The sequence below is a fragment of the Taudactylus pleione genome, unplaced genomic scaffold (assembly GCF_031769625.1).
Source record: "Taudactylus pleione unplaced genomic scaffold, aTauple2 ptg000247l, whole genome shotgun sequence".
Classification (NCBI taxonomy): domain Eukaryota; kingdom Metazoa; phylum Chordata; class Amphibia; order Anura; family Myobatrachidae; genus Taudactylus; species Taudactylus pleione.
In genome coordinates this window covers 1,541,091-1,613,179 of record NW_028284649.1, presented here as the reverse complement: position 1 = coordinate 1,613,179, position 72,089 = coordinate 1,541,091, and the positions used below count along the sequence as shown (strand labels likewise).

General features: G+C 47.9%; 2 protein-coding genes across 3 annotated transcripts in view; one reads left to right on the top strand and one right to left on the bottom strand.

The window, feature by feature from the left end:
* Positions 1 to 16,104: 16,104 nt before the first annotated feature.
* RUVBL1 (RuvB like AAA ATPase 1) lies at positions 16,105 to 51,333 on the bottom strand. The gene is made up of 11 exons (XM_088479841.1): positions 51,024 to 51,333; positions 42,844 to 42,930; positions 42,270 to 42,402; positions 27,702 to 27,853; positions 27,083 to 27,172; positions 26,571 to 26,720; positions 25,533 to 25,596; positions 25,046 to 25,244; positions 24,774 to 24,876; positions 16,899 to 16,990; positions 16,105 to 16,507 (listed from the first exon to the last, which is right to left on the bottom strand). The coding sequence occupies exons 1-11, from the start codon at positions 51,162 to 51,164 to the stop codon at positions 16,348 to 16,350; spliced, it is 1,371 nt and encodes a 456-aa protein (XP_088335967.1). The 5' UTR covers positions 51,165 to 51,333; the 3' UTR covers positions 16,105 to 16,347.
* A 9,808-nt stretch (positions 51,334 to 61,141) lies between these two features.
* EEFSEC (eukaryotic elongation factor, selenocysteine-tRNA specific) overlaps positions 61,142 to 72,089 on the top strand; it is a 175,338-nt gene continuing 164,390 nt past the window's right edge. For both annotated transcript variants that reach the window (XM_088479854.1, XM_088479853.1), the window contains exon 1: positions 61,142 to 61,532. In XM_088479854.1, the coding sequence (XP_088335980.1) occupies positions 61,253 to 61,532 (280 nt within the window). In that variant the 5' untranslated portion in view covers positions 61,142 to 61,252. The remainder of the gene's footprint in view (positions 61,533 to 72,089) is intronic.

Sequence of the window (72,089 nt, the reverse complement as noted above, 5' to 3'; positions counted from 1 at the left end):
TAGCTAAACACAATCGCAATTCGAACTAATCCAAACTTGCGCTAATTTGGCGAAAAAGAACCAAATAAAGCCGAACCCGCACATCTTTATTCATTAGTATATTATAATGAATAAACCACCCCTTAAGGTGCATATACACACAACAAATTTTTTGAACGATTATCGTTAACGATATCATTTATCGTTCAAAAAATCGTTCACTTTCTGAGTGAAACCGATTAACGATTATCGTTCATGCGTGTTTGTAGTTTAGTCAGACTGGCCAACTCAACGATTTTCATTAAGTTAATATGCAAAAATCGTTTGTAGTTTAAAAAATCGTTCATTACTTACATCGTTGTGTGTGTATGCAGCTTTACTGTTAAGGTAGCCACACACATATAGCGTTGTGCACACGATCAGCCGATGTGTACGATTTGTGTACGATTTCCCTTGAACCTCTCCCCGGCAGCTCTGCACACGATTTGGTGTCCAATCTTCATACGATCTCTCCTGCATCCAGACTCTCACAGTGCATCGCCTCCTAGATTGTCAGATCTGCCCTACTGCACGGCAGATCTGACTATGCGATGTGCGACCAGCGGGGACACGCATCGCATCGTGACTGGGGACTCACGATTTACTCTCAATTTAGCCATATTTTACACGATCTGTCGTTTCAATGTGTCGGAATCGGCCAGATCGGGTAAAATATCACTATGGGTGTGGCCAGCATTAATATGGATATTTTAAGTCATCTCAAAGATCTGTACCATCAGAAAATAAAATAAAATCCTGCCACGCTGTACCTTTACCTTTATCTTTACTTTATATGGGCATGGAGACCCTTGGCGATGTCTAATATCCATAGAAATGACACAAGACAGTATATTATCCTATGCCAATATCCCAACACTGTATGATTTAAGAAGCCTCAATACCAACATCCTAATACCCCTCTTACGCCGGGAAAAGGGGCATCTACAATCCAGCTGGATGCAATGCAAATGCCGTCAGTAACCACATCTTACAGGAGGGGGTGTTATGGGAAAGAGACAAACTAGCGGAGGTGACTGACAGATTAATAACTTGCTCTAACCGCATTTCTTACTATCAAAAACACCTCCCCTCCCCAAAACCGTGCAACCCTTCTCCGAGAAGCGTGGCAGGAGACCAAAGCGACAAAAATATTATCAGCCCTGTCCTTTCAACAATGATTTATTATTTGCATTTAGTTATTACAACGTGCCAGCTCTCTCGCCTCCCTCTCCGCCCCCCCACCAGCACCTCTGACAGTGGTTTGATAGCCCTGGAGTCATTTATATTTAGTCATGAGGCTAATATGATTTGGGTGCTCCCAGAACCCCCCTCTCTGTCTTGCCCCCCACCAACCTTTCCCTCACGCTCCATTGTTGTGTAGCCGTGGCGTTTTGTGAAGGCCCGACCACGCTGACAGCCCTTGTATAAAAAAAAAACAGTAGTCGATCTTGCTTTAGCTTTTCACCATTAATCAAACTGCCCAAGGATTGCAAAGTAACACTGACAGGCCTTTATCTGCCAGAGAGGCGCGCTGGCAGATGTATTTTATTACAGACGAGACTTCGGTGGATTTCTATTAGATGTGGTGCTGAGGGAGCAAGAGGAGGGGGGTAGGATGGACGACGGGTGCTGAGGAGAGAGTCAATTTTTATACGGACAAGGTGCGCAAGGGAAAGTGGAGGTGGTGAACGGTGGGGGGGGGACCGACCAAGGCCAGGAGATGAGGTGGGGGGGAGAAGGAAGGGGATGGGGTGGTTGGTAATGGAGAACAGGCGGCTGCAGATAGATCAGTCAGTCAGGCGGAGAGGTCCCAAACTGAGAGAGCTATTGTCGGTGACAGTAAGACCAATCAAAGGAGGCCTGAATCAAAAGGTACATCTTATCAGCTGTGGACCAGCTGGACGTGCAGTGCTCTAGCAGGACCCTTGGAGGGCAACAGGAATTAATCGTGCTGTCTAGCCGTGAGAAATTGTACCCACTCAGGGCTTCAAGTTCAGCTCAAGGCAGATATGATTAACCCTCGCGGGGATGGAGGACTAAGGGAAGAATAGAGGAGGGAGGCCTCATTACACCGAGCAGTTATTCCGATGCGCTGCAGCATCTGGCAACCAATATGTTAAAGGAAGTTATTATAAAATAAAATAAAAAAATTGAATAGAATAAGGTGTTTATACCAAAGCAATCTCTTTCACCTGTAGTTATTACCTATCATAATCCAGGTCTGTCAACCAGAAAAAGACCCCTCTCCCCTCCGTCTCACCCCACCACCCGCCTTCCTCTCATAAACCTTTTTCTCTCTCTCTATTCTTTTTTTTTTTCCCTCTCCCCTGCTGCTGATAGAAAGATACATAGGTAATAAGGAGGCCGATGGGAACCAGAGCAGGGGAAAAGTTTTTGAAGAACATTAATCAAAAAGTTGAAACCGGCCAAGTGACAGCACCATCAATACCGCAGAAGCCCAACGCCGGCTGAGTGTGACGGCTCCAGAAAGGCACTTTATTATACTTATATTTATGTGTTCATTTTTTAAAGAGCACCCAGCCAGGAACCGCGGGGAGAACCTGTGCTGGGGATGAGGTATTGGGATGGTGAGAGAGGAGAGAGAGATGCTGGATACCGTTCTGCCAGCATTGCGGTTTGATTTGCTGTAGATCTTTGAATAAGTAGCATATAAATAATCGTGTACAGGCTTGCTATGTTACTGGGGTGTTACTTGGCATTCTGGTCTATTGCTTGAGATTGTCATTTTGAATATTTAAAATTAACCTGACAGGACACCAGGATTCCATAGCAGAGCTGCGCTTTCCATATAGGGAGCGTAGGGGATAGGAGTCATTTCTGACCAAAGGTTCAGTTTGAAACGGATCAAAGATTCCTTCTAACTACATTCTCGTTGTAGTTCTATTGCACAGGCAGGTGCCCATTTAGAGGTGGTCGCATTTCTGAATAAATAAAATAAAAAAAAAATAATGATAAAAAATGGACAACGCAACGGATGCAAAAAAAAAGCAAAAAACACACAAACACCCCCCCAATTATATATATATATACTGTATATACACATACTTGTGTGTATTATCTGGCCCATGTTAATAGTAAATGCTGAAGCTGCTTTACCCACAGTGTAATCAAGTGTCGTATAGTGTAATTATACTGTATGACAATTAAGCGTCATGTACACAAAAACACAGAGTTGCGTTTACCATATAATCTGTAAATACCATATATCTCAGCATTTGTCATTTAGACCTTTCATAATTCAAAGGGGAATCTTCTTTTCTGCAGCAGTGCACACTGGAAAGGTCAATGAAGCGAATAAAAGGTCCCCATACACCTACCGAAGGATTGCCGGATCCTGCGATGGGAACAGAAATGCTGACAGGTGGCCATCGATGTTCTGTGATCCGTTGGAGGATAGTTGAAATCCACCATGTTAAATTTCACAGATTTGCAAATCACGATCATGTTTTGATTGTGATCGGCAAATCTGTGAAATTCAACGCGACGATTCGACGTTAGTGTTTGGGCCCCTTATGACAACTGCAATAGTAATGATTTAAATACGGTCGGGCTGGAGGGGTCATTACACAATCAGACAATGGGAAGAGGCTAAATTCTACTAGGTATCACGGCACAGATTCATTGGAAGCTTACGATAGGTTAGTAAAAGGAAGGTCATAGAGATCAACCTGAGATCACATAAAACACAACCAGTTTACGATCCCCACATAACCCTATACCCCAGTCACACAACCCAACCACTGGTCATAAAGCCATTGTGTAAAGACGTAGAGCACTTTACCTACCTAACAGGACCACTGGACATGATCATAATACAAGTCATACGTGACCACCTCAATCACATGCAAACCTAATTTTTATAAACTACAAGACATTTATTATCTTTGCTCCACACCCTGTCACACACGCCACCCCAACATCCAGTCACACAAACCACTCCAACACCCAGTCACACACGCCACCCCAACACCCAGTCACACACGCCACCCCAACATCCAGTCACACACGACACCTCAACATCGTCACACAAACCACTCCAACACCCAGTCACACACGCCACCCCAACACCCTGTCACACACGACACCTCAACATCCAGTCACACACGCCACCCCAACACCCTGTCACACACGCCACCCCAACACCCAGTCACACACGCCACCCCAACACCCAGTCACACACGCCACCCCAACATCCAGTCACACACGACACCTCAACATCCAGTCACACAAACTCCAACACCCAGTCACACACGACACCTCAACATCCAGTCACACACGCCACCCCAACACCCAGTCACACACGCCACCCCAACACCCTGTCACACACACTACCCTTACACACACCACCCTAACAGGCTGTTACATAACTAATGTACACACCTCTGATGAAGTCTGCCCCAACAGTGTTCCTCCTGCTGGAGTGATTTGGATCAGGCAAATAGAGGAACCATGACTCTTGAGGGGCACTGGGTACAACAGATAAGAACTGTTTTTATTGCTTCTCGTGATCATATTTTATGTTGTTTAAATAAAGGTTTCATTTGAAAAGGGGTAATTACATTATATACAGACATGGAATGGTCAGGTCATGTTGGGGTGTAGTATCCAATTACACCCTATACAGACATAGAACACTACACCCCCAACATGACCTGACCACTGTACATAATACACATCTATTACACCATATACAGACATCGGTCACTACACCCCCAACATGACCTGACCACTGTACATGACCATAATACATCTATTACACTGTATACAGACATAGGACACTACACTCCCAACATGACCTGACCACGGTACATGATCATAATACAATTATATCACTCCCTATACAGACATAGGACACTAAAGGCATGGTTTTCATAAAGTTTGCTGCTTCAGTGTTTTTAGACCTTTTTGTCAGATGTTACTATGGTATCCTGCAATAACATTACAAGCATTTCATAAGTGTCAAAGGCTTTTATTGACAATTACATTAAGTTTATGCAAAGTCTCAATATTTGCAGTGTTGACCCTTCTTTTTCAAGACCTCTGCAATTCGCCCTGGCATGCTGTCAATCAACTTCTGGGCCACATACTGACTGATGGCCGCCCATTCTTGCCTAATCAATGCTTGGAGTTTGTCAGAATTTGTGGGTCTTTGTTTGTCCACCCGCCTCTTGAGGATTGACCACAAGTTCTCAATGGGATTAAGGTCTGGGCAGTTTCCTGGCCATGGACCCAAAATTTCTATGTTTTGTTCCCCGAGCCACTTAGTTATCACTTTTGCCTTATGGTAAGGTGCTCCATCATGCTGGAAAAGGCATTGTACGTCACCAAACTGTTCTTGGATGGTTGGGAGAAGTTGCTCTTGGAGGATGTATTGGTACCATTCTTTATTCATGGCTGTGTTCTTAGGCAAAATTGTGAGTGAGCCCACTCCCTTGGCTGAGAAGCAACCCCACACATGAATGGTCTCAGGATGCTTTACTGTTGGCATGACACAGGACTGATGGTAGCGCTCACCTTTCCTTCTCCAGACAAGCGTTTTTCCAGATGCCCCAAACAATCTGAAAGGGGATTCATCAGAGAAAATAACTTTACCCCTGTCCTCAGCAGTCCAATCCCTGTACCTTTTGCAGAATATCAGTCTGTCCCTGATGTAAGTGGCTTCTTTGCTGCCCTTCTTGACACCAGGCCATCCTCCAAAAGCCTTCGTCCTGTGTCATGCCAACAGTAAAGCACCCTGAGACCATTGGCCAATCAGATCATCATATTGGGCACAGCAGCAAGAGAGGATTGTTCAGATCTTGTGAGGCAAATACCTGTCCTCTAATGTAATTGCGAGGACAGTGCATGTGACAGGGGCCACGTCATGTGAGGATGGGAATGGAGGTGGCAGGAGTCTGTGCTGCTGGGGGACAGAATTCCTAAATAACTATCAGTCTAGCTTCCTGCTGCCTCCATTCCGTCACATGTCACATGCAGCCCTGTCCTCACTAACACATCACTTCTCGTCTGATATACTCTGTGCTGCTGGGAGACCCTGCTCCTCCCACTATATAACGCTCAGTCTGTGGCTTCCTGCTGCCTCCATTCCCCTCCTCACATCATGTCACTGCCCCTGTCACATGCAGCCCTGTCCTCACTAACACATCACTCATCTCCTGATATACTCTGTGCTGCTGGGGACCCTGCTCCTTATAATATATAACAGTCAGTCTGTAGCTTCCATTTGTATAACAAGAGATATGGTAAGAACTTACCTTTGTTATCTCTGTTTCTACGAAGTCCATAGGGTCCACAGGGTTGACCTTGGGGTATAGCTGGATCTGGATCTACGGGCACCACGCAGTTAAAGCTTTACTGCTCCCAGGATGCACTTGTGTCCGTCCTCCTCTATACCCCACCCCCGGCCACAGGCACCTCAGTTGGTAAGCAGCTAAGGCCGGAGGAGGAGACTAAACAGAGAGAAGGAAGACTGGAACACACAAGAACCATACTCACAGAAATGGGAGACGGAAAACCGGTGACCAGCCACACAGCCCATTTGAAGCCAGGTGCGTCAGGGCGGGCGCCCTGTGGACCCTATGGACTTCGTAGAACCAGAGATAACAAAGGTAAGTTCTTACCATATCTCTTGTTTTCTACTTCAGGGTCCATAGGGGGTCCACAGGGTTGACCTTGGGGATGTCCCAAAGCAGTTCAACTAAGGGCGGGGACGCTCCTGTGCTGAAAGGAGTACCCGGCGCCCAAAGGATGCATCCTGAGAGGCGAAGGTGTCAAACGCATAGAACCTCAAAAACGTTTGAATGGAAGACCAAGTGGCCGCCTTACACAGCTGAACAGCGGAGGCGCCACGTCTAGCAGCCCAAGAGGAACCCACAGAACGAGTGGAATGAGCCTTAACAGAGGCTGGCATAGGTAAACCCTCCTGTGCATAAGCCTCACAAATAACTGAACGAAGCCAACGGGCTAACGTTTGCTTGTTGGCAGGCCAACCCCTCTTGTGAAAACCGAAGAGGACAAACAACGAATCCGACTTCCTAACCGAAGCAGTCCGGTCCAAATAGATTCTAAGTGCCCGGACTACATCCAAGGAAGCCTCACCAGCTGAAAGATCAGGTGACTGAAAAGCTGGCACGACAAGCTCCTGATTAATGTGGAACTTGGAGACCACTTTGGGCAAAAATTCAGGACGAGTGCGGAGCACTGCTCTGCCCTGATGAAAATTCAGAAAAGGGGGGCGACAGGAAAGCGCCCCCAACTCTGACACCCTAATGGCAGAAGCAATTGCTAGGAGAAAAACGGTCTTGAACGTCAGCCACTTGAGGTCCACCACCTCAAGAGGCTCAAAAGGAGGACCCTGCAAGACCCGTAGCACCACCGACACAGGAGGCACGAAGGGAGGCTGTATCCTGAGAACACCCTGGAAAAAGGTGTGAACATCCGGTAGTGTAGCAATCCGTCGCTGAAACCACATGGACAAAGCAGACACAAGAACCTTCAGAGAGGCCAGGCGTAGGCGGAGGTCCAAACCTGATTGAAGGAACTCCAAGATTCTGGAAACCCGGAACACCTGAGGATCATAGTTTCTGGATTCACACCACTGAAAGTAAGTGCGCCACACCCTGTGGTAAATCCGTGCGGAGGCAGGCTTGCGTGCCCTAAGCATGGTACCAATGACCGAACTGGAGAAACCCCTAGACCTCAAGACGGCTGTCTCAAGAGCCACGCCGTCAAAGACAGCCGACCCAGATCCGGGTAAAGGCAGGGCCCTTGAGACAACAGGTCCCGACGCTGAGGAAGAAGGTACGGAGCGTCGATGGAGAGACACCTCAGATCGGAGTACCAAGGACGTCTGGGCCACGCCAGAGCAACCAGCACGAGCGTGCCGCCGTCCTGCTTGAATTTCCGCAGAACCCGAGGAAGTAAGGATATCGGAGGAAACAGATACGCCAGGTGAAACGTCCATTTCACCGACAGCGTGTCTACCAGACTGGCGCCTGCATCTCTTGTCCTTGACCCGTAAACGGGCAACTTGTGATTGTGACGGGAGGCCATCAAGTCCAGCTCCTGCAGCCCCCACCTGTCCACGAGTAGCTGAAACACCTCTGGGTGAAGCGACCATTCCCCGGGATGCACGTCGTGACGGCTGAGGAAGTCCGCCTCCCAATTGAGGACTCCGGGAATGAAGACTGCCGAGATCGCTGGAATGTGACACTCCGCCCAAACAAGGATGCGAGACACGTCCGACATCGCTGCCCGACTTCGAGTTCCTCCTTGGTGGTTGATATACGCCACCGTGGTGGCGTTGTCGGACTGCACCTGAACCGCCCTTCCGTGAAGAGCGGGACCGGACGACTGCAGGGCCCGATAAACCGCCCGCAGTTCCAGAATGTTGATGGGAAGAAGAGCTTCTTCCGCAGACCAACGACCCTGAAGTGACAACGAGCCGGTCACTGCCCCCCAACCCCGAAGACTGGCATCCGTCGTGAGCAGGACCCAGTCCGGGATCCAAAAGGGGCGCCCCTCGACCAGATGAGCTGTCTGAAGCCACCAAGCCAAAGACTGCCGAACCTCTGGGGACAACACCAGCAACTGAGAGCGGATCCGGTGAGGTAACCCGTTCCATTCCGATAGAATCAGCCCCTGCAGAGGCCGGGAATGGAACAGGGCAAATTCCACCATGTCGAATGTTGACACCATGGAGCCCAAAACCCTCATAGCCGAATGGACCGACAGGCGGCAACTGCTCAGGCAACTGTGTATCCTCAGCTGCAGGGAGGAGACCTTCTCCGGGGTCAGGAAGATCCTTTGCTGACGAGAATCCAGCAGGGCTCCCAAATGAACCATCCGCTGAGATGGAATCAGGGAGGACTTTTTCCAATTTATCAGCCACCCGTGCGCTTGCAGGCAAGCGACCGTCAAGTGGAGATGATGAAGCAGTACCTCCGGGGAACTCGCCAGCAACAGGAGGTCGTCCAGATATGGTAGTAGCCGTACATTCTGGTTCCGAAGATGTGCGGCCATGACCGCCATAATCTTCGTGAACACCCTCGGTGCCGTGGAGAGACCAAAGGGTAGCGCCCGGAACTGGTAATGGTGTTGAAAGATAGCGAACCTCAGATACCGCTGGTGCGAAGGTGCTATCAGAACATGGAGGTAGGCGTCCTGGATATCCAGGGACACCATGTAATCCCCCGGTTCCATCGCCAGAATGATGGAACGTAACGTTTCCATCCTGAACTTGGGAACTCTGAGGAATTTGTTCAGAGACTTCAAGTTGAGGATAGGGCGATGAGAACCATTGGGATTCCGCACCAGAAACAGAGAAGAATAGTACCCCGTCCCTCGTTGTGATTGAGGAACGGGACCAATGACCCCTGCTGTCAGCAAGGACTCTATAGCTTCCTGAATCTGTAAAGACTTGGTCGTATCCTGAGAAGGACTCGTGCAGAAAAACTGGTGGGGCAGTCTGTGCCGAAAAGACAGGGCGTACCCCTGGGAGACCACTTCTCGAACCCAGGCATCCGTGGTGGTATTGTGCCAGCACTGGGCAAACAGAAGAAGTCGGCCTCCCACTCTGGGGTCCCCCAGAGGGAGGCCCGTCCCATCAGGCAGAAGGTTTATCTTCCTGCTTGGAAGAAGGGCGCCTGGCACTCCAGGGCTGCTTCTTGGGCTTAGAAGCGGCCTTGGTCGTCGACTGCCTCGGGAAGGACTGACCTTTTGCCTTGCCCTGAACCAAAAGGACCGAAAAGCAGAGCTCCGTACCTTGGTAGGAGCAGAAGCCGAAGGGAGGAAGGCTGATTTAGACTTAGCCAGAGTGTCCACAATTTTGTCCAAGTCTGGACCAAAAAGCAACTCCCCATTAAAAGGTAAGGCCTCCAGTCCCTTTTTGGAGTCAGCGTCAGCTCTCCAAGACCTCAGCCACAAGGACCGACGCACCGACACAGCTGCAGCCGACACCCGAGAGGTTAGCAGGCTTGCGTCTAACGATGCTTCCCCAATGTAGGAAGCCGCATCCCTCATTTGACCTATCAACGCTCTCTGGATCTCCGGAGCATCTTCCGGAAAGGTATCCTCCAAAGCATTGGCCCAGCTCTCGATGGCCTTAGCCACCCAAGAGATGGCCATGGACGGACGGGCCACCGCCCCCGAGAGAGAGTAGATAGACTTCAAACAAGTCTCCACCTTCCTGTCCGTGGGATCTTTCAGGGAGGAGATCGATGGCAAAGGCAGCATAGCGCTTTTAATTAAGCGGGTAACGTGGGAATCCACCGCTGGAGGAGTTTCCCACTTCCTGCAATGAGCCTCCGGAAACGGATAGTTCGAAGCCAACCGCAGAACCTCTTGCTGGGCAACTGCCATATGATCCGTCAATTGATCGGACAGGGGAAAAACCGCCGAAGCTACCTTGGCCTTTTTAAAATTTGGGTATTTTGACCTGGGGGCGGGCACATCCTCCTCAATGTGAAGGATGGCCCGCACCGCCCTAACCAATGCCGGCACATTAATGGAAGACTTAGCCTCCATCTCCTGGGCCCCGGCATCCGAGTCAGAGTCTTCATGGATCTCCCCGTCATCCGAAGACACGTCCGTGTCCGTGAACTGAGCCGCCAGTGAAGCCGGAACGGAACGCTTGGACGCCCGTGGGGGCAAATCACTGTGCAACATATGTTGAAAAGCCGATGACGAAGCCGCCAGACTCTGAACAGAGCTGGAGAGGACGTCCACCCAAGGCGGGGGTACTGCCTGAGGATACCCCTGAAAAGGTACCATCGACTGCTGCGGCACCGTGGGGGATTGCACGTATACCGGCAAACCCGCATAAGGACCCACAGTCTGAGACCCGGGAGGAGACTGCACCAGACGAGTCACACCCGGGGAACGGGGCATGGTAGGCTGGGGCAACGCCCTAGAAGGGGCCGCAGTCGGGACCGCAAGTCGGTCCACGATTGACGCCAGCACTTGCGTAAACATAGCCCACGGAGGATCCTGCGCCACTGGGGGTTTAGAGGGTCCAGGTACCAACTGGCACCGCCCGCACAGACCGTCCTGAGACAAATCTGCCCCGTCAACCCCTGCCGAACAGCGTCGGCAGGAAAACAACACAGGAGCCTCGGAGCGCTCATTCCCCTCATCAGACATGACACAAACTTTTTTGCAATAAAAGTGTCTCACCGAAACGAGGAAAGGCGTATAACACCCACGCACTCCCAAGTATGCAACCCAAACAGCCCACAATATGGTACTGAGGAGCACACCGCAGTATGTGACGGACCTCACAAATACGTAGATTTATATAAGTGAGGTACACAGAAAGAACACCCCTCCCCCACGCACCTGCGGGCCGTAGGAGTAGGAAAGGGATAGGTAAAAAGCTGACAGTAAGTAGAAAATAAGCACAGACAGCAGCACTAGCAAAAGTCACATACCATGCAGAGAAGTTATACTCACCGCACCTTCCGCTACAATCAACCTCCCAGATTCAGTGTCTGGGAAGGCTATAGCGCTGCGAACACTGTCCTTTGCAGGGGGAGAGGTACGCAGGGGGACTGGTCCACTGGAAGCCTGCCTGGGAGCTCTGCGATGCTGCCTGAAGATGGCCGCCGGAGAGCTCTGAGGAGGAGTGGCCAGGAGATAACAGCCCAGCGACGCCAGCACACACGAGAGAAGGCGCGCTGGGCTGAGGGGAGGAGCGCTGAAGCAGGGAAGGCTGCCTCCCCTGCTAGTACTAAACCCCCGGGGAAGCCGGTTCCCCGCCGGTACTTACACCCCGGGGGCCAGCGGTCACGCGGGGTATTCCTGAAGAGGGGGAGCCCACCGCCGCTACTAGCGCCGCCGGTCTGTCCCCAGAGACCGGCGGCATGAAGACTGCATTATCCCCGCGTGCAGCGCTGACAGCGCTGCACGTGGCTTACCTGGTCCCTTCAGTCCGGCAGCAGTCCTTGGGAGGTCCCGGAGCCACGCTAGTACTGACTCCGGGGTCCTGCTGCGATCCCCGGATCAGTACCGGCGTCGCAGCGCCAGCGGGGCTGTTGGAGCGGCAGCGTAGACGTCCAGATGGACAGTCTGATGCTGCCGCTCTGAAGACAGTAAAAATAAAATCTTCGTTTTTTTAAAAATAAAGCTTAGGGGCTGCTTATGCAGCCCCACTGCGCAGGGTGACCCGACTCCGGCCGGGCACCAACTAAAACTGAGGTGCCTGTGGCCGGGTATAGAGGAGGACGGACCCAAGTGCATCCTGGGAGCAGTAAAGCTTTAACTGCGTGGTGCCCGTGGATCCAGATCCAGCTATACCCCAAGGTCAACCCTGTGGACCCCCTATGGACCCTGAAGTAGAAAAAGTCATTAGCAGACACATGTAAACTTATGCGGCCGGGATGTTGATGTGGTAGGGACATAGATATCGCCTGCTGTAGATTAGGTTGGAGTTTATAGTAAAGGTGCCTTCAAAATTACTTTCATAAATAGTCCGGCTTGGTGAAGGTCAGCACAAAATCATATATCCCATTATCAGACATGAATGACATTTTAATTGAAACACCTAAATTAGACATTCATACATAGTACAGTATACAGCAGTTTGTGTTACAGTATATTTCTGTGTAATTATTAGGTAGAACAAGTCTTGCACAATGAGGCCTAGGGGTCTATTCATAAAGCAGAGAAGAACCCAGTTTAGCTGAAATCATCGCTCTTCGCTGCTTCGTGCAATTCATGGAGCAAGTTACCATGGACCTGCTCCATGTATGAATTGCATCACCATATTTCTGTATGGCGAGTGCGATTCGTAAAGGAACGGAAAGCTCAGATTTTCGTTCCTCTCCTGCGGTACAGATTTGCCCTCTGAGGATGGCGTAATCTGTACCGCAAGCCAGGGAAGTTGCATACTTCCCGCCGTCTGCCCGGCACTGGCCCCACCCCCTTTTCATAGCATCCTTTGCAGCAGGTCTGACGTGACCTGCTGCTCTCAGACGCTGGGCATGCGCAGGAAGGAGCAGGCATATCGAGCTCCAGATAGGTCTGTCGTCTCACTGCGTACAGGGATCGCGGAGGGGCCGGAAAGGTAAGTATACATGATTGGCTACTAAACATCACATCGATGTGATGCAATAGTGGATATTTATCGTGAGCCACTTCATGTGCATTATGAATAGACTCCATAGTCCATTGTCCAGCTACTGCGCCCTCACTGACCCCTATGGATTGTTCCATCTTATTCAAAATGGCTCTAGGAGCGAGGTCTACTTTACCTTTGCGGGTGAATAACGGCTCTAGGAGCGAGGTCTACGTTACCTTTGTGGGTGAATAACGGCTCTAGGAGCGAGGTCCACTTTACCTTTGTGGGAGAATAACGGCTCTAGGAGCGAGGTCTACTTTACCTTTGCGGGAGAATAACGGCTCTAGGTGCGAGGTCTACTTTACCTTTGTGGGAGAATAACGGCTCTAGGAGCGAGGTCTACTTTACCTTTGTGGGAGAATAACGGCTCTAGGAGCGAGGTCTACTTTACCTTTGTGGGAGAATAACGGCTCTAGGAGCGAGGTCTACTTTACCTTTGGGGGTGAATAACGGCTCTAGGAGCGAGGTCTACTTTACCTTTGCGGGAGAATAACGGCGCTAGGAGCGAGGTCTACTTTACCTTTGCGGGAGAATAACGGCTCTAGGAGCGAGGTCTACTTTACTTTTGCGGGAGAATAACGGCTAGATGGTCTACTGATAAGGAATTAAAGTCTATTTTCCTACTGTTATGCATAAAACCAGGATTGTACTTTTCACTTCTTTGGGGCCTTATGCACAGTAGCTGATAAGACAGGGATACATTTACTAAGCAGGGCTTTTTAAAGCCACCATGGCTTCAACGGTTTCAGCCACTGGATTCAAAGGGGAAATATTATTGCCCCTTTAAATCCAGAGGCCAAAAACATGGTGGTTTTAGGGGATGTGGTCAAAACGTCAACATTTTGCACAGACCGGTAGCGGAGGGTTAGAGTTAAGCACTGAGGAAGGGGGGGGGGGGGGGATTAAGGTTACAGGAGGGGAGGATAGAGTTATGCACTAGGGGGATAGTTAAGTGTTAGGCACTAGGCAGACGTTTAGGGTTATGCCCTTGGGGAATGGAAAAGTTAGGGTTAGGCACAAGGGGGAGGGTTAGACTACGGGTGGGGAGAGTTAGGGTTCAGCAGTAAGGGGAGGGCTAGGTAACAACAGAGGGTTAGGTACTAGGGGGAGGATTAACCTACTGGAGGGGAGAGTTAGGGTTAAGCAGTAAGGGTAGGGCTAGGTAACAACAGAGGGTTAGGCACTAGGGGGAGGATTAACCTACTGGAGGGGAGAGTTAGGGTTAAGCAGTAAGGGGAGGGCTAGGTAACAACAGAGGGTTAGGCACTAGGGTGAGGATTAAGCTACTGGAGGGGAGAGTTAGAGTTAGGCCTTAAGGGGAGGTGGTGTTAAGTTATGCACTAGGTGGAGGATTAGCGATCTACTCACCGCCACTCAATCCGCCGGAGGTCATCACCACCTGACCCCAGAAGGCTACGCTGGAGCTGCCGTACCAGAAAAGTCACCACTATACCACCAGGGACGTTTTGTCGACTTTTCAGTGTCAACATGCTGAATGACAACATGGCCAATATATTCTGTATCCAGATTTTGAAAAGCGCAGCATAGCAAATTTATCCTGAAGCCTTAATGATTTCACCTCCAGAGAACAGTATAACCGAAATATCCACCAGTACACTCTATATTAGGTGGTCAGAATCTTACATAAATACACAAAACAATGCAATAATGATTATTTTATCGTTGAGAAATAATCTGTAGTTGGACGCCTCACATCGATGCCACAAAGAAGTGCGATCTGAAAAGAATATATCAGCAATGTTTTTATAAGGGGAATTAATTCTGGGATAAATAGGAGGCAGGCAAATGATCTCGGAAGATAAAGTACCCTTCATCCTTCCTCCTGTCCACACAAACACAGAGAGAGAGAGAAATCGGTGCCCTTAACCCGTCTGCAGCCACAGAAGAGTCCATGACACTCGTCAGACAACAATATAAGGAGTAAATGTTTAACACTTTTTGTTTCAGCTGCATCTGCCGCAGGTTCACAGACTCATTTACCATATGCAGAATTCCCAGGGCCTTCTCCTTCCTCCACCACCTTAACATTACATATTTTTTTTCGGCTTCACTGAAATTGAAATTTCAGGATCTATGTGTCTGTTGTAATTGTTGCTAGATTAGGTGTCAGGCTGATAAGATGTAACTAATATGTCCCTTTTCGGCAGGGCCCAGCTTCCCGCACATAATGAATCGGGGAAGCTTCTTACCCATCTTGGCAATTTGGTTGTAAAAACTTCAACTGTGAAGATTGATTTGATAATTGCGGAGGTGCAGGAGAATAACAAACGCGGTGAGGAATCACTCGCCCGCCGTCTCTCATCCGTATTATGCACATTGCCGTCGCCGGGTACTTTGTATGGCTTAAAAGGAACGGTGCCTAAGGCATTTGTGCCACCATTTACCTTTTAATCACTGCGCAGGTGATCGAATGGAATTCAGTATAAAAAAAAATGGGGCTTATTTACAGCAAGTAATGAGAGATCTTCTATATAGAATTAATTGGTCTGTCTGTCCGGTTATGCATTCGGACACCCCTGAACTGATTGGTATGAAACCAACGTTGGGTGGTCCAGTTGGATCCTGGCCAGATTTTAGGGAGAGGGGTTAGCGTCCCAGGTCAGACCTTCCGTTGGTGTACGCTGGGCAGAACTTTGACCCAGGAAGTCTGTTCTAGGCACTGGATGGATATGGATGAAAACTTCAGAGGGGTGGCAATTGGTCTGGGATGCCTAGTGGAGTGGTTGGGATCCCAGTCGGAACTCAAGGCAGACTACACCGGGCAGAACTTTGACACAGGGAGCCTGTTCTGGGCCCTGGAACTTCCACTGGATGGATTTGGACCACATCACATAATACAACTTAATAACTTGAAGATTTAAACCCGGGCAACGCCGGGGACTTCAGCTAGTTATAATACAATAAAACAAACAAAAAAAAAAAACAAGAAATTACAATTAATAATTTCCATTTATGTTTCAATAAAAAAAAAACAAACACATTTTAAATATAATTTTCTAAGCAGTTCACATTTTCAACCAAGGCCAAAAAGTAGGCGACGCTCCTGCGCTTTGACGTACAGTATACTCCTGACAGACCGGTCTTAAACTCTCTTTGCGACGTCACTTGATGGAGAGAAAACATAAAAACTCAGTTCAGTTCCTGGGATGCCCAGTAACATTCCTCTAGCCCCGTCATTTCATGTACTTTTCCTGCTGTTCGGCCAGAATTTTGGCAGACGATTTGGCGTCGTAGAAGAGTTCGTTGATTTCTTCCACGTGCTCTTTCTCAATGCTGTCTTTGCCGTTGATTTTGGCGAGGAGGTTAGCCGGGGTCAGCAGCTGTACGGAGTATCTGCCAGGACGGGAGAAGGAGGAGATGTGATCGGTAACTCGCCTGCACAAAACCTTCAATAATTAGTAGTTCACAGCTATATTATTGGTTTTAAAGAGAGTAGAACTTCCTTTACGAGAAACTGAACTTATTCCAACATGGTTAATGGTGAACGAGCAAATGAAAACACGGTTGGGATGGAAGTTAGGAGGCGCAGAAAGCGGAGCTGTTGCTGGCCCATTCCTGAAGGAAAAGAATGGCTCCGCGCCCCCGATATCATCAGATGTGCAGCGTAATGCACCTGTGCTGTTGAGATACCAGACAGGGGACATCAGTCTACCTGAGCGGTGAGGTGTAACGAGCACGTTTTTCAGACGGCCGGTCCCTCGGTCATGGCTGACACATCACTTACCTCAGTGTAGTCTTGGTGCCGGTGTCTCCCAAGTGATTTAACGCTTCCTCGCTAATGGTAATCCCCTCGGTCTGCGCCCGGATCTTTATAATCTGGATCGAGAAACAAGTGGCCAAAATAAGAAGCTCTCTTTAATCAGTGTACAGACTGATACAGCCCGTGAGTCTAAGCATGTAGCATCCACTGCCGCAACAGGCCGAGGCCCGGTATACACACAGGTGGGAACATAAAAGCACCCAACAAGTATTTTAAATTCACCATTTAACACAATAAAAGGTAAATGGACCTGTGCACACTTTGTAATGGGCACATACAGTATAACAAAGCAAACGCTTGTTACAATGTTAGGTGCTGTGCGCTTACAAGGGATAAAATGACACCGACGCTCGGTGAGGACACTCAGCCCTTAGACGTGGACCACCTGCCTCGGACCCCCCTATCGCTGCAGGCAAGCTCCGAGGTGTGCTCTCTAATGCATTACCAATAGGTCTCAAACACCATGTGAAAGACGGCAAAAGTTAAGAGGTTTTGTCTACGCTTGTAGCCAACATTTTAAATGGCATACGCGTACCAGCCTTGTGCAGGTGTCCCATGTGCAATAAATTACCTTATCTGTTGGCTTTTCTTTTGCTAACTTGCAGAGCAGAGAAAGCCTTTAGGACTCGCACACACGGCTGTACTTTACTCCTAGGGCAGGGCTCGACAAATCTCGGTCACCATGGTGACTAAGATTTTAGTCCTGGCGACCGAGTTTTCCAAGCCCCCCCCCACCTCCGCAGGGAGGTTCGATTTGCCGGTTTACCAGCGGGCGCCTGACTCCCTGCAGCGGCAGCCAGAGCTCACTCCTGAGCTCCGGCATCCGGCTCCCCCTACGGGCACTATGACGTCTCTCCCATAGTTCCGAAGAGCGGTGGACGGCAGCGGACGCAGGATCGGGGCTTAGGTAAGTATTGTTTTTTGTGTGCGTGCATGCGGCTCTATTACAGGGGGGGCTTACTACTGGGGGCTCTATTACAGGGGGGGCTTACTACTGGGGGCTTACTACTGGGGGCTCTATTACAGGGAGCTTACTACTGGGGGCTCTATTACAGGGAGCTTACTACTGGGGGCTCTATTACAGGGAGCTTACTACTGGGGGCTCTATTACAGGGAGCTTACTACTGGGGGCTCTATTACAGGGAGCTTACTACTGGGGGCTCTATTACAGGGAGCTTACTACTGGGGGCTCTATTACAGGGAGCTTACTAACGGGGGCTCTATTACAGGGAGCTTACTACTGGGGGCTCTATTACAGGGAGCTTACTACTGGGGGCTCTATTACAGGGGGCTTACTACTGGGGGCTCTATTACAGGGAGCTTACTACTGGGGGCTCTATTACAGGGAGCTTACTACTGGGGGCTCTATTACAGGGAGCTTACTACTGGGGGCTCTATTACAGGGAGCTTACTACTGGGGGCTCTATTACAGGGAGCTTACTACTGGGGGCTCTATTACAGGGAGCTTACTACTGGGGGCTCTATTACAGGGAGCTTACTACTGGGGGCTCTATTACAGGGAGCTTACTACTGGGGGCTCACTACCGGGGGCTCTATTACAGGGAGCTTACTACCGGGGGCTCTATTACAGGGAGCTTACTACTGGGAGCACTATTACAGGGAGCTTACTACTGGGGGCTCACTACCGGGGGCTCTATTACAGGGAGCTTACTACTGGGGGCTCTATTAGAGGGAGCTTACTACTGGGAGCACTATTACAGGGAGCTTACTACTGGGGGCTTACTACTGGGGGCACTATTACAGGGGGGCTTACTACTGGGGGCACTATTACAGGGAGCTTACTACTGGGGGCTCTATTACAGGGAGCTTACTACTGGGGGCTCTATTACAGGGAGCTTACTACTGGGGGCTCTATTACAGGGAGCTTACTACTGGGGGCTCTATTACAGGGAGCTTACTACTGGGGGCTCTATTACAGGGAGCTTACTACTGGGGGCTCTATTACAGGGAGCTTACTACTGGGGGCTCTATTACAGGGAGCTTACTACTGGGGGCTCTATTACAGGGAGCTTACTACTGGGGGCTCTATTACAGGGAGCTTACTACTGGGGGCTCTATTACAGGGAGCTTACTACTGGGGGCTCTATTACAGGGAGCTTACTACCGGGGGCTCTATTACAGGGAGCTTACTACCGGGGGCTCTATTACAGGGAGCTTACTACTGGGAGCACTATTACAGGGAGCTTACTACTGGGGGCTCTATTACAGGGAGCTTACTACTGGGGGCTCTATTAGAGGGAGCTTACTACTGGGAGCACTATTACAGGGAGCTTACTACTGGGGGCTTACTACTGGGGGCACTATTACAGGGGGGCTTACTACTGGGGGCACTATTACAGGGGGGCTTACTACTGGGGGCTCTATTACAGGGAGCTTACTACTGGGGGCACTATTACGGGGGGCTTACTACTGGGGGCTCTATTACAGGGAGCTTACTACTGGGGGCTCTATTACAGGGAGCTTACTACTGGGGGCACTATTACGGGGGCTTATTACTGGGGGCACTATTACAGGGAGCTTACTACTGGGGGCACTATTACGGGGAGCTTACTACTGGGGGCACTATTACAGGGGGCTTACTACTGGGGGCACTATTACAGGGGCTGGTATGGGCATGTTGCAGAATTTAATGAACATTAAAGAGGCATGTGTGGTGATTTGATGGCATGTGGGGAGGTTGAAAGCTTGTATAGACCACCACACATGCCCCTTCATATATTTTGGTAATGGGCGATGGTCTGGCTCCTAAACTTTTAAGATGGCTCCTAGATTTTACAAAAATTTGTCGAGCCCTGTCCTAGGGTGATATTTATACACAAATTGCTTTTTCAAGGCAGGCTGCTTTTGCAAGTATTACTTGTTGCCCTTCTAAATCCAGCTCTCAAGGTCGCCGAGAATCAGCATACCGTATATACTCGAGTATAAGCCGAGTTTTTCAGCACATTTTTTGTGCTGAAAAAGCACCTCCTCGGCTTATACTCGAGTCATGCCTGCATGGTACGCTGCTGAGTAGCGTACCATGCGGGCCGCGGTGCAGACTGTCTCTGTGACACAGCCTGCACCGCGTGTGTAGCGCTGACCGGACGGAGTTCGGTCAGCACTACACACTGCTAAACACACAGCCGCCGGAGCCGGCAGCTATGTGTTTGGTATAATCAGCAGCCGCTGAGAGTCTGTCAGACTCTCAGCGGCTACTGCTGCTCCCACTGCGGGAGCCATCTTCCGGCTCCCGCAGTGGGTAATGGGAGAGACGTCGTCATGACGACGTCTCTCCCATTATGCAAAGTGGCGGAGGAACCTGTAGCAGCGTCGGGACCAGGAGCGGGGTTACAGGTAAGTGCTTGTTTTTTTTACATTTCTTTCTACTGGGGGGGGGGTACTACCAGGGGGGGGATGTTGCTACTGGGGGCACTACCAGGGAGGGGGGGGAATACTGGGGGCATGTTGCTACTGGGGGCACTACCAGGGGGGGGGGGGATTAATACTGGGGGCACTACCAGGGGGGGATATTGCTACTGGGGGCACTACCAGGGGGGGGATTAATACTGGGGGCACTACCAGGGGGGGGATTAATACTGGGGGCACTACCAGGGGGGGGATATCGCTACTGGGGCACTATCAGGGGGGTATTACTACTGGGGGCACTACCAGGGGGGGATTTTACTACTGGGGGCCCTACCAGGGGGGGATTTTACTACTGGGGGCACTACCAGGGGGGGATTTTACTACTGGGGACAGTACCAGGGGGGGATTACTACCAGTAGCTGCTGCATTTCCCACCCTAGGCTTATACTCGAGTCAATAAGTTTTCCCTGTTTTTCGTGGTAAAATTAGGTACCTCGGCTTATATTCGGGTCGACTTATACTCGAGTATATACGGTATTTGTTTTTTGTTTTTATTTTTTTATAAATATGCCCTATGCAATGGTCCAAAATAAAAGGAATGGGAATGAATGGACCCTTGGTAAGATATGAGTTCTAGAGAGCAATTTATTAAGTCACTGAGAACAAGCGACAAAAATATTAATTTCTTTGTAAAGCACCAGCACTGAGGCATGAGACATTTTACTCTGTGCCTCAATTGTATCATTAGATTCTAATGAACATATTACACGGCGTCAAATCAGGGCCGGCTCCAGGGGTCGGAGCACCCTGTGCCGGCTCTCTCTAGTGCGCCCCCTACAAAATAGGGACGTGGCCTAATTACCATTGGCCACACCTCCTACGTGACATTATTTGGAAGCGTGCCCACATGGCACGTCTCCAAACATCATCAGGCTGCGGGAGGGGGGGCGCTTGGTAGCTGGGCTTCTCCCGTCACTGCATGGAAGCCGCGCAATCCATTCAGGGTACGGCACCGCTGAGGGGTCCCTGACCTCCCGCTTTGACCACCCGCGGACCACTTCGGCCCACGGGTGGAACAGCGGGACAGTACTGTCCTGCTGAAATCGGGATTTTGGGGAGGGGTGCGCCCTCTATGGGTGGCGCCCCTGTTGGACCGCACTGGTTGAACACCCCTAGTGCCGGCCCTGGCGCCAATTAACCTTCCAGCAGGTATTGGACAGTGGGGAAGTTATGGGATGTGGGTAAGAAACAAAACACAAATAGCTCACAGACAGCAGGATCCAGCCCAACAAGCCACCGCTGATAATCACTGTGCTGCCGCTGCCGTGTGTGTAGGTGATGGATACAAACTCATTCATTCTAGTACTAAAGGCCTGGTTCAGAGACATATGCAAAGGCCGCCGCCACTTCCAATTTGTACGTTGCGGATACGGGAAAATATACAAATGTCGCAGCAGCCGGAACTTTTATTGAGACGTACGCCGGTGGCTTTGCGAATCCAAGCAACTTGCGTACAAAGACGCAGGATCGTTTGCAGATAATTAGCTTATTGGACTTTTTGGGCAGGATGGCCGCCGGAATGGAGATGCAGGAGCCATTATTACTGCGCACGGAATCGCGGTCAAAGGCAAAGACTCGCCAGTGTCACGACACGCCTGTGTTTCAGTTGCCACTTCTCCATTGTCATCCAAAACGGTATCTGCCCGTCTACCACTCTGCGAATAATCACTGCGAGAGACGAAACTTGGCGCACGCGCAGACCACCGATAATCGCTCAACTGCTTAAACATCGGCGCTGCGTCCATCCCTGAATCGGGCCCTCAGTTCAGAAATAAAGCTATAGACGTATAGTTCTATGTCACCCCTAGGACGGAACTAATCGAGTGACACTTGTTACATTAACCATTGCGAGTTCTTTGTATTAGGATCCAAAACACACACGAAAAAAATAAAAACCGCGATGGCCTTGTGCCAAGCTGCTGATGGGAGATATCCAGACACCGTGACAAGGTGCAAAACGTTCCTAAGTTTGGAGCAGGCGCGGCGAGCCCAGGAGCCAGCTCTCTGTGTGAGTGATAACGGACAGTCTGGATAATGGTGTTGTACTGCTGAGATAGCAAGTCTCATATAATACAGGTATTTCTCACTTTGGCAGCTTCTGTAAACAAGATAGCGGGAGGCACCTGCTTAAATTAAAACTGGGAATGCACGACAAGGGGACGGCGTGTGAGCCCTCCTGAAACTTTAGGCGGACGTTTTGAGAAATAGATAGATGCTACGCCTGGTTACTCGGTTATGGCATTTGTGCGCAGACATTTGCGGCGCCAGAAACCACGCCCTCCTTACCTACAGCACCCACTGGGCGCTGAAGCAGCGTTGGGGCGGACTTCTCATTAAGAGATCTCTGAATAAAACAAATTATAAACTCTTACGGCGTCTTTGGAACGTAAAATTGCAAATGCTTCAAGGCAGACTTAGTAGGAAAGACAAGAAGGTGCTTTATTGCAGATGCAGTCATCACTACAAATCAAGAACTTTTATTGGTAATGTTTTGGGACTTAATATGTCAGCGCTTGACTACAAATGGCGATTGGAACTCAATACATTCATTAACAGGCATGGCAGACAATGCAGTAGGGACAGCTATCCTCAGACACCCAGCCTTTGTGTAGGCAATTGTAAGGTTTTACAGGTACAGTAACTAGGACAGTGTTGGCTAACCTTGACACTCCAGCTGTTATGGAACTACATAACCCAGCATGCACTGCTACAGTTTTGCTATTAGGGCATGCTAAAACTGTGGCAGGGCATGCTGGGATATATAGTTCCACAACAGCTGGAGTGTCAAGGGTAGCCAACACTGAACTAGGAGTACAATGCCCAAAATATACGAAAATTAAATTTAAAAATTACTCCGTTGTTTCTGCACTGTCCTTGGCCCCCTCCTCCATAATGTAAACTCGTGCTCCTCCATAACCATAGCAGATTTTTGTACACAAGATCTTATAACCATGTATGTAAGGTAAACAGTAGGGAAGCCGGCGGACGCAATGCGGACCGCCGGCTTCCCGACTGCTGAATCCCGGCAAGGGTTAAACGGCAGGAGTCGAAATCTCAGATCAAAGGGATGCTGGGCGCGGACAGCCGCATTGGGGGGGGGGGGGGAACTTAGGGTTAGGCACCCCCCCAGGAGGTTAGGGTCAAGCTAGGAGAAAGGGGGGGGTTAGGCACCCCCGGAGGGAGGTTAGGTTTAGGCACTTAGAGGGGGGGGTATTAGGTTTGGCATCCCTAAGGGAGGGTTCGGGGGTAGAATAGGTTAGTTTATACTTACCTTCCGACGTTCGGGATTTCCACCTGTGTCGGGCTGCCGCTGATGGGATTTGAACCGCCGGCCGTGAGTCATACTGATTCCGTATGTAACAAGAACACACTAAAGCTAGGATCGTTAGGTTAGATGAACTCTGACCCGCAACGTTTCCTGGCTGAATTCGGTCTAGAACAGGGGCTAATATATGGATAACCATAGATCCAAGACCCTGACCGAATTTAGAGGAGTGGGGCGTCACATTTTCAGCTCAGAGTCATCTTTCTGTATCTCCAGATGCTGAAAATGCCCCCACTTAAGTCACTCAGCCAGTTATTGTATTAGGAAAAGCATTATGAAGAATGATTAAGAGTAACAGGATGGCGATGGGGGAAGAGGGGATTATGTGCAAGAGCAAAACAAAATACAAACATGAATAGTGAGCTCTACAAACTTTCAGCCGTTATGTCAGCTTGCAAAGTCCTGTATTAAACATAACGTACATCTGTCTCCAAATATTTCTATATAAACATTAAAAAAAAAAACTCAACTACGTCCAATATAACACGCACAGTACTGTACTAATGGTGGTCAGAGTGAGGCCTTCAAAGTCAAATGAATACATCAAGCTGAACTGTAAAGGCCTCCGAATTATACCACCTTGCCAAAAATTCTAGGGACCATTCTTTACGCCTCATCCCTGTGTCAATATTTAGAAGATCCCCTGTAACTAAGTGCATGTGTATAGGCAGTGAGTACACGTTAATATCCCTGAATGTAGTTTGTATGTAACATGAACTGATTAGTCTGATATGATATAATAAATGAAAAACATGGAGGGGGTGTACACCGTATGACTGATTGTTTTGGCTTATTATTAATTACCTTTATTTTATATGGTGGTACATTGGGTCCGCAGCGCCTTACAAGGTACATGGACAGAAACAGTATGGACACAACAAGAAAAAAAAAAAAAGTGACTTACAGTACAGAACATTGTAGGACATGGACATTGAGTATTAGGACTGCTCCATGTTTATACAAGTAGGCAACAAGGCGGCAGAAGCCAAGGGTTGGGTGCCATTATCAGTAGGGAGTAGACGATGGTGTAAGCAAGGATACACGAGGGCAGAGGGGCCCTGCTCGTGGAAGCTTACATTCTATTTTACCTGCTTCATTTCCTGTGGCGTGTACAGCATGGTGCGGATAATCATCACTCTGTCTAGGAGATCCAGGGGTATGCCGTGAGGGGAAACCACGTCTTCAGTGCCCCTAAAATCATCGATGTAATGATGTAAACATCATCTAACCAATATTAATAATTCTATGTAATATGCAACTTTTTTTTGTTCAACGTAAATGAGAAGTAAAAAAAAAAAAAAAAAGGATCATGCTATATTCTATACAGGCATGAATATGAACGGGTGTAAATATTCAGTACCTGATGATGCAATTGCCCCGATTGGTGGCGAAGATGACGATGGGGGCCAGGGAGGACTCCAGGGCCCGGTGGAGATAGGTGAAACATTCTATGTCCAGCATATGAACCTCATCGATGAACAGCACCCCGGGGACCAGCTCTGCGATCCCCTGGTCAATGTACTTATTCACCACCTTGTTGATTTCAGCCCTCAGCTTGTCTGAATCAGATTAAAAGACAAAAATACCTTTTATACCTCTATGCTACAAACCAGAGAGAGGACCTACTGCTAATAACACCGTGCGTTACACAAAGATACTGTACAACTATATTAGTTATTAACATCTCCTAACAGAAGACCCGACATATTACGCAGCACTATCTAGAGAACGTTTAATCATTCACCTACTGGAGCTTCCAACCAAATCATCCTGGAGCTCCTGAAATAGAGCATCATCATCATTATTAGACTTTTAGGCTGAGGCGTAATAACGATGGCCACAAATACCTGTAATTTCAGTTTTCTTCGGCTTCATCAGCTGTCCCATCATAGACAGAATATCTTGGCCTCCCTGCAAAACAGAAGACCGTAAGTGACGGGAAAGTGCTAGGGAGCAGGGTCCTCCAAACTATCATTGCAGGTTCCTGTTATGTTGTTGTATACGTACACATGAGCCCACTCCCACCCCCTCTAGTATTGTCCAGCTTAGCAGTATTAGGGATATATAAATATAGGAAATTCAGATAAGTTCATATGGGAGCATTAAGGTGCGTACGTACTAAACGATATATCGGACGATATATATCGTTCCAAGGCGGATCGGAACGATATATTGGCCACATTGCTCAGTGTGTACGGGTGATTGTGTCTCCTGTGAGTCGTATCCTCTGATCTGTTGTGCATGCGTGGCAGATACGTTGTTGGTCAACACCACGCTTCTGGATGCGGCAGAGGAACGATATTTATCAGCTGGTCATGCAACAGATCATGCGGTGTGTACAGACCACCCAATATATTGTGCCGTCGCTGGGTAAACACATCGTCCAGTGCAGGGGTGGGTAGTAAGCGGCCCTCCAGATGTTGTTGAACTACAAATCCCAGCATGCCTTGCAACGGTTATTGCTAAATAGCAAAACTCTGACAGGGCATGATGGGATGTGTAGTTCTACAACAGCTGGGGGGAGGGCACTTATTGCACACCCCTAGTCTAGTGTGTACCTAGCATTGCAGTAGAATTAGGAACAGGTTAGGGCTCTATGAGGCCCTCTACTGGCCATTCCCATACCACACATTCTCCACCTTGGGTGTTTGCAGTACGTACAACTTGCAGCTCATTTCTGCCCATTGCACTTGGGGCTTTCAGCCATACGAGTTAGGGTGATGCATGGATGATGAAAACAAATTAAAATAAACTTTTCCGGGCGTCTCAGAAACCAGGCGATTTTGTAACAAAACCCACGTGATCTATCTGGCATCCTGAATCATCAAAACATTTTCCCTAACGACATGGCCGCCCAGTTAACCTCCTCTTTCCTCCGTCCGTACCTGAGGTCTTGCGTTGGCTACATCCAGGTCATGCAGCGTTACATCCTGAATCACTTCTTTCTTCTTGTGAACGTCTCCCTTTGGCAGCGGAACGTACTCCTCAGCTTCAAGGTCAAACTCCGTGGCGTAGGTGTCGCACCTGCCCTGCCTCTGTTTGGTGAGGAGAGAACCTGGGTTAATGGAGAGGGCACAGGTGCGTTGTCAGCATGGCTGCCAGATCCCTGACTGACAGGCCGCTGAGTGCAGGCAAAGGGGAACCTGCTCACAAATTACAGCCTTGTTGAAAGCTTAGAGAGAACGGGAACGTCTCATCGGGTCCCCTCTCGGTGCACATCCCAGTCTCAGACCATAACCAGAGCCCGCAGCCAGCATCATACAGAGCACTATGAGCCAAATGATTTCACATATATTCCTCTGAAGAGTGAAATGACAATAACATATTGCATACATTTATTTAGAGTGTGTAAAACTGCTGTAAATAGATTGGACGTAAGCTATAATATACAGCGTACCTTTACTGCACCGCTGTTCGCCTCAATGTAAATGACATCACCGACCTCCACTCGTTCCTTCTGCAAGCTTTCGTAGATGCTGGGATCCAGCTGAAAAGCAAGAGTACGGTTATCCGTCCGTAATACCGGTGAGCAGCACTCTGAATTATAGCATGTAAAGCCGGTACGTTACTCTCCAGCTGTTGGGAGTATTACAAATCCCAGCATGCCTTGCCAGCCAGGTACACTGAACATGCCCAGTTACTTAATGCAGCAAAAAGACCATTATGGCCAGCACACCACATACGCACGTAGCTTCTGGGAAGTCGACTCCTGGCCCACGGCTCAGCTTTATTTTACCGTTGACAGGTAGATTATGGCTACTGATAATTCACCAATTAGGAAATTAGATACTTGCTCCAAGTAACAAAAAAAAAAGAAATAAATAAACTTACAATGAATCATAGTGACAACTTGGTGACCATTATTTTGGGTCAGTAACCAACAGGTCCTACATGAAGTACCCCTAGATTCATGGAAGCAAGGGGGGGATATTATGTAGTTGCATCATTTCAAAGTTACAATTCGAATAATTATGCATAAATTCAGTATCTTGCGTTGTACAATAGAGCAAACACACCTTTAACTGTTTGGTTCCTTTGGCGGTTTTCAGACCAATGATAACATGGCTAATTGTCTTGCCGTAACCTCCCATTGGATTCTCGGTCTCACAAGGGGTTAACTCCGTCACTTCCCCTTCATACACCTCCTTGGTTTCCCGGATTCTCAGACCTGCAGAAAGACGCAAGTTAGAACGTCCAGTTTTTACACACACACACACACACACACACACTAAAACAGGTGAAATTGTCATCTAACTTTGGTGCTTGAGACACAGGATTGACAGCAGGGAGTAGATAGAACATGCTCACGCAGATTCTAGGACCGTAAACAGGGGTAACACGCAGAGTCTAGGACATTAAACAGGGGTAACACCGGTCACACCAACATTCGGTTCACCAGATTGCTGGACTAATATTCAAGGTATAAGTTTAGTGACAGGGAGAAAAGTAAATCAATGTTATCACTGTAGGTCTCATTTCTGCAATTATAAATCACTCCTGTTTCTGCGATTGTTGGGCTTCCTTTCCCTCACATTAAACATTTCTAATCCTTAGAAATCCTCAGCACTGACAATAAGGGGCATCACCCCTGCACTGCAATGTCACGCTATGTGGAAACATGCTCCTGCCGCAGAATGACACTTTGGGAAGAGAGTGACATCCATAACTGCAGTATAACAGCTTTCAGCGCAGGAGGAGGTCTTAGGCACCAACAGAACTACATCTGATGATAGACACCGGATCACTGCACCCCACTAGATGGGGGAAACGGCACACAAAATGGATTCATAAACAGATAGCATAATGGGAAGATTATACATAACCCATGACTACATCGCCAGCTTTGGAAAGTTGTACGTTTGGATGAAAACATCTCCCAGCCATTTGTCTGTGCTGTACTTTCTGATGTGACAACTACCCCTCTATCTTATCCTTGTACCTGTGTGACTAGGGGGATGCAATCGGGAAACCGTCTGACATGATCCCGACAGCCGGCCTCCCGATTGCTTTATCCAGGCGTGGGATAAATGACTGGCATCTGTATCCGAAGCTGGGAGACCGGCATCCCGATCGAAGGGGGGGGGTTAGGTTTACGGCACCCCCCACGGGAGGGTTAGGCTAGGGGGAGGGAGGGTTAGGCAGCCCCCCCGGGGGACTTAGGTTTAGGCAGCGGGGAAGGGGGGGTTAGGGTTAGGCACTTGGGGGGGGAGCTTAGGGTTAGGCACCCCTAAGGATGGTTAGGGGGTTAGGTTAGTTTTTAACTTACCTTTAGGACGATCGGGATTTCCAGCGCTGTCGGGGTTCCGCTGCTAGGAACTCTGCTTTTGTCGGTCTGCTGCTGCCGGGATGCGAACTGCCGGCCACAGGGCCATACAGATCCAGTGACTAGGGAGCACTGGTAACATGCTGTACAAGTCCACTTTGTACACCAATCTGGCTCACAATTATACAGATAAAGAATACATTTCAAAATCTCCATTACTTTAGTCTTCGGAGAGCCGGAGTTTATACTGGAGGCCTCGGGGGAAGTGAATATGGCCTATTTTTATGCAGTATTCTGGCTTATTCCACATGCTTAGACAAACATGATAACAAGGGCCCAACAGAATTACGACTGCTGTAAAATCTCCGAGGCGGCGTAAGATCGCGGGCCGGCCTCCAATACACAATTCATTACAAGTACTTGAAAGTGGTTTAAATCATTGGCAAAAACTATTTTCTGTTGCCCTTGCAGAGGGGAGAAAAAAATAAAAATAACTCCTATTTCAGCTAAAAGAATAATCCATGCATGAAGTATAGAAATTTAGATTTGTTCAACATTAAGAGGACACGCGAATCCCCCTCCACATTGCTCAAATAGCACAAGAGCAATTGACTTTTTCGTTTTTATTATGCAACCTCCAGGGCACAGTCCTCTGAGCAAACGTCGGAGCAAAATCAGATTAGGAAAAATCCCCAATAACGAATATGAGCATTAATGGGCGGTCATAAAGGGGAACAGATGGAGCCGGGCTCTGGAAAAACAAAGGCAGTTTCGAGACTAAAAAGCCATAACGAAAACAGATTTAAGGCTCTATTGATTAGGCAATACATATGATTATTTTCGAGAAACACCTATACCAATAACCTTACAGGTGCTATACAGCAGTAGCACAAATCTTAATCCCTTCCCTATGGCCCTCATAGGAAACAGCTATTTTGTCATTATTCATGAGAAAACAACCAATCAACTCATTGGGCGGAATTCAATTGTTTTTCGCGGCCCGCATCTCCCGTCTAAAGCGACAGGAGTTCGCGGGCCGCTATGCAATTGTTCCAGCTTTTCGTGCTGATCGCGCCCAAAGTGGTCGGGTTTAGCCGCGTAAAGCAGCTAAACCCGACCAAAGTGCTGGGCGCGATCGCGAAAAGTGATGTTTGGGCGCCCAGACAAGTCACTTTTTGCACATTTCAGCTCTCACCCCCCTGGGGCTGCGAGCTGAAATGTAGCGCTGTTAGCTGATCGTGCCCGACAGGAGCAAGAATTGAATAGCTATGTTGGGCGCGATGGGGGCAGGAATCAATTGAATTCCGCCCATTGAGTCCAACTGAGATCACAGGTTTTGAATGAATTAAAAATTAATTCATAATAATATATGTAAGATTTTCATAAAACTCTTCGCTAAAACATCTAGTTTTTAATACACAGAGAACATCTGCAATAAAATGAGTGACAGCTGTCTTGTGAGACTCAACAGTGCCCCAAGTGGCCGTGTCATGTAAATGGAGAATTCTATTTTGCCAAACAAATTTTGTACAATGTATCTTGCAGACATGGTAGCCTAGAAAACGTACGCAGGGACATTTAGGCAAAATGGGTCTAAAAGGAAAATGTGTGGCAACGAAATGCAAGATTCCGAGAGCCTTTTTACTAGTACGATTTAGATAATAAAAGCAAATATCTGTTTGCTATGAGTTAAGCGTCATTTTCCTGAGCACCAGTTTTCTTAAAAGGTCCGAGTGTTGTTACAATGTAGTATAGAGCATAATGTCCAATTGCAATACAAAATCATATTCCAGACGACAGTAAGTGCCATTTTATGGAGATCGGTAGTTTGTTCGGAGTATATTACACGGAAAAAGAATGTTCTTCTCCAATAAAAAGTGTACACTTTGTACAGAATACAGTGTAGATCTGTAAAAGTACTGATTTCACTGTATTATATACAGCAAAGACCTAAAGTTTGCACATATAAATAAATATACATCTCTAACCCTAACCACATCGTACCCTTCAATCAACAGTCGACATCCGCAATGTCGACAGTCTGTCCACGTGGACAATGTGTGTTTATAGATCTATTAGGGTCATTCCATGCCAAATCACCACAAATAAAAAACTGATGCCAGCCACACACATGGCGATTTTTTTTACCCGATCTGGCCGATTCCGACACACTGGAACGACAGATCGTGTAAAATATGGCCAAATTGAGAGTAAATCGTGAGTCCCCACTCACGATCACGATGCGCGTCCCCGCTGGTCGCACATCGCATCGTCAGACCTGCCGTGCAGTAGGGCAGATCTGACAATCTAGGAGGTGATGCACTGTGAGAGTCTGGATGCAGGAGAGATCGTATGAAGATTGGACACCAAATCGTGTGCAGAGCTGCCGCCGAGAGTTTCAGGGGAAATCGTACACATCGGCTGATTGTGTGCAGGTCGCCGTGTGTGGCCAGCTTCACTTTTCAACCAGACAGTCTCAGATTTTCATGAAATTTGGTGAGATGATAGGAGACATAAAGCAACTTTCATATGTAAAATTTTAGCCCTCAGTGATACTCGGTGCTCATGCAACAGGGTTGCAAACAATACTTGCCGACATTTGTGCAGGGAGATCCGGGAGGGGGCTGGCAGGTCCGTCCAGCAGAGAGGGGGGGGTGGGGTGTGAACTCGTAGGCGGAGTGGGGGCGTGCCAAAGCGATCGCGTCATAGGGTCCCCGCCCCCTGCCTTATAATGCCAATATTACTGGTATTATAAGGCAGGGGGCGGGGCTATGATGAGGCGATTCAGCACGAATCGCGTCATCGCACCCTCGGACCGCCTACTTTTGCGGTGGGCGTGTGGGTTTGCAGGGTGCCGGAGGCTATTCCAGGGGATTTGCCGTGTATTGCAGGGTGTCGGGAGGCTCCCGACAGTCCCGGGGATAGTAGGCTAGTATGTTGCAAACATGACAAAAAGTGTCAAATTTATGCTTGTAAGGTCACCTAAAAGCAATCATAACTGCTTCTAATTGTGGTAGAACTTTCATATTGTTATTGTTTTGAAGCTAAAGGACCATAGTTTTCATAAAGACTAGTTTTATATTTAAATATTGACTTTTACATTTCAAGGTCACATGATGTGAACTTCGACCTTGAATATCAAAAAAAAAAAAAAAAAAAGTGTGTTTATTTTTTTTAGTAAATAAAGTATGTTATCCCAAAGTGAAATTGTATTTAAGTGCATAAGTTTAATTTGGGATGCCTTTGGGAACAGGAGTAAGAAATTATTAAGTACTGCAGTTGAACCCTTCTTGCACTAACCATGCAACTGGCAAGTTCAGACTTGTGTCTCTCTGTGTTCTATGGAGGGCCATCGGTGGTTTTCCATCAATGGCACCATCAGTGATAACCATTGATGGTACAATAATCATCTATGGTGAACAATCGATTGCTTGTACCACTCGATGGCCACCACTGTCGGGCGTTTTGCAAGCCGCCGGCTAATCAAACAAGGGACGGGCTTTGGTAGCGTGGCTTAGCGGACAGCCAGGGGGCGGAGCTAAGCTCGCCGTCATGAGCAGAAAAAAAAACCCATCAGGTTCCATTTTGCCATCGATGGAGGAAAATAATTGTCTGTCACCGATGGCAAAACAATCGACCATCAGTAGTAAACAATCGATGTTTGTAAATTATTGACGGTCGATGGCCATCCCCACTGTGTTCTTCTCAGTCTGGCTGCAGCTTTTACATTGAGATCTAGTGATAGAAGGGACTAAGGCCCTCATTCAGAGCCGTACGCTCTGAGCAGAGCGCACGCTCTGAATGAGGGCCGGTCTCCATGAAAATGGAGCGTCCTCCTGGACGCTCGTATAGCTGTGGGTCACCACCCACAGGCTATACGAGCGTGCATTTTGATGGCCGCGATGGTCGTGACCATCGAAACTGCGAGCCGGAGCCTGCGGTTGAGGTTTTCAACCGCAAGCTCCGGAGTGATTTTGGCTCTATCAGAGCCAAAATCACTCCCACTGACATCACTAGTGATGTCAGTGGGCCGGCTTTTGACGGGAGGCGTTCCTGTGGGAACGCCCCCGTCAGGGAGGCACGCCCCCGGCACGCCTACCAAAGGGGGTGTGCTGTCAATCAACATTGACAGCACGCCCCCTTTGATCGGACACAACGAGCGAAGGACTTTCCTTCGCTCGTCGCGTCTGGTGCATGCGCACGACGGAGCTCCCTCCGTCGTGCGCATGCTCAGTCCAGAACATCGACCCACTTGCGAGCGGACAGCCGCTCGCGAGTGGGTCTGAATCAGGCCCTAAGACAGTTTACCTAATACAGAATGTAAGCTCTTACGAGCAGGGCCCTCTACCCTCTTGCGCTTCTCCATTCTCTACTTTCATCTATTTCTTACTCCCCACTAGGGCACCTAACACTTGGCTGCTTATGCTCTGTTGCTTATCTGGGTGTTATGGTCGCAAATGTAGCAATGTATATTATCCATGTCCTGTATTGTATTGTACAGTAAGTCACTGGTCAACCTATTTATGTACTGTGTAAGGCGCTGCGGAACACTTGTGGCGCCATATAAATAAATGAGAAGAATAATAATAAACAGGGCCAGATTCAGAGATGTATTGCCAACCTGATGGCTAGCGCACATCTCCGATGGTGGGAGTACTGCGCATCTGCAGCCCTCGCCTGCGAGATCGCTTGCAGAGCCTCCCAGCTGCAGCCAGATTGACAGGTTGAGGCACTGCGGGGGCATTCCTGGGCAGCGCTCCTGAAAATGGGGGCGTGTCGCCCTCGGTCTCCGGGAAGGACGAGGCCAGGTTCTGCCTTGGTGGACGCAAACTTCCTGGCCTCACAAGCTACCAGGACCCGGTCAGGCTGCGGTAAGACTCGGGGCCTGATTCAGAGCCACTCGTAAGCGGCAGCTCGTTCGCTCCGAGCGATGTTTGCCCAACTGCGCATGCGTACGGATTGTTATACGCATGCGCGAGCCAGTCAGTGCGGCCGAAATTCATGTGCTCGCAAAATAGCGAATGCCTGCTAATTTGAGTGACAGGATGAGGCGTTTGTGGGTGGTAACAGGGGAAGGTGCTTGATCCGATCGCAGGCGTGCTTAAAGGTCAAAACGGGCATTTTATGGGCGTGCATATTTAAAACAGCAGCGTCATTGACCACGTCACTGGGTTTTTTTTAAGCCAGAACTGCTCGCAAAATTGTGGTAGCAAAAACCAACCACAAGAATAGCGAGCAGTTCATACCCTGTTCGATGTACTCTATTAATCTAATAAATAGGACATGACGTAGGATGCGAGCGGCCAGGGGGCGTAGTTTCCCAAAAAACGACCGCAAGTTTTGTTCGCTCGTTCAGACCTAGAGGCGTGAACAGACCGCAAACAGCGAACGGTTCATTTGAATAGCCACCCCTATTTTCAGGACAAGCGAGCGCTAATTACGTCCGGCTCTGAATCAGGCCCTCAGTACCCACAGCCTGGCCGAAGTTTTACAGCTTTCCTTTTACAATAGGTTTCTTTATTTCATTCTTTTCCTATTGATAGCTGATGCTCCCACACTGCTTACACTTTCATTTAGTGACTGCAAAGCTGATTCAGTCCTGCATGTTGTCACTTTCCTCATCCATTGATGTGCTTGGTGCTTCCTCAGCAGTTAGAGTCCCTTTTAATGTTTCCTGCAGTTATCACAAAGCATTTGATCACTATGACATGTGACTGTAATTTAATCATCCATGGTAGCACCTTCCTTAATAGTTTTCTAGTACTGATATGTCCTTTAGTATCAAATGGCTTGCAGCACTTAGTCCTAATGTACTTCTTATCCATTTGTCACACTCTTGATAAAACTACAAACGAATGGGAGCCTCCAGAAAATCGGGTGGCGTTCTCGGCCCCCGGAAAAGCAGGCAAAGCTTGTGTCATAACGGCCCCGTCCCCTGCCTCACAATGCTGGTAATCTCTGCCCTGTGTAGCGGTGGCGGGAGCAAAATGATGTGATCGTGTGGTCATGCCCCCCACTCCGATCCTAATGCCGGGTAATATCCCGGGCCACACCCCCTATCCATCACTACGCCCCCCAACTATGCCATTCTGGATGCCCCCTCCTAGAGGCAAGCATGTCTTGTATCACTAGTTCTCAATACAGAGGCTACAGCCAGAGAGGTGCAAACCATCGATGGTTCACCATAGATTGTTAATTTACCATCAATCACCGATGGTGCCATAGATGGTGACCATCGATGGAAACCCACCAGTGGCCATCCCTATAACACAGAGGGCCTGATTCAGACCCGCTGGCAAGCGGGTCGATGGAGGCCCAGTGCGCATGCGTGCGACGGAGCCGGCTCGTACCAAAGGGGGCGTGCTGTCGATGTTGAGTGACAGCACGCCCCCTTTGGTGGGCATGCCAGGGGTGTGGCTGCCCAGACTGAGGCGTTCCCATGGCTCTGTTTGAGCTGAAATCTCTCTGGGACTTGCGGCAACAAGACCCTACCACAAGGGTCTCGTCGCAAGCTCGATTGCCGTGATGGTCTTGACCATCACGACCATCTTCCTGCCCGCTCGCTATAGCTGTGGGTGGTCACCTACAGCAATGCGAGCATGCAGGAGGCCGTTCAAAAAATAAAAAAAAATAGCCCGGCCCCGATTCAGAGCGAGCGCTCTGTCAGAGTGTCCGGCTCTGAATCAGGGCCAGAGAGAGAGACACTACAAGACAAGTCTGAACTTGCCAGTTGCATGGTTAGTGCAAGAAGGGATCAACTGCAGTACTTCATATTTTGTTACTCCTGTTCCCAAAGGCATCCCAAAATGAATCTTCTACCAAAGAGATTATTATTGTATTTAAGTGTATAACATTTTAAGTACAAAAAAATGAAAAACTTTTAAAAAAAAATATTCAAGGTCAAAGGTCACATCATGTGACCTTGAAATGCAAAAGGCAATATTTAAATATGAAACTATTCTTTATGAAAATTATTGCCCCTTTGCGTCTAATTGTGGTAGACCTTTCATGTTGGTCTTGTTTTGAAGCTAAGTTATGATTCATTTTTGTTGGCCTTGCAAGGAAAAATATGAAATTTTGTCATGTTTTGCAACCCTGTTGCATGAACACAGTGCATCACTGAGGGCTAAAATTTTACATATGAAAGTTTAAGGTCGTCTATTATCCTACCAAATCATACTTGCCTGTCCTCCCGATTTGGTTGGGAGCCTCCTGAAAATCGGATGCCGCTCCTGACCTCCCGGGAATGTAGGCAAGTCTCCCGGCAGCTGCCGATCCCGCCTGCCTCCCACCGCAATTACAAGAAAATCCCTGGCAGCGGGGGGGCCTGTGATGCGATTCGGCATGAATCGCAACATTTTGGCCCCGCCCCCTGCTTCATAATGCTGGGTTTATCGACATTGTGTAGCGGGGCGGTGCCAAAATTACGCAATCACATGGCCATGCCCTCAGTTCCTCCCACAAGCGCCGGCCACGCCTCCCGATTTTGCCGATCTGGCCGCCCCCTCCCGGAAGAAGCCGCCAGAATGTCGGCATGTCTGTACCAAATTTCATGAAAATCTGAGACGGTCGGGTTGGACGCTGTGATGATTTGGCATGGAATGACCCATTAGATAGATAGATCTATCTATCTGTGTGTGGCAGGATGTGGCTCTTTAAAGAAGGCACACCTGAGAAGTGCTCGTGTCCTAAAAGGGGGCGTGGACTCTGGACGGGCGAGGTCTCATGCCACGCTCCTTTTCCCAACATCTAGGGGGTGTGCCCAGCACTCAAGGAGATTCTGGGCTGCCCCCAAGCTCTCCCTGCATGCACGGTGAATGTTAATACACAATTCCTGGCTCCCCGGGGGGTTGATGTTGGTCAGGGAAAGGCACAGCGGGAGGCTGGGCCCTGCAGCATTTTAGAACGTTGGAGATATATAAATATATAAAATGTAATAATACAAAAGGGCATCATGCTGCATTATTTGTAATAAAAAGCATATTTATAATCTGGCGGATTAGTTTTCAACCCCACTTGACATGCAGAACGATAGCGACGCTTTTTGCCAGTAAACCAACAAGGCGGCGGCGGAGCTGGATCTGCACCTGATATATCCGCAGTTAAATAGGTTCCAGAGTCTGTAGGTGCCGTTAGAGCCAGATGTTTAATTTGCACAGGGTGAAAGAATCCCATTAGGATCTCACACTTCAGACCGATCGGCGTATGAAATTGAAAATCCCACAAAAGAATCTCCCAGTCTTTCACCGAATCCAATATTTGTTTAGAACCTTCTCCCGTGTGCTGACATTTAGAGAATGTTCCCTGGTAACAAAAGCTGCGGCTGTTAGTGATGATTTAACTCTCAGACTCTTATCAGCGGGAATGACAACAGGGATGACACAGGTTTCATCTGTTGGTTCAAATTTCCAAATCCCTGACAGGCAACTTCATCACATGAAGGAAATATTGCAGACGCTTCTCTTTTCATTTCTGCTCAAGAAGGTTTTTCTCTTCTCGGTACCCTCCCCCTCTTTGCCCCTGCCTTGACAGGAATTTAAAGACTAGATTATGTCGCCTGTTCCCTTTGCAAACAAAAAAAAAAAAACATAAAACAAAATCAATACGAGGGTCAAGCTTTATTTGACTCTGGGATTTAAAAAAAAAAAAATAAATAAAAAAAATATATATAAAAGATTTGTCTTCCCTGCTTGCTCACGCTGCTCGGGGCTCAGGAAACGTTCACCCATGATTTCAATAATAAAGGGCGCCCGGTGATCTCCTTCGATCGATGTGTCGCTACAGCGACCATTTCACAGCTCATTTCCCTTCATCTTACGCTGCTGCGCTGCCTTTCAGCCGATCGTACGGGGTGTAATATTTTCTCATGTTGGTATTATCGTATTAGTTATTTTTTTTATATATATTTTTTTTCTTACATTTATTTGGCATACGTAACGGCAGAGTAATATAAACAAATAAAATACTGACGCATAAACCGCATTTGTTGGGGATGCGCTGAATCGAGGAGTCGGTACCAGATTTCCAATCATTAAAGATTAAGGTAGAGTCAGGATATTATTGCACAGGTACGCAACCTGAAATTGCAGATGTTATGTTTACCCCCTCTGATTATTTTTTATATGCAGGTTAGAACAACCTGTGGCTCTTCAGCTGCTGTGAAACTACAAGTCCCAGCATGCCCTGACACAGTTTTGTTATTTAGGCAAGCTGAAACTAGTGTTCACTCTAGCTCCAGCGGCAGGCAGGGTGCAGGAGCTAGAGAAGGCATTTACACGCGCGCCTTTGGAGCATGCGCGCACCCGAAAAGGGGGAGTGGACATTGAAAAGGGGCGTGTCTATAAGTTACATCACCTTTTCGTCACTCTTGGGGGCGTACCCGGCACTTACGGACACACCGGGCAACCCCCAAGCGCTGCTGACAGGGAGAATAGATGCCAGGCGCATGTGCCCAGCGTCTATTCACCGGCGGTGACCGGGTCACCGCACATTTCCCCACCCGCGGGACACTGCGACCCTCGGTGAAGATGGCACCCGCAGGCTGTGAGGGCAGGGCGCTTTTTGCCCTCCAGAAGGAGGGCAGGGTGCTTTTTGCCCTCCAGAAGGAGGGCAGGGCGCAGCAGCCCGCTAAAACAGCCTAACGGGATCGCTATGAAACTGGTTGGAGTTTAGATTCAGTCTTGGTAAAGACCAGAGGAGCTGTAGAAAGCCCAAAAGGCAGTGCTTGAAATTGGTAATGCTGCTGTAGGACAGCAAACTGGAGATACTGCTGATGAGAAGGCGCTATATGTCCTAAATGTCCAGACACACCATAAGTCCCCAGGCTCCATAGCCAGGACAATAGAGCGGAGGGTTACCATACGAAACCTGGGCACCCTGATAAACTTGTTCAGAGACTTGAGGTTGAGGATACGCCGATGAGACCCGTTGGGCTTCCGCTGTAAGGAGGGGACCGGAATTATTACTTCTGAGAGCAGTAAGGACTGAATGGCCTTTTCGAGCAGCAGGGCCTTGCTTGGGTCCAATGTAGGTCTTATGCAAAAAAACTGCTGGGTGGGGGGTTTGGAGGAGGGGTTGAGGGCATATTAATCGTGGGAGACCGCTTCTCTTACCCAGACGTTTGATGTGGTCTGGCGCCAGAACTGGGCGAATTGAAGAAGTGGGGCTCCCCCACCCTGGGAACCCCAAGGGAGAGGCCCGCCCATCAGACTGAAGGCTTGTCCTCAGATTTGGCAGGTGGACGTCTAGTAGCCCAGGGCTGTTTGGTCCTAGGCTTGGAAGCCTGATGCCTTGGAAAGAACTGACCTTTAACTTTTCCTTGAGGACAAAAGGATGATATCCGAGGCTTCACATTATATGCAGAGGGCAGGAACGCCGTCTTGGAAGAAGCCAAGGTATTTACAATTTTGTATAATTCTGGGCCAAACAGGATATCACCAGAATAAGGCAGACACTCTAATGCCTTTTCAGAGTCCGAATCTGCCTTCCATGAGCGGAGTCAAACAATACAGCGGGTTACTACAGAATTGGCAAGATGCCTTGGAAGCTAGGAGAGCCGTATCCATTGCTGCTTCACCCAAATAGGAGGCTGCATCTCTAATGTGAGATATGCAGGACAGCTGTTCCCTCGAAGCATCAGAGGGAAATGTCTCTTCTAGGGCCTCTGCCCAACTCTCAAAGGCTTTTGCCACCCAGGCCTTAGCCATAGCAGGTTGAGTAATAGATCCTGTAAGAGAGTATATAGATTTTAGACAAGCATCAATCCTTCTATCTGTAGTCTCCTTCAAGGAAGTTGCAGTATGGATGGGTAAGGCAGCATTCTTGACCAGACGTGTCACGTGGGAATCTACTGCTGGGGGAACTTCCCATTTAGTGCAAATGAGTAGCAGGAAGAGGGGAGGAGCAGGTTCTGTCTATTCTATTTGAAGAATAGATTTGACAGCTCTCCCAAGTGCAGGTATATTCAATTTAGAGGAGGGTTCTTCATCTCCGGGGGGGGGGGGGGGGGGGGGGGGGGGGGGGCGGAGTCAGAGTGAGATAGGTCTGCGACCCCTGCCTCCCCAGATGATAATTCAGGATCGGATAGCTGGGCGGACTGGGGAGATAACACAGCACGCTTAGTAGGTTTACTAGGTAAGGGTCTCTCCTTTTGCAGCATTTGTTGAAAGGCAGTAGAGGTATCCCCCAGACTCTGCACTGAGGTAGAAAGTACGTCTACCCTTGGGGGAGGCAAAGGAGTCGCAGGGAGTACCTGCTGTGGCCATCCCATAGGGAGACTACAAGAACCGTTAGGTGGACCGCAAGTTTTCCTAGCACCTGTAAAAAACTAGCCCAGGGTGGGTCCTGAGGAGAGGACCGTGGGTCTGATGGTCCCGAGAAAGTATAACACGATGCACAAAGACCATCCTGAATGAGGTCCTCTGAAGCCAAGCCTGCTGAGCAGGACTTACAAGACACCAGAGTGCGAGCAGCAGGCTGATAGTTATTCTTGCCTCTGCCAGACATAGCTGCAAGAATACTGTAACACAATCTTACAGTGCAGTGAGCAATTCAGATGTATGTGCAATATGGCACAGTGTACTACGCAACAGCAATATATAGAATGTGATAGCCCTTACAAATATAGGGAGATGCGAGCTACAATGAACCCCCTATACTTTAGTATGCCAGGGTTATAGTAGAATAAAGGGAAAGGTGTAAGCTAACAGTAATAGAAAAACAAACAGCAGCGCTAGCACATACAAATGCAGAATATACAATATAACTGCAGTGGGCACTAAAATCAACTAAACAGACCGCAGTGGCTGGTAGGATATATAGTGTTCACTCTAGCTCCGGCGGCACAAAAAGGGGGCGTGTCTATAAGACACGTCCCCTTTTCGTCACTCTTGGGGGCGTGCCTGGCACTTAGAAGACGCCGGGCAGCCCCAAAACGCTGCTGACAGGGAGAATAGATGCCGGGCACATGCACCCGGCGTCTATTCTCCGGCGGTGACCAGGTCGCCGCGACCCGCAGGCTGTGGGGGCAGGGCACTTTTTGCTCTCCTTCAGGAGGGCAGGGTGCTTTTTTTGCCCTCCAGAAGGAGGGCAGGGCGCCGCGCCCCGCTAAAGCAGCCTAGCGGGAATGCTAGCTATAGCGCTGTATAAACCTGGCCATTGGGAGAGGTATACAGGGAGACTGGACCCAGCGCTCCCAGAGACCTGAATGCAGAAAATGGCTGCAGTGAGTCTCAGAGGGGACGGAGCGTGAGGGAGGAGTAGCAAGACAGCAGTGGAATGGCGCCCTGAGCTGGTGGAGGGGCTGCAGGGACAGCGCCTTCTCCCCTATGCTGACATTAACCAACGTGTCCCCAGGCCTTAAATCATGCCCTGCGCCAGTGTTTGTATTGTCCTGGTGGTCTAGTGGAGTCCCAGACGAACCGGTGTCCACGTCAGCGCCTCCAGTCTGCATCCCAAGACGTGAGGCAAGACTGCGCATTAGACGTAGGTCCCCGCAAGAGGGGATCCGCCTTACCTGTCCCCTTGAGTCCCGGCTGCAGTCGGGGGGGTGTCCAGGAAGCCTTGCTAGCTAGGTTCCCCTCAGATCCCCGCCGGGAGTACCTAGCTGAGGGTTGGTGTCACAGCACCGCAGAGAGGTGATGGGGCAACAGTGCAGACGTCCAATATAAATGAAAAATAAAATCATAAAATTAAGCTTAAAAAGGTGATCCAGCTCCTGCCGGACACCAACAAAACAGAGTTGCCCTCAGGCTGTGGGCGGGGGTATAGGGGTAAGGAACGGAGCGTCCTGGGATAGAAAAGTTTTGCTGTCCGGTCCTCCAAGTCCCACCTACACCCCATTGTCTCCCCTGTGGGGCCCTATGGACCCCTGAATACGACATGGGGTGTTGTCATGGCAACACGCATTTCAACTCAGAACAAGCCAATTTATGGGGGGAATTCAATTGAATGAGATGTTGATTAGAGCCAGGAAAGAGTGCCCGGAACTATTCCATTGTTTGCACCGTGCCCGGCACTTGAGTCGAGAGATGCACTTTACCGCGTCTAATACCAGGTATCTAGTCACGGTAAACGGCATTTTCTAACTTGGGGAGTGCCGGACCCAATGCTGCTACAGCGCATGTGCAAAGCTCGCAACTAGCATTGCTGCGCTAGTTTAATGGGATTACTGCTCGCAACTCAGTCGCGGGTTTACAGCACTGCCAGTTGAATACCTCTGGGCAATAATTCCTGGCGCTAATCGACATCGCAGTCAATTTAATTCCCCCGTGTATTTGCAAAGCAGAACATGCATGATTAGTTGGCCACGTATGCCACTTACCAATAGCTCTTCGGAAATTCTCCATTAATACCTCGGTTTTCTTAATCTCTGTGGAATAGACTTCACTGCCAACCATGGGGCAAAACGGGACTTTGCTGCCCAACTCCTGAGCAATTGCTAAAGCCAAAGCGGTCTGGAAGGGATATTAAACATACGTTAATAAGAATTTGTTTGCTCTGTCAAAGCCTAATATGATCTATTATTACAGGCAATAGAACAGCGCCACCCAGAGGACAAGTAGCAGTGAACATAGCACAATGCTTGCTCAGTATTAGAATTACTCTCGCAGTTCAACTAAATATAAAGCAATAAAAACGTTTTACATTGTAACTCCTTTTTAGGCATGTATGGGATAAGCTAAAAGTAACTGCTTTGCAGAAATATTTTACTATACATTTCATTATTTTCTTAAATACTTAATTTATTAACATGAGGTGGAAGGAGATATATTTCAACACATGGGGGAAGGGGGGGGGGGGTTTGAAGCGTCATCAAGTGGAAATTACAAGGAACAGTCGGACATTCATGCTTTACATTCTCCACGGCTAAATAGGAAGCAGGTGAGACAAGTTACCTTGCCAGTCCCGGGAGGTCCTGCGAGCAGCACGGCTCTTCCAGCCATTTTCTTGCTTTTAATTAGCTCTACTATTATGCCACATGCCTGTAATTTTTAAAGGGAAAGAGAGAGGGTTGTTACTGTTTGACAGGCTGAGGAGAGGGGGTTGTCAAAAACACACACACAGAAAAAAAAAGGAGAACATTATTCAAAACATTCTAGTTCTGAAGCTTTGAAGACAGATCTGAGGAGAGAAAGTCAAAGCTTATAATGTAAGAGCAAAATTCTTAGGGACGTTTTCAAAACATAACCGATGAAGCAATGTTAAGGCACACGTCCAATAGCAGACCTCATAACGACTGCACGAGTACGACATTGTAATCGTGCAGCCGTTTGTCAATCTGTGATGTGGCTGCACAGAGTGAGCAGTCGGTCAGTGTAGGCAAAATCAATCATCTGCAAACATGTTGAACCTGATGTTATCGTCAGGTTGCATAACATATTTGTCCGTTGATAGATGTCTAAACGACTAGCGGGAGCACGCATCGCTGGTCGTTTTATAAAAAAATTTTTTTAAAGGGGGCTATCCATTAGGCGAACTGAAAAACTGAACAGATAGTCGGCAAGGACCCAGTGTGCACACACGCATCGCTGGTCCTTGCCGACTATCCATTAGACGACTTTCTGAACGATGCGACCGAAACCTCCTGGTTTTGGCCGCATCGTTCAGAAAGTCGTCTAATGGATGGACCCCTTAACAATCTGCAAACGATTATTGAATAACAATATCGTTATCGTTCAATTTAATAGTCTAGTGGATGTGTGCCTTTAGAGTGACAACCCTGGCGAGTAAAGCAATAGGCACCACAAATCCCCCTTCATAAAACCAGGTGAACAAGCTATGACAGGGATGGAGAACCTCAGGCCCGGGGGCTGTATAAGGCCTGCGGAATCATTTGATCTGGCCCTCTGAGCTTTTTTTCTGCTAGCCTCATCAGGTTAGACGGGTGCCTACAATGGCACCCTGCAGCCAGAATCTACGCAGCAGCGCCATCTGGAGCATCCTTAAGATGATTCAGACGGTCACACCGCTGCTCTTACAGCTCCCTACCCCTGAGCTAGGATATAGGTAAGCAGTGTTCACTCTAGCTCTGGCGGCAGGCAGGGTGCTGAAGCCAGAGAGGCCACTTCTGTGCGCGTGCGCCTGAAAAGGGGCGTGGCCATTGAAAAGGGTGTGTGTCTATGAAACGCGTCCGGCAGAGACCAGGTCACTGCACATTTCCCCACCCGCGGGACACTACGACCCGCGGGTGAAGACGGCACCCGCAGGCTGTGAGGGCAGGGCGCCGCGCCGCGCTAAAACAGCCTAGTGGGAATGCTAGGTAAGCGACATGCTATGCTATAGTTATGGAAACAGATGGATCCTGGAGACATAAGGCAGCATCATACTATGCTGTACAGCATAAGCATCTCTTCACCTACATTTTCGTTTGCTCTGGGGGCAATCTCAATAGAGCGCTCATGTTAAAATGAAAAAAAAAAAAAATGTATATACAAAAAAATAATATCTACATTTTTAAGACCTGTTGTGGAGTGTATAGCGGCACAGGTCACTAAGCCGATACTGAGTTACTGTGACATAATTGTCCCTGATCTATGGATACACACTGAGCATTGCTGCCAGTCATTCCCTGCCTGTTTTGTTACAGAAGTTCCTTTCTCCTTACATTGCTCCTGCAGGATGTGTACAGGATGCCGACACTGGGGATCCTGGTGGTCAGATTGTCTGGGGCAGGGATTGTACAGCGCTATGGAATGTGCGTGCACTACATAACTGTTAATACATACATAAAAGCCGGTAGTTGCTATATTTGTTTTTAGCAATCCTGCTGGCTCTTGCACGGTTCTCTCCTGATTTATACTCTACTTTCACCGCACCTGATTAACCTGCCCGCTGAATTGGATAGGGGGGGGGGGGGGGGGGGAAGAATAGAAAACCGTAAGAGGATTGTCCCAGGAGGTATGGGAGCACTAGATAAGAAACTCTACACAGACTGCATTGCATTACACTTATCAACACATTTACATCTACAGCATTTGCAAGCATTTTAAGTAACTAGCTTTGTTAATGCTGGATTGTTGCCATAAAGCATTTACTTTCACCTAGACTGGCTGCAGAACTGACACCAGGTGACAGGCAATTCAGCTGACCCGTGTACAGCGAGCATCAGTGTAACAGGCTGGTGCACCTTTCATCTCCCAGTTTCTCCATCTAAAAATAAACCCCACCAATCACTGGTTCATGGCAAGTTTTCTGCCGATATCAGATAAGGCTCTCTGTACGGCGCACATGGACGAGACTCGTCAGAGGGCTTTCCAAGTTGTGTCCTGCTTCACTTGCAGCGTTCCCACACATAACATCCCACAATGAAAAAGGCACGTGAAATGAAAACCATGCCACAAAAACTGGCTTCATGAGTACATAGAAAATAGATCTGTTAAGTGCGGCCAAAAATACGACATTTCAGTATTTAACCCTTCAATGGTTGAAAAGTTTTCGGCCTCGCTGTAACTAAACTGCCGTGGCTGGAGCGGCAGGCTGGGATCTGCAGGTTGTATATGAAAGAGACCCGTTCTGCGATTCTGAAAATGAAATACGCGTCTAATAAAAAGTTCTGAAATGTTAATGTTTTCATTATGCATGAATATCGATGCAAGTAGGATATAGGGGACTATGGCCCTCATTCAGAGCTGTACGCTCTGACCAGAGCGCTCGCTCTGAATCAGGGCCCACCTCCATTAAAATGGAGCATCCTCTTGGACGCTCGTATAGCTGTGGGTCACCATCCACAGCATATACGAGCGTCCAACAAGATGGTCGCGATGGTCTTGACCATCGCGACCATCGGACTTGTGAGTGAAACCCTGTGGTCGGGTTTCTCTACCGCAAGCCCTGGAGTGATTTTGGCTCTATCAGAGCCAAAATCACTCCCACTGACATCACTAGTGATGTCAGTGGGGCCGGCTTCAGACGGTAGGCGTTCCCATAGGAATGCCTCCGTCTGGCAGGCACGCCCCCCAAAGGGGGCGTGCTGTCAATCAACATCGACAGCACGCCCCCTTTGGTGCGAGACCCAGAGCGATGGAAAGTCCTTCGCTCGCCGGGTCTCGCGCATGCGCACAACGGAGCTCCCTCCGTCGTGCGCATGCGCAGTGGGGAACATCGACCCACTTGCGAGCGTACTGCCGCTTGCAAGTGGGTCTGAATGACCCCCTATGTATTAATCATTGCGCCACTGCAACGATTATTAAGGATCCATATCACAGGGGATAAGGCACCCTAACAGGCCAGGTTTTCAAGATTAGCATGCTTGAGCACAGGTGCCTTAATCAGTACATCAGTCAATTCGATTTAACCATCTGTGCTCCAGCATGGATATCCTTAAAACTTGGACTGTTAGGGTGCCTTGAGGACTGCCCTAGTGTGCATGTGTCCATGTGATGAGAAATAATAGGGGCGATTCAATTCAGCGGGAATTGAACAGCGGCAACTAATGATTTCTTCTCGCATCCTCCAAAAGGGTGTGAGGAGAAATCCGACTAAAGTGCCGGCTGCGACGCAGTTTTCCGGCTTAGCGCGGCGCTAAAACCTCGCGGCCAGCACTTTAGTCGGAAGAATGTCGGTTCTCGTGACTATACACCCAGGTTAAGACATTTATAGAATTGATCATGTCATTTTAAATCAAAGGAAGTAGACACATTTGGAATTAAACATTTAAATCATTTGTTAAATAAACAGAACTTTATGAACGGCTGAAATAAGAACAGTTTCCTCTCCTGCGGGACGTTAAAATCTATTTCATCAGGATTACTGTCTCTGCTGCGCATTTTATTGGAACGCAGTAGACGTGAGACGCTACCAGTTTAAGCAGCCGCTACATTTTCAAATAGGATTCATTTTCCTTCCATGTTTCAAATCAGCTTCCTATTGTCACAATACCCCTCGCACCATTTGACTTCACCCATCTTTCTTAAATCGGCTGCGTTGGCAAATTTTTCCTCTTCGGCCCTGTATCTAAAATCAGCAACCAGATAGTTGCCGCCCTGGCAAATTTGCTTGTGGTGCCTGACTTTATGTGGTACCGACAGACCCGCTTCTCCCCCTGGTTATTAGATTCGTCGGATTGGTATGTAACCTCACAGTAACTGCGCCCACCTGGCCTAACCAACACGGGGGTAGAATTGTAAAGCCGAATGTAGAGATTAGGGTTTGCTGCAGAGGGTGAAATGTGCAGTGATTGCAGTTGCTAATCTGTATCTTGGATTAATGCACAGATATCGTAGGCTAAGAGCATAAGCTTCTGCTCGCTGCAGCTGCTGGCTTTCCCTCAGAGATCCTCGCTGACATCACTCAGCTGATGAGGGGGGAATTCAATTGTCTTTTTGCGCATCCATCAGTAACGGGCACCTAACGGAGCAATTCAATTGTTGCTCCGATTTAGCGTGAGTGCCATGGGCACACATTACTTGTCACACCCAAAAGTACCAGGTTTAGATGTGTAAAGAGGCTAAACCCATCGAAAGTCCTGATTAGAGGGCCCAAATGACTGACTTTTCGTGGATTTCTGCTAGCCACCGCAGGAAGGTGCGAGCAGAAATCTGGGAACTCGCACCTAATCAGAGAAACACAAGCACCCAAACAATTGGATTCCTCACTTAGCTTATGAAGCATTTTGCAGTTTGAGCTGTCACTGAAGTTCATGCCAAACTGGCCTTGAGTCGCCCCTCTTTCAGAGACCGAGGTCTCTTCATGCAGCCATAATTATAGGCAACCAGAGCAGTCCAGCATCTTTATACATGCCTGACGCCAGCACTTATCAAGGATATTTTTCGGGACCTGATGTGTCCCAAAAAATAATCCATGATAAGTGCCTTTTTTCACCCCCCAAAAAAGGTGAAAACACATAGGTTTGCGAGCTTATTGCGGACCCTATGTGTTTTCGTGAGATATATACTATTATTTTGTTCTGAATAATAGGATAGGGTGAAAAAAAAACAGTGTCGAAATGTTTGGGGCTAATTGGATACCGCCCTTCACGTTTATCATTTTGTTTGTTTATTTTTTTACATACATTGTATAATAATGAAAAAAAAAAAAAGACAACTTTATTTGTAGCACTTTTTTTCTTGCAAAGCACTCAGTAAAATTGTGTTATTTACATTTCAGCAACCAATCTTGAGATGTTGCATTAACGCCTTCCTGATCGGCTTACATCTATGTACTGTTATGTAGTAGAACTACAAAGAGCATAACCTGCAGTCGATCACTTCTCCCTGCCACTAGCAGCCCGTGGTTCCAGTAGGGTGCCCAGCAGCCATTTGTTGTGTTCCAAAGTTGGCAGTTACACTTCTGCATTATTGGTTGCTATGTTTGCTGGGGTCATATAACCCCCAAAAATGTTCTCCATCCAGGTTTTACCTTATGCCGTGTATTAACTTGCAGATAGTGGAACAGTAGTACGATTAAAACATTGTAATCGTACATTCGTTCCTCATACCCTGTAGTGCCTACACTAAACGATATATCGTTCAGTGCAGGCATCCTCCCTCATCCCTGAACATGCTCAATCTGTCGTTATCAGAAGATTGACCGGCATGTTCAGGCGTTGATTGTTGTCGTAAACGACCAGCGGGAGCGCGCATCGCTGGTCGTTTGTCATTAAACTGCCCGATTTATCCAGGATTAATGATAGATTGAACGACAACGATGTCGTTATGGTTCAATCGCTCATTTATATCTGCAAGATACACGGCTTTAGGACATCGTAATTTTGTTGCATATATTTTTCACACAAATTTTAACAAATATTAAACAGTAACTTTGTACCCATGTCCGAGCTTGTATAGCCCACACAGTACTGAGGTCATTTTCTTGTTGCACAAAGTGTGTGAATACAAGTATGGTGGAGCTAGCTGTAGCTTCCTTCTGCAATGCCTAAGCCATGGGTTCCCAAACTCGGTCTTCAAGGAACCCTAACCAGCACACCACCTAAACCTGAGATTTGGCTTATTTTCAATAAGGTGTTATATACTATCTGAACAGAAGGGGTTAAATATAATGGACATTAGGGTCAATCCAATTGTATGCTAAGGGTGCGAGTTGCCATTGCAACAGTGTTAAAACGCCAGCAACGGACCGGCACCACACACCCTTCGTTCCAAACCCGAATTCGCTTAATTTTGCTCTGAGCCCTATGGGGCAACTGCAAGGATGACCCTTATTCACAGAGCATGTGTAGCTGCCCATAGAGTTTGAGAATAATGCTGTAATCCATGCTCAGAAAGCAAACTCATGACCCAAGGGCTGTAGGGCAGCAATGCTAACCACTGTGCTGTCCCATTATGAAGACTATAGTCAAAGCAGGATTACGTCCATATTTATCTACATGGGGCCGTATTCAATTTGAAGCAAAAATACGTTTTTGCTTGTTTTTGGCAAAAACTTTTTGCCGATGACATAATTTTCGCCTGTTTTGATTTTACTCCGTATTGATGCAATGTAATAGGCGAAAAAGTTTTGCCTATGAATAGCAGGCGGAAAAAAAGTGCAGAATTGCGGTTTTGTGGTGCAATGTTGAGGGAACCCCAGTGCAGCCTTCAGACAGTCCCCAAAGGTAAACATGTCAAATTTTTTATTTTTTTTTAACAACACTTATGGACACCCCAAAAAATCACTTTGAATTTGGGGGCGAAAAAAAAAAAAATATTGGGGGACAAAGATAAAAACTAGCGAACTTGACTCTTGGGGGTCCCCAAGTATGCCCCAGGTGTATTTTTTTCATTGCAGGGGCTTGCGGCAGGTGGATTTTTCACAATTTTTTTTACTTCACTTTAGCAACTTTTAAATATGCTGACCCCCATTTTCAAGTACCCCAAATTTGCTGGGATAAGTTATTTTCTGGAAAAAATACTCCTGAAAACTATTCTGCACCACTTATACAAAAACGCTATTTAGCAGCTATTGAGCCCGTTTAAAAACACCAAATACCTTCAGCAAGCCAAATCTGGGGGTACCATAGTGAACCCCCATGTCAGAGCATCTTTTGTGGGGTGTCAGACTGATTTCCACAATCTGACAGTACTTTCCACCTGTTCAAGTTTTGCCGGGTCCCGTTTTCGTGTACTTCCATATTGAATAGGGGGTAAAGCGGGCACGGCCGCGATACTTTTCCACCTACAAAAGACGCAATGTAGGCGAAAATTCTGGGAGGCGGAAAAGTATTGCGGATCCGCTCTAACTGAATACGGCTCATAGCTTTACATACTTATTAACACTTGCCTAGGTACACAGTTAGTAGGGTATCTAAAGACATCCTGTACATCATGCAGATAAATCTAAGAGGGTGATTCAATTGTGTTGGTCTAAAGTGACAGGAGCCATTCAATTTTATGTATGACCAGCTATGAGCTTGTCGCACCAGTCATATTTGTCACTATCTCTAATTCCATATTATTCTGCGTAGAAGAGATCCCTGAACATTAGGATAAAGGTAATACTGTATGTACATAACACAGTAACCCACCAGTCCCCAGTTAATACTCCCCCAGGGAACCCAGGACTCTTATACCCCTTTTACAACAACATGAAAATCCCAAGTTGTTGCACGTGAACGCACATCAGCCCAGTATTTTTATCAGTGTAAATGGATCCACCCAGGTCCAGTGACCCGGGGATCCAACTCGGGTAGTTTGCAGGGTTGGGTGCACGGCTCGTTACATTGTCACCCTGCAGTGTAAACGGCGCAACCCGGGACACGGATCGTGCCGCACGCTACCTGATTGGCTGACTTCAGTGGCGCTTGGAGATTACATCATCTCCCGGCGCCCACTGCAACGCCAGAAGACCCAGGTCACTGCAGACCCAGCTCCGGTGTGAACGGTGCAGAACCGGCCATACCCCGGTTTGGCGCTGCAGTGCAAAAAAGGGGTCTGATCTGGGTTGAAACCATGTTCCAAATCCCAGGTCAGGCCCGGGACTTTGGTGTAAATGGGGTATAACAGTGTGCACCAGCCATCACTCCAAGCAGCTGCTGTGGAACTACAAGCCCCAGCACGGCTGTCAGAACACACTGTGGGTATTTGTACTTCCACTGACCGAGTGACAGGCCAAGCTTTCCCTCTGTAATGTGCAGTCTCACCTCCCTGCCGTTCTCCTGACCCACCAGCCCGGCCGCAGCCTGCTTGGCCACCCCGCTCTCATCCAAGCCCAGGCCTTTGACGTGACTGTGGGTAGCGATGCGCTGGGTCTTCGTGGTGCTCTTAACCTCCTCGATCTTCATGGTGCTGGCAGTGAGGAGCCGGCGGCGGGTGTATGAGGTACCGAGTGTGTGGGTCCTGTCCTACCGTCCTAACCCAGACAGCAGCGGCAGAGACACAGAGCGGGAATCCCGGCTTCCACAGCGCGTTACCATGTGGTTACCAAGGCTCCGAGAAGTACCGCCCACACACCTCAGCCGCTGACAACTGATTGGGAGGCATGGCAGCATCCTGTCTTCAGATTGGATGGGGAATGTGTCACTCTGGCAATAGGTAACAGCTTCCGCTTGTGTAGCTAGGGGCTACTGTCGGGCCCTTAGTAACGAGGCCTTCAGGAGACAACGTGCTGAGGGCACAGGGCGGTCACGTGACACTCTCCCATCCCGGCAGAAATGGGGGTTATTATATATATCTATATCTATTTTTATATATATATATATATATATATATATATATATATATATATATATATATATTATATATATATATATATATATATATATATATATATATAATGATTATTAAGTTACTTATATGGTGCAGCATATTCCGTTACACTTTACATTTGTGAACAAACAGTAATAAAACAAGTAGATGAAATAGATTAAACCAGTCGGCGCTAATTATCCAAAATAGAGCTGAACTTGATGTATTGGGGTTGATTCAGCAGCTAATGGGGGACTGCATAAGGGGGACCACTATTGGGGGTACTGTATAAGTGGGACCACAACTAGGGACATTGCATACTGGGGGTACTGTATAAGGGGCACTACTGGGGTTAAGGTGCATATGGAAAGGAATGTTCAGAGTGACGATAAAGGGGTGTGTGCCATGTTGTCATGCCCCATTTTTAAGTGACCACGCCCATTTTTTCACCGTGCGCGCCTTCGGGGGGTTGGCGGCTCCATTTTTAAATTTGCACTGGGCTCCAAATACCCTAGTTATGCCACTGCCTGTACTAATCACAATAGATATTCAATACATACACATATGTTTAGAGTAAAGATATAAACAATTTATTAGACAAGTGGTATAATACTAACATTAATGCATGGGTCCAAGCATCATATAAAACATTTAAAATTTATGAGCTTAAGCTCATATCTATAATAACAAACATAATAATAAAATGACAACCCTTCCTGAGGAGGGGGAAGAACAAAAAAAAAGAATGCTGAAAGTCCCAATAGTATAAGTGAATAATCCAAAAATAAATCCTCTAATATGGAATTGTTCATACAAAGTTCCAAATATGTTGCAAAGGGATAGAATGATAAATTGTAAATACTTCCTGAAAATGTGCAACAATGTCTCTGCTAATGTGCAGTGGAAATGTTCACATACTGTAAGTTCCATTATAGTATACGCCAAAGTCAGCTGTATATTGTAACGCTGCTTACCAATGCAGCAAGTGCAGTGGTGGATCTATGAAGCCGTTCTTATGGTACTGTGGCTCGCTCCCGGGTCTGTGCTGAATGCTGACAATGCCGTACACCCCGTCTGATGAGACCGACGTCTCTACCTGGCAGGGAGTGGTGTCCATCAGACACGTGCGTCAGCCGGAACTCCCGTGTCTCCTATGAGTGCTGTAGGAGAGCGGGTGGATGGTTGTTAATTGAGCTCTGTATCCGCTTGTTGTAGCCGCGGTGAAGCGGGGTGGTGATAACCACAATTGTGTGCACAATAAACGCTGCAGGCTTCCTTCTTAGATCCCTGTGTTGAGTGGCAATATTGAAAGTGGAGGATTAAGGCAGTCTTCCTTCATTCTAACGCGTTTCTTTATGCCCTGGTAATTTCGTCATTTAGCCTCGCGGATCCACGAATTGCGGGCTTTTCCTGTAAAGGATGTGGCCTAATGACGGCTATAGTCCCACATTTAGCAGGACAGTCCAGTTTTTCCCACCCACGGGCCGCAGTGGGGGGGAGAGTCACACCTCTGCGGGTAAGCAGCTGGAGAATAGATGCCATGCGCATGCAGCTATTTATAGTGTAAGGGTCACCCACAGCTTAGCGAGCGTCCAGGAGCCCGCAACAAAAAAAAACAAACGACCTGATTCAGAGCGAGCACTCTTAAAGAGCGTCCGGCTCTGAATCAGGCCCTGTGCCTACTTTTGAAAAAGCATTTCAGGGAGATTGTGAAAACAACACCTATGAGCGAAACGGTAAAATGGACGTGCCATAAAATGTACTTGCATTAAAATGTAAATGAGCCCCAAAGCAGTTAGTAAGATCTACATGTATTGTTTTTTTACAAGTTGTTCCATATAAGTGGCCACGAGAAACCATAAATGAAAATGTATGTAGCCATAGGGATCATTGGCCCTGATTCAGACCCACTCGCGAGCTGCTGTCCGCTCGCAAGTGGGTCGATGTTCTGCACTGAGCATGCGCACGACGGAGGGAGCTCCGTTGTGCGCATGCGCCAGACGCGACAAGCGAAGGAAAGTCCTTCGCTCGTTGTGTCTGATCAAAGGGGGCGTGCTGTCGATGTTGATTGACAGCACGCCCCCTTTGGTGGGCGTGCCGGGGGCGTGCCTCCCTGATGGGGCCGTTCCCACGGGAACGCCTCCCGTCAGAAGCCAGCCCACTGACATCACTAGTGATGTCAGTGGGAGTGATTTTGGCTCTGATAGAGCCAAAATCACTCCGGGGTGACCATCGCGGCCATCAAACTGCACGCTCGTATAGGCTGTGGGTGGTGACCCACAGCTATACGAGCGTCCAGGAGGATGCTCCATTTTTATGGAGGGCGGCCCTCATTCAGAGCGTGCGCTCTGCTCAGAGCGTACGGCTCTGAATGAGGGCCTTTGTGCCTTATAACTAGGCTTACCATACTATACCCTTAAACTGAAACACTCATGGATTACAAAGATCTGAGGAAATGCAGACTTGAAGTCAGCCAGCTACAGAACCTGTGTAATTCATATGTGTCCCGGTTTAGAGCCGTATTCAATTTGAGCTCAGCCGCGATACTTTTTCGCCTCCCGGACTTTTTGCCTACTTCGCCTGTTTTGCAGGCAGAAAAGTATCACAAGCGTGCCCGCGTATCGCCGTATTCAATTTGAAAGGCGAAACTTGAACAGGCAGAAAAGTTCTGTCAGATTTGGGGAAATCAGCCTGACACCCCCCAAAAGATGCTCTGACATGGGGGTTCCCTATGATACCCCACGATTTGGCTTGCTGAAGGTATTTGGTGTTTTTAAACAGGCTCAATAGCTGCTAAATAGCGTTTTTCTATACCTGATGCAGAATAGTATTTAGGAGTATTTTTTGCTGCAAATAATTTAAGCCTGCAAATTTGGGGTACTTGAAAATGGGGGTCAGCATATTTAAAAGTTGCTAAAGTGAAGTTGAAAAATTCGTGAAAAATCCACCTGCCGCAAGCACCTGCAATTAAAAAAACACCTGGGGCATACTTGGGGACCCCCCCCCCCAGAGTCAAGTTCGCTAGTTTTTAACTTTGTCTCCCAACTTTTTTTTTTTGCCTCTAAATTCAAAGTGATTTTTTTGGGGTGTCCTTAAGATTTTTTTTTTATTTTTTTTTACACAGTTTACCTTTGGGGGACTGTCTGAAGGCTGCACGGGGGTTCCTGCAACGTTGCACCCCCAAAACCCCAATTCTGCACTTTTTTCCGCCTGCTATTCATAGGCGAAACTATTTCGCCTATTACATTGCATTGACTTTCCGCCTAGGTGGAAAGTCTTTCAAAATGAATACAGAGTAAAACCAACACAGGCGAAAATGACGTCATCGGCGAAAAGTCTTTACCAAAAACACGTGAAAACGGCTTTCCGTGCCAAATTGAATACGGGCCATAGAGGGATAGTTTGGTAAGCCTACTTATAATAACTAGGGATGTGCAGGCTCGGATTAGTTCGGATTTTTTCGCCAAATTCAAATTTTTCCAATCCAAATTTGGCGAGAAAATCCGAACTAATCCGAGCCTGCACATCCCTAATAATAACCAATGCAGGGAAATGACACTGATTAAAACATTTAAATGTATATATCTCTGTTTTCTTTTTTCCCCCTAAGTATAGAACGGCTACATAATGGGGATATGGTGGAATCAGGGAGATTGCTGAACTCTTCAGGGAGACAGGGAGATTGCTGCTATTTTGGGGAGTCTCCCTGACAATGAGGGAGAGTTGGAAAGTATGCTGGTGATCTGACAAACTTAGCCTAGCCTGGTATTAGTTAACATCAGAGGTATTTTAGTATTTGACACCTTAGTGACTAGACCAATTTCACAATTATTCCTTTTTAATGATATAGCACCAACATGTTACGCAGCGCTCTTCCAGAACATGTTTGCTAAAACCTCTTACACCAGAATGCCGGGTCGCACCCAGGATTTTATTCATAGGTCCATCCTGGGTGCGACCCAGCTGAGATCCCTTTCAGGCTGGCGCCCTGACCTGGCAATAAAGCCGAATCGATGACGTCACCGCCATCAGATGAGATCACCTCAAAGTGCAGGCTATTCCTATGCAGTGAACGGGACCCGGGTCACCTCGACCCAGGTTACCCATTCACACTGCATCACGAGCAGGGTTGAACCCGTGTTCGATCTTTCTCATGAGCAGGGTTGAAATTCGACCCGGCTTATTTCAACCTGGCCCTTTCACACTGCACAGTAACCTGGGTTGCTGCGTGTTCATGTGCCATAACCCGGGTTATTGCTGCAAGTGTGAAAGGGGTATGATTCGAATCAATACTTACCCCAGAGGACCGTACAGTACTACATTACTACCACACAAATACATATGTAACATTCTTAACTACTTTCTGATATTCCTTTCTGAGAGAAGCTTGGAGAGGAGATGCAGGTGGACGTCAATGGGGCGGGGCCAGACTATCTATGACATTAAGCTCTGCCCCCTTATGGTAAAATCCCACATATTTAAATAGGGGGCGGGTCAAAATTAAGCAATTCTTATATAATCGTGCCATGGGGCTCCGCCCCCTACTCATGGGCCGCTGATTCCCGGGAAAATTTTCCTATTCTGTCCACTTCACGAGGAAGTGGGCAGGATACGGGGGAAGTGCCTACTGTTCCAGGGTTACAGTGGGGTGGGGGGGTTGTTACCTGAAAAATTGTGTGCCTCCCACAGGTTCCGGGAAAGTAGGCAAGTATGGTATGTACTATGATCATTTTCATCAGAAACCAATGAAGCTGCCAGCATTAAGGGGTCTATTTACTAAGCAGTATTAGGAGACAGAGTGAAAAGTAATAAGACTGTGATAAGGTGCCAGCCAATCAGCTCCCAACTGTCATTTTACAAACACAGCCTGTGAGATGACAGTTAGGAGCTGATTGGCTGGCAGCTTATCACTTTTCACTCTGGGCCTGATTCAGAGCCGGACGCTCTGACGAGAGCGCTCGTTCTGAATCAGGGCCCTCCTACCTCATTTTGGAGCGGCCTCATGGACGCTCGCATTGCTGTTGGTTACCACCCACAGCTATAGCGAGCGTCCATGATGATGGTCGTGATGGTCAAGACCATCGCGACCATCGGACTTGCGATGAGACCCTGCGGTAGGGTCTCGCTGCCGCAAGCCCTGGAGTGATTTTGGCTCTATCAGAGCCAAAATCACTCCCACTGACATCACTACTGATGTCAGTGGGGCCGGACTCAGACGGTAGGCGTTCCCATGCCAACGCCTCCGTCTGGCAGCCACGCCCCCGGCACGCCCACCAAAGGGGGCATGCTGTCACTCACCATCGACAGCACGCCCCCTTTGGTGCGAGGCCCCGAGCGACGGATTCCTCGTCGCTCGCCGGGTCTCGCGCATGCGCACGACGGAGCTCCCTCCGTCGTGCGCATGCGCAATCGGGCACCATCGACCTGCTTGTGAGCGTCCTGCGATCGCAAGCGGGTCTGAATCAGCCCCTCTGTCTCCTAACACTGCTTAGTAAATAGACCCCTAAGTATGATATGTACTATGATCAGTTTCATCAAAAACCAATTAAACTACCAGCACGTAGCTAACAAAACACCCTGCAGTAGCGATAGTTTAGGGCAGACTAGATGGGCCAAGTGGTTCTTATCTGCCATCAAATTCTATGTTTCTATGTATATGTTTCTAGTTCTGACACTGCCTGTAATGTATAATTGCTTACTCTCCCAGAACAGCCAGGAAGCTTCTGAAAATCTGGTGGTGCACCCGACCGCCCAGAAAAACAGGTAAGTCTCCTGGTGCACAGGTGTATTCATTACTGGCTGACACATTTTGAAAGATCCACAGATGGAGCTAATTATTTCACTTGTGATTCTGTGAGGAGACCTGGAAAACATGCACTGTTAGGGCTCCCTGAGAAATGAGTTTGGGAAACACAAACTAATACCCCTTTTACTTCAAATTTCCAGGTCCAGCTGGGATCACTGAACACGGATTTCAAACCGCGTTCCATTTACATCGCAGGCTGGACCCGGGTTATCGACATCATCTCCATGCACTGGTGAGCTGTCTCTCCATAGGGTGCTACCGGGACCTGGGTTGGATGACCCGGGTCACCCATTCACACTGCAGAGATTAGATTGCCGGGGCACTCAACCCAGGAATCCAACCCTGTTCCCTTTTCCACTGAGCCACGACCCGGGTTGACACTACAATAATGCAGGTTATTTGGCCAGTGTAAAAGGGTATTAAAGTGACCTTACATCACAGATCCCTGTTGAAACTTCAATACACCTTTTATACATATTAAAAAAGAAAACAAAACTTTTTTTCCCTCCACAAATGATCTATTAGATGGCGAGAGCGATGCGGGCCCCATTGCCGGCAATGGAGACCCGGCGGTTTCTTTCCAACTTCAGCGAAGCCTTCCAGGCACTGCCGGGTCCCCGTGTCATGCTCATGCACAGACGGTCCGTCGCGCTTGCGCTTAACACTGGAGCCCAGTCGCTGGCAGCGTTAGGCCCAGCGGAGGGCCTCGCCGAGAAGGAAGACTTTGCTGGACTTTACAGGACCTCGCCGGAGGGGTAAGTTTTGTTAAATACCAGTAAATTGTTTGTTTGTATCACAGTGATACTAAACAAAAAATTGCGCTGCTGTTTAATATCGATGATAAATGGGGGCATGTGTACTTTGTTCTGACTGTTAACAGCGGACCTCTTACATAGATAATTTCATGGACTATCTGCGTCAAAGCACGTTTACTATAATTTAACAGATGTATTGTGTAATATTAACAAACACACATGGAATGGGTGGCGAACGCGAGAAAAGGTGTGTGGAGGATTGATGGTCCATATGCCCTTACATCGTGCCCCTTAACTTCTGTTGGAGTGGGCTGTGTTGCCTGTTGGATGCCCCCCTCCCCCTTACCCTGGATCAGTGGCACCTTAGGCATTTAAATATGCGGCTTATGCCTAGGGCCAGCTGTATGAGGATGAATACTGTGGGCTTGGGACTGTACGTGAATACATATTATGATAATGCATGAGCCTTTTATTCTGGTCATGATGCTGGGTATTCTAGACTGAATGTGTTTCACACTGAGCTTAATAATACGCTGGACATGAAGTTCTATAATTTGCGGGACAGCTTGTGCTGGATGACTATTGTTCAGAGCTTCTCTACGTGCACCATATTATTAAAAAGTCCACTTGTGAGGACTGGATGTAACAAGTCTTTCATTGGGCTTATTCCTGACCCAGGGGAAAACCTACATAGGATTCAGAGCGCTAGAGCATAGCTAGCCATAGTTGCCCATGGAAGTACCATGGGGCCCAATAGGACAGGGGGCCAAGACAGTACCAGAAGAACAAAAAAATGTCTAAAAGTGTAGAACTAATTTGATATCTTTACAAAACTGTGAAAACGAGGATAAAATTTGAATGGCGGAGAAAATGTTAAATCCTGTTCCAAATTGCTCACAGGACCACCGAATTGCACCGTTTTATATTAGACTGTCCAGGTGTAGTGAGAACCGTTTAACCATTGACTGAATAAGCTTCTCACATGAAAGGGAGCATTACCCATAGGGCCTGATTCAGAGCCGGACGCAATTAGCGCTCGCTCGTCCAGAAAATAGGGGTGGCTATTCAAATGAACCGTTCGCTCTTTGCGGTCTGTTCACGCCTCTAGGTCTGAACGAGCGAACAAAACTTGCGGTCGTTTTTTGGATAAATACGCCCCCTGGCCGCTCGCATCCTACGTCATGTCCGCTATTTAATAGATTAATCGAGTACATCGACCAGCGTATGAACTGCTCGCTATTCTTGGGGTTGGTTTTTGCTACCACAATCTTGCGAGCAGTTCTGGCTATAAAATAACCCAGTGACGTGGTCAATGACGCTGCTGTTTTAATTATGCACACCCATAAAACGCCCGTTTTGACCTTTAAGCACGCCTGCGATCGGATCTCCACTCCCCGTTTTCAAGCACCTTCCCCTGTTACCACCCACATACGCCTCTTTCTGTCACTCAAAATAGCAGGCACTCGCTATTTAGCGAACAAACGATTTTCGGCCGCACTGACTGGTTCGCGCATGCATATTACGATCCGTACGCATGCGCAGTTGGGCAAACATCGCTCGGAACGAGCGTACTGCCGCTTACGAGCGGCTCTGAATCAGGCCCATAGTGTGCTATCTATTTCACAGAGTGTGTTTCTTATTAATAATGCAAGCTTTGGGAGGCGCACTCAGATTCTCAGATTTAGACGAGATAAAAAACTAAAGTCTACATTGTTGTTTTCTTTCCCCCTAATATACGCACCCGCCATACCTCAGAAAACACCACAGTTATTAAAGCAAATAACTTTTTTTTCCTTTTAAAACTGAACATTGGGTCCTCAAAAGAACGCCCCAAACAAGTATTCTAGGTGTGCACGGTCCTAAAATGACCAATACCCGGCAACGTAGTATAAGTGAATTCACAGAGAGGGCAAACATGACAAACATTTTAGGATATTTTCTTAAGCTTTATTATGTCCTTAAAATCCATATACTATTGTTTTCCCGTCATGTGATACCCAAAGAGGGATTAGGGGCCTACTTGTTTTAAAGTTGGAATAGCCAGATTTGCACAATGCGCTCAAATTCCACTCAACGATTTAAATATCATTGAAGCATGATGGATTTAAACTGTCAAGAACTGTGTTATTTTTGGAACGTGCCTTTGCGAATATAAGTATGAAAAAAAGTGTATGTGTGAGACCTGAACATTTAACCCCAACTTTTTTTGGCAATGTCACTTCCATACTCCCTAAGTATACTTATTCCATGATTGCTATAGGAATGAAAACAAAGTCTTGATGATAAAAGGAAATATATTACACAGGTCAGTTTTATGTTTCTCTTGAGTAAGTGTTTTGTGCGCTAAACCTTTACAATGTACTCGAGCAGGCGGATCAGATTTCGACAAAGCAAAAGGTACAATCTATGGACAAGGACCAAGGTCTTACACCCTACTCCTAAGTAATGAATATCTTATTTATTTGAGGGGAAACTATTTACCTTGGCCTCCTCTAACACACTTGTACAGTAAAATCTTTTGCTTTAAATTATGTAGAGACACATTCATAAATGTGACCGATTTACAGTGGATTGCTAAAAGTTGTTTGCATTGTATAATAATCACATGTGTCTGAGTTATTTGTGACATTGTTATAAGACACTTGAGATATTGTTATATGCCATGTTCATCTGTAAATAATTGTACATTACAGCACTAAGGGTCTGCGGAGAGGAATAATGTTACAGATCAGACGACATTATAGCCCGTAACATGGGCCAGAAATCTGATTAACATGACACATTTGGAACATTTCACTGAATACTTGATTGGAAAAAAAAAAAAATAATAATAATAATAATTATACATTTCTATATGACGTATATGTGTTGATGGATACATATTAACTTCTATTTTAGGGATTTAGTTTGGTGCATGACAAAGACAGGGGTTTAATAGTGATTATTCTGCCATTAATATTCTGCATATGGGAAAAGAATAATCAGTGATCGCCCAGCAATGGTGAGTGAGAGCATGACTGGCCTGTCACGTTGCACTGAGGACGGAACTGATGTACTGGAGCTGTGTTTCCGCCCGGTACAGTGTAAAGTGTGACACAACGCGGAAGCGACCACGCTGGAACGCATGGCGGCAGAGGGGGAGACGCTGAACTTTAATGTGGGGGTCCTGGGTCACATAGACAGCGGGAAGACTTCCCTGGCCAGGGCGCTCAGCACCACGGCCTCCACCGCTGCCTTTGACAAGAACCCCCAGAGCCGGGAGAGGGGTATCACGCTGGACCTCGGCTTCTCCTCCTTCACCGTTCCGCTCCCGGAGCACCTGACCGGCACCGGCTACCGGAGCCTCCAGTTCACACTGGTGGACTGCCCGGGTCATGCCTCCCTCATCAGGACCATCATAGGGGGTGAGTGTGTCCTTGCTCCAAAGCCCTAGTGGCCTGTCAGAATAATAATCACCATCATGATAGATGGGAAGTTAAAATATTTGGATAATTCCATGTATTATTAATATATATGTATTGTAAGTTATTTAGCGCACACATATTCCGAAACGCTTTATGGAGAGTATAGGATTTTTTACATCAATCCCTGCCCCAGTGGATCTTAAGGTGGCCATACATCGGGTTTTGCTATCCGGCGATGAGATGGGAAGTGCCGGCGTTTCCGGGTGGGAACGCCGTCCTCCCACCATCGATGTTCTGCTATCCGTCGCCGGATCGCAGACATTTTCCATTTTAAATGTCGCCGATTTGACGATCGCTATCATTTTTTGATCGCGATCGTCAAATCGGGAAAATACACAATGTTGGATTTCTGCGATGCCGGATCACTGCAATCCATCGCTGATGGATGGGCCCCATAACACTCTATATTCCCTACCACATGTACACACCCCCGTACATACATACACAGTTACACACACTAGGGTTACTTTTTGTTGGGAGCTAATTAGCATACCGGTATAAAATCACGCAAGAATGTGGAGAGCATGCAAACTCTACACCATTAGGGCCGAGTGGGAAATAAGTTCTAATGTCATTACATCTATTCGGAGAGTTCTGATGTCACTGCTTGTAGTCAGAAAGTTCAAGGGGTTTATTTACGAAGTATCGTGTTGTAAAATCCGTCACTTCTGTTCGTGTTTATGATCAATATTTAAAAGGGCAATGCTGTTACTAGCTGCGACTTGCTAGTAAAAGCATTGCCCTTTTAAATATTGGTCACAACCTAACACTTGGTAAATAAACCCCCTAATATCACTGCTTGGGGAGTTGTGTTGTCGCGCCTTGAGGTCGGGGAGTTGTGTTGTCGCGCCTTGAGGTCGGGGAGTTGTGTTGTCGCGCCTTGAGGTCGGGGAGTTGTGTTGTCGCGCCTTGAGGTCGGGGAGTTGTGTTGTCGCGCCTTGAGGTCGGGGAGTTGTTGCTGGGTACACACTTGGGGGGGTATTCGATTAGGCCGCGAAAAGCCGTTATTGGCGATAATTGTTTGCCGATGACGTCATTTTCATCTGTTTCAATTATCCCCGTATTCAATTTCAAAGACTTTTCGCAGGTGCGAAAACTCTGTTCAAAAGCGGGGATAAGTTTTCACCATGTAACACATGGTGAAAAAAAGTGCAGAATTGGGGTTTAGGGGTGTAGAATAAAATAAAATGGCCTGCAGCCTTTTTAATGTCCCCTAAAAGTAGTCTGTGTCAAAATTTAAAAAAAAAAAAAATCCTCTGGACACCCCAAAAAAATGTACTTTTCTTTTTGGGGGTGAAAAAAAAATATATTGGGGAACAAAGTTTTAAACTAGCGAAATTGATTAACGGGGGGTCCCCAAGTATGCGGCAGGTGTTTTCTAGAATGCGGCTGATAGTGACAGGTGCATTTTTGAAGAATTTTAAAAAATAACTTTAGAGACTTAAAAATATGCTTGCACCCATTTTCATGTACCCCAAATTTGATGGGACTAGTTATTTAAAAAAACAACCTAAGTGCTATTCTTCATCACTTCTACCAAAGCTGTGTTTATGCACCTGCCGCAGCTATTTAAAAACCCTGACTACTTTCAGCAGGCCAAATAGGGGGTACCCATAGTGATCCCCTATGTCAGACCATCTTTAGGGGGGTGCCAGGATGATTTCCCGAAAATTCCCAGGACTTTTCGATATTTACCTTTCCGCCGGGTCCCATTTTCTCTGGATCCTAATTGAATGCAGGGATAAGTGTGGCTGCGCCCAATACTTTATCCCTGCAAAGAACGTCGATAAGTCCGACCTCAGAATTTTCGCCCCATATTGAATATGGCCCATGGCGAGATATTGATCAATCACTGAGCAATATATCGTGAGTGCATTGGCGAGTGTGTACACCCGATATGTCTTTGAGTGTCGTTGTTCAGACGTATCAGGCCGGCTCTGTAGCACAGCCGATGCTAATATATCTGAAAAATATATACATCTGGTTGTGTGTACGGGCGACCCACCGACTGCCCGTACATTGGCTGCGGGGACCGCTGACATTTCAACTGGGTGGGCAAATCATGCCTGCCCAGTTGTGACGTCAGCCCAGACACATCGAGCGGCCGATAGGTAAGGGTGTAAAGCTAACTGATCGGCCGCTCTGAGACTGATACATTGTCAAAGTGTGTACCCTTAGGGCCTGATTCAGACCCGCTCGCGAGCGCTGAGCGTTATCGTTCATCGTCCATTTCGGACTGTCCAACATGACGATTTTTATTAAGGGAAGGAACATTATTCGCTCATCGTTCAAAAAAATCATTCGTTACACTTCAAAAAATCGTTCACTTTTTCAAGGGAAAATCTGAAAGAAAATCGTTGGTTACAAAATCGTCCCCTGTGTATGCACCATTAGATCCTAGTGTTGCCAGATGTGTCTGTGTGCATTTAGCTTTAATCATGACATAATGTGCACCCAGTAGGAAATTGGTAGCCCTAGTGTTAATTCTAGCTCCCTGCACCTGTTAAAACCTGTGCAGTTCCTCTCTCCTGCCTGGGGTGTCACTCTCTGCCCTGGTGCTTCTAGCACACAAACTGCTTAATCTCAGCAGCTTGTTGCAGTAGATGAGTGTGCTAGAAGCATCAGAGAAGAGAGCGACACCTCAGGCAGGATAGAGGAACTGCATGGGTTGTGGCAGGTGCAGGGTGCTAGCTGACTAAGGGCCTGATTCGGCAAGGATCGTAACTGCAAAGCTCCACGCAGGCTATAGATATATGATGTAGGCACGCAGGCTATAGATATATGATGTAGGCACGCAGGCTATAGATATATGATGTAGGCACGCAGGCTATAGATATATGATGTAGGCACGCAGGCTATAGATATATGATGTAGGCACGCAGGCTATAGATATATGATGTAGGCACGCAGGCTATAGATATATGATGTAGGCACGCAGGCTATAGATATATGATGTAGGCACGCAGGCTATAGATATATGATGTAGGCACGCAGGCTATAGATATATGATGTAGGCACGCAGGCTATAGATATATGATGTAGGCACGCAGGCTATAGATATATGATGTAGGCACGCAGGCTATAGATACATGATGTAGGCACGCAGGCTATAGATACATGATGTAGGCACGCAGGCTATAGATATATGATGTAGGCACGCAGGCTATAGATACATGATGTAGGCACGCAGGCTATAGATACATGATGTAGGCACGCAGGCTATAGATATATGATGTAGGCACGCAGGCTATAGATATATGATGTAGGCACGCAGGCTATAGATATATGATGTAGGCACGCAGGCTATAGATATATGATGTAGGCACGCAGGCTATAGATATATGATGTAGGCACGCAGGCTATAGATATATGATGTAGGCACGCAGGCTATAGATATATGATGTAGGCATGCAGGCTATAGATATATGATGTAGGCACGCAGGCTATAGATATATGATGTAGGCACGCAGGCTATAGATATATGATGTAGGCACGCAGGCTATAGATATATGATGTAGGCACGCAGGCTATAGATATATGATGTATACTCGCAAGCAGCTTTGCAATTGCGATCCTTGCAGATATGGAAATGCAGACAAAGAGGAAAGAGAACTCTCTTTTTAGGGGCACTCTTGTATACCAGATGTATCACAATTCCATAAAAATTAATAAATAACTTTTATTGGTTATACATTAAAAATACATGTGCAGGTATAGGCCTGCTCGGACCCAAAACGTTTTCTCTTTCCTCTTTCTGTCTACACTCATACTCTCAAGGGGAGCACCTCCACTAATGTTACTTTCTATTACCCATGCTGGGATACTATCATACTAATTGTGGACGAAACTATGGATAAACTCATTTATATGTTTGTTGGATACTATCTATCTGAAAATTAAATTAGATCCTGTGCTCGAATTACATTTCCCCCTTCCCTTCCCCTTGGTTAGCTAGATATGGAATTGCAGCAGGAGCCTCCTGTGCATTACTTATCCGAGCTGCGTTGTCCAACGCAGCATCGGATAATCTGCCTACCATCGGCCGGCTGCGGTGACCCATGGGGTCCCGCAGCCGGCCTCCTCAGTTTTGGGGAAGAGGCCAGGAAATCTCCGTCAGCGATTTTGGCTTCTTCCCTCCCCCGCAACGACGGCGACAGAAACAGTCTGCTGCCAGTCTGTGAGCGAGTTAGCAGGACCCATTCTGCACGCTCATAGAATGGGCCCTACTCAGATTCCCACACACCGGGAATCTGCGTTCAGCAGTGCACTAGCGTGCATCAGGTTCTAATTCCGTATACCCCCTACCCCTCAACTAGTGTGTGGTCCTGAGTGTGGAGGTGCTACTTCTGGTTCTAGTGTAGTCTGGGGGAACTCGCTCTCACTGCACCAGGGAGAAGGGGTACAAGTCGGATTGTATGGCCCTGCTTGCTCTTAGCAACAGCTCCGTCTTTCTAATTGGCAGTGAGTGTTTGGCTGTCGTCAAGAAATAATTTTTATTGTGGAAATCAGTAAATATATAATTTTCATATTGCTTCTATTGATACTATTCCACTTCTAGCCTCGCTCATGCAATATGTGATACTTCGATTTTATTAATCCTCAGCCGGTTTTCCTTATATAGCACCTATGGGTTATCTGTATGTTTTTATATGCGGTATACTGACCAAGAAAACAGAAGGACTCTCTCTCTCTATCCCACAACTGTGCGTTGCCTCATCTGTCAATCAAGGGCAGCGTTCAGATTCCTATTGGGCTACAAAGGCTCATATGTCGGCGTGTCGTTTATCTGTCCCACTCGTTTTCTGACATGTTGTCTGTTCTGATTGAACTAAGAGCCTGATTTAGACCCACTCGCAAGCGGGTCGATGGCCGGGCAGTGCGCACGCACGAGTGAGAAATCACTCTCTCCGGGGCTCACAACAAAATGGGGCGGCTGTCGATATTGATCGACAGCTCGCCCCGTTTTGTGTGGCTGGCCAAATGGAGGCGTTCCCGTGATGTCAGTAGTGAGCTTCTGGCTCTATTAGAGGGTTTTGTCGCGACCATTGCGACCATCACCTGGCCACTCACAAAAGCTGTGGGTGGTCTCCCACAGCTTAGCGAGCGGCCAGGAGGCCGGGTAAAAAAATAAACAAAAAAAAACCGCCCTGATTCAGAGCCGAAGTGATGTTGTTAAAAAAAACACAAACGCCAATTGGCCCCCAGTTCATTGAAACGGGTAAGGAGAGGTTTGGGAATTTGTGCTATTACTTAACGTGCCTTCGATGACTGCTAAACCCCGACGTTTAAGCTTTCAGATATGGGGGGGGGGGGTGTATCAAGCCTTAGAGCGCACTAAAGTGGCAAAAGTTTCCCATAGCAACCAATAAGCTTTTGTCTGTCATATCATTACACTGTGCTAGATAAATGACACCAGCTGATTAGTTGCTTTGGGCAAAGTTTCCACTCTCTCTCTATTAAAGGGGGGGGGGGGGTGATGAAATTGTTTTGGACGCCCTCAGCTCCCGTCTGAAGTTGTTGGGAGCTGTTCACGTTCACGTGTTCACGTGTTTTGGGCTCCCATTACTTATCTCCGATTTCTGCTCTCAGCCTCCTGAGGTTCAAGCAGAAATCTGCCCAAAGTAAGAATTTTGGGGCGTCTTAACTACAGCCTGCCCGCCTTTTTTGGGTGCCTTATGTGGCACTTTGCACAGGAGAAGCCGCTTTACGCTGTTAATACTGTGCATTTCGGGTGCGAGAACGCACCTGTTGCTACCAGCTCAGCAAACAATTGAACATCCCCCGTCACTTTAGATGGGAACTACAGGTGTACCAAATAATTGAATCACCCCAAAGGCTTGATACATCTCCCCCACCATCTGAGTGAGTAAAATATTACCCCTTTTACACCAAAATCCCGGGTCCGACCCTGGAATTTGAACACTGGTCAATCCCGGGTCGAACTCTGCTTCAGACCCCGTTTACACTGCAACTCGACCCGGGTTATTCCCGGGGTTTGCCCCCGTTTACACTGAACCCGGGTAATCCCTGCTTTTCTCTATAGAAGTCATTAAAAATGGTCTGTTTTAAGGTCTGACAAAGATGGTCACAAAAGGCAACAAAGAGAGGGGTGGGGACTGCTTACAGCATTGCTACAGGGTGCTGTTCTGGCTGTGGCAGGCTGTGTGCCTGCCTGCTTTTGTGGCTGCTGGTCAGGCTGTGGTGCAGGCTGCAGTTCTGGCTGTGGCAGGCTGTGTATCAGCCTGTGCTTGTGGCTGCTGGTCAGGCTGTGGTGCAGGTTGCTGTTCTGGCTGTGGCAGGCTGTGTATCAGTCTGTGTTTGTGGCTGCTGGTCAGGCTGTGGTGCAGGCTGCTGTTCTGGCTGTGGCAGGCTGTGTATCAGCCTGTGCTTGTGGCTGCTGGTCAGGCTGTGGTGCAGGCTGCAGTTCTGGCTGTGGCAGGCTGTGTATCACCTGCGTTTGTAGCTGCTGGTCAGGCTGTGGTGCAGGCTGCTGTTCTGGCTGTGGCAGGCTGTGTGCCTGCCTGCGTTTGTGGCTGCTGGTCAGGCTGTGGTACAGGTTGCTGTTCTGGCTGTGGCAGGCTGTGTATCAGCCTGTATTTGTGGCTGCTGGTCAGGCTGTGTGCAGGCTGCAGTTCTGGCTGTGGCAGGCTGTGTATCACCTGCGTTTGTGGCTGCTGGTCAGGCTGTGGTGCAGGTGCTGTTCTGGCTGTGGCAGGCTGTGTGCCTGCCTGCTTTTGTGGCTGCTGGTCAGGCTACTGTGGTGCAGGAGGTTAGGCAGGCAAGCGATGGCTTCATCTGCGTCTCTCTCTGCAGGGCACTGACAAATGACATCATCTGCCAGCGCCCCAGAAGCTCCAATCAGCATCTTTCGGTGCTAGCCGGGTCAAATAAGCAGGGTAGCACCCGTTTACACTGCCTCATGACCCGGGAACAACCCGTGTTCAACCCTGCTCTCAACCCGAGTAAGATTGCCCGGTAAATCGACCCGGGTTATTTTTTTGGGAGCCGTTCACACAGAGCCTCAACCCGGATCGACCTGGCAATAACCCGGGTTATTTGTTTGGTGTAAAAGGGGTATATGTATTTCAGTCCTGCCCTGACATGCCACCAAAACTCAGCTCAGAGGGCGGATTGGTCTGCTGACCGATCCATGGTTTAGTGTGCACCTAGGCACCCTGCCGTCAGGTATATAGGGCTCATCCAGGGTTGGAAGTAAATTGGGTGTTTGTTGCTCCAAAGATGTGTGCATGGAAAAAATGTGTCTTCCCGGTATGTAGTCAGGAAGCCGGCTGTCGAAATGCCGACCGCCAGCTTCCCGACAGTGAAATCGCGGCATGGGACTAATGATAGGCGTCATTAGGTAAGCTGGTCATTGGGAGCGGATAGCCGCGGGTGGAGGATTAGGTTTGGGGTCTCCTGGGGGGACAGGGTTAGGCTAGGGGAAGGGGAGGTTAGGGTTAGGCACCCCCGGGTGGAGTTTAGGGTTAGGCACCACCCTGGGAGGTTTAGGGTGTGGGGAGGGGGGTTAGGGTTAGGCACTAGGGGGGAGGTTAGGGTTAAGCACCCCTAAGGGAGGGTTAGGATTAGGGGGGGGGAGGGGGTTAGGGATCGCATTTATAATTACCCTGTCGGGATCTCCATATGCCGACCTTCCTGCGTCGGTATTTCATCCGCCGGGCTGACGTCCATCGTATAACATACCGATTCCGTATTCCCCCATATGCAGAGAAATATGCATCTTTCATTGACCATGTAAAATGCCTGCCACCTAGGTGTACACCTGCTTTGCTACTAGTCATCTTTAGTGTGCACTGACAATGAAACGTGGATTGCCCAAGGTTAATCTGTAAAAGAATGTCTGAGTCCATCTTTGAGCCAAAGCTTAATGGTTTATTGCTCATGCAGCGTGACGATGATTCTTAACACTCGCGTAAATCTACAACAGAATGGCTGCAGCACGATAAGAATGGTCCTGTCAAAATCCTTAACTGTACCCAGCTGGCAAATTACAGCTTGACCTGACACGAGCAGTTTGCGCAAGACTGCCCCGTGGTTATTTCCATTTTGTTATGTCGGCACAGTTCATATTCCTTACTGCCGAACAAGCAGGGAGACAAACTGGATGTATTAGAAGAACAAGACAGAAACATACAATTAAGCAGAAGAGAGGGTCCTGTTTAGCAGCCACTTCACTGACCTGGTCACATGGGATGCGAACGCAGCCGGCTGTGCGTCAGCTGAGAATGTGCGACCGCACCGCCCCGTGAGTTTTTGAAGAGGAAATTTGTTCTACTCATGGTGCAGAATAGATCTCCTCTGACTGCCCGGACTCTCCTGCAGACCCAGCAGTATCTGGCCGGTTTTGCCGGAAATATCGCCAGTTAAGTGGTTAATAGACTTTACGGGGGCGATGTGACTCGCAGCGCTGTCCTTCTGCGCATGTTACAGCTTATTACAGGACGGAATTCCTGATCACGTGCCTCTGCGCCTCTGTTGGGTGCGGGGAAAAATGAGCGAAGATACAATCGCAACAGATTGCCTTCGCTAATGTTCCGAAGGGTTGTGTACGGGATCCCTGCGGTCGGGACGCCGGCCATCTCCATAAAAGCAACGGCATCCTGACAGTCAAAATCCCGAAACAACTAGGTAAGTACCCTAACCCTCCCCCCGCAGCCTAACCCCCCCCAATCGCAAGCCTAACCCTAACCTCCCCGTCGCAGCCTAACCGAAACTTCCCCCCCTCGCAGCCTAACCCCCCCCCTCACAGCCTAACCCTTACCCCCCCTCTTGCCTAACCCAAACTACTCCCCGCAGCCTAACCCTAAACCTAACTGTAATACTTACCGTTGGGATTCTGGCTCCGGGATTCCGGCTGCTTTTGGGATTCCGCCGCCGGTATTCCGAGAGTCGACATCCCAACTGCCGGGATACTAACTTCATACCGTTCCGAAGGGCGCACTGGCGAGAATTGAATTGCCCCTGTAATCTAAAGGAGGTGGGAAATACATCACAGAGCGTAAGTGCCCTATAGAGAACTACATTTATTTATCGTGATTTACCACGTGACAAGTGTAGAAGTCTCTTCTTGCGTTTCCCACGGAAAGGACACGAGGAGACAATGGGCCATTCTCTGAAGAAGTGAGTCTCCTGAGTGGGAGCAGGTCACAGTGACATATCAATGGCTCCTTCTTGCAGGACGGTTCCCTCCTTTGTGTTTCCTGCATGTAATTGAGCGTAATCAGCTACAGCCATCGCTTTTCTCATTATTATTTTTTTTTTTACAGTTTGTTCTGTCTGCCAACAGCAGTTTAAATGGATGCGGAGTGGAACTGAATGAGTTCAATGCGGATCCGCTGTCCCTCGTACCGCTCTTTGTTGTGCTTTATTTTGTCTTTAGTCATATTTATTATAGACTCATTACATTTGTGTTACTGCCTTAAAGAGGTTTTTTACTTTTTTTTTTTTTGCATATACCCTCTGTTCAATATTTAATACATACCCTATAATATATAAAGACATATTATGATGGCTACACAGAGCAATGCACACAGCAGAGCTGAGCTGTGTCAGATGCAAGGGCAATGAAAATGATTCCATGTACTTAATATAAAGACATAGAGTTAGAACACTGGGCTAGATTCATTATGTATCGCAACGCGATTGCAATAGCGATTACGCACGTACTCTGACTGCGATAGTATGCTAATCCATTGCGATCGCCATGCTGCCTCAGCACAACACAAGGACGCCCGCTTTACCTTACACACATCCGTAATCCTTAGCAAGACTGTGAAACCATCGGTAACATGGAGTACCATCGCAGCCTCACACACACTTACACAAGCTCTGACCTTATTCAGGAATTGGTAACTTCATTGCACGCTATGACACCTCACACTGGCGATTATGGCATCGCAGTGAATAGTTTATGCATGCTCCTGCAATGGCATTCAACGCACTGGCACGCCTGTGTTTCGCCCACCATACCCCATCACCACCCAGAAACGGCACTTCCTGTCAATCACTCACCAATGGGTCTGTCTGATCGCAATGGCCGGTTCGTACATGCGCAGAACGCAACAATCGTCCGATTGCGTGCATAATCGCCGTTGTGATCGGTAATGAATCGGGCCCACTGGTGGTAGTCATGTAATCTATGCCAGGTGTGGAGGGAAGTTGCAGTAGAGAGTATATAAAGCAGAAAGTTATATTACATTGAGGTGGAAAAAATACCTTTTGGACATCATTGGTTTCCATTCGTGTATAGTAAATCCCCAGCAGCAGCAGGTGGGGTTGTGCTGGCACCTCAGTAAGATAAACGTGCTCTCCAGCCCGTGGCAGCATACCCCGACCCTGGCTACCAATTATGGGCCCTATCAATTAAAGATGTCCTTGGCCACCCTCGTTTGCTGGCCATGCTGTTCAAAGTGAATGCAGTGTGCAAGCCTGTGGGAAACTCCTGACTCCTCTGCTGAGCTGAGGAAATTCTACGGTGAC

Excerpts from the sequence above, each read along its gene's own strand:
- RUVBL1 (XM_088479841.1), bottom strand. The coding sequence starts at position 51,164 with ATGAAGATCGAGGAGGTTAAGAGCACCACGAAGACCCAGCGCATCGCT. Across the intron at positions 27,854-42,269 it reads GAATTTCCGAAGAGCTATTG|GTCTGAGAATCCGGGAAACC; the intron begins GTAAGTGGCATA and ends GTCTTTCTGCAG. Across the intron at positions 27,173-27,701 it reads AAGGAACCAAACAGTTAAAG|CTGGATCCCAGCATCTACGA; the intron begins GTGTGTTTGCTC and ends CTTGCTTTTCAG.